The sequence below is a fragment of the Benincasa hispida genome, chromosome 2 (assembly GCF_027475165.1).
Source record: "Benincasa hispida cultivar pf3 chromosome 2, pf3_genome.v1.1, whole genome shotgun sequence".
NCBI classification, from domain to species: Eukaryota; Viridiplantae; Streptophyta; class Magnoliopsida; order Cucurbitales; family Cucurbitaceae; genus Benincasa; species Benincasa hispida.
In genome coordinates this window covers 59,077,006-59,149,094 of record NC_143479.1, presented here as the reverse complement: position 1 = coordinate 59,149,094, position 72,089 = coordinate 59,077,006, and the positions used below count along the sequence as shown (strand labels likewise).

At 34.7% G+C, this 72,089-nt stretch overlaps 3 protein-coding genes and 1 non-coding gene across 6 annotated transcripts; 1 reads left to right on the top strand and 3 right to left on the bottom strand.

Moving 5' to 3' along the window:
• Positions 1-13,330: 13,330 nt before the first annotated feature.
• Positions 13,331-13,403, bottom strand: TRNAF-GAA (transfer RNA phenylalanine (anticodon GAA)). Its single transcript has one exon. It is a non-coding gene; the product is annotated as a tRNA-Phe (tRNA).
• A 46,259-nt stretch (positions 13,404-59,662) lies between these two features.
• On the top strand, positions 59,663-60,863 carry LOC120070665 (cytidine deaminase 1-like). The gene has a single exon (XM_039022502.2). The coding sequence runs from the start codon at positions 59,816-59,818 to the stop codon at positions 60,710-60,712; it is 897 nt and encodes a 298-aa protein (XP_038878430.1). The 5' UTR covers positions 59,663-59,815; the 3' UTR covers positions 60,713-60,863.
• Positions 60,864-63,738: 2,875 nt separating this feature from the next.
• On the bottom strand, positions 63,739-64,651 carry PRA1.C (prenylated RAB acceptor 1.C). The gene has a single exon (XM_039022346.2). It carries the CDS (start codon positions 64,649-64,651, stop codon positions 63,953-63,955), a length of 699 nt encoding a protein of 232 aa, XP_038878274.1. The 3' UTR covers positions 63,739-63,952.
• Positions 63,739-67,517, bottom strand: EMB2752 (embryo defective 2752). 3 transcript variants are annotated; one of them, XR_005479982.2, is made up of 3 exons: positions 67,068-67,480; positions 65,923-66,129; positions 63,739-64,721 (listed from the first exon to the last, which is right to left on the bottom strand). XR_005479982.2 is itself a non-coding variant. In XM_039022347.2 (2 exons), the coding sequence occupies exons 1-2, from the start codon at positions 67,248-67,250 to the stop codon at positions 66,019-66,021; spliced, it is 294 nt and encodes a 97-aa protein (XP_038878275.1). In that variant the 5' UTR covers positions 67,251-67,517; the 3' UTR covers positions 65,877-66,018. The 3 variants fall into 3 exon arrangements, 1 of the variants encoding a protein (XP_038878275.1); XR_016527730.1 differs by having other exon boundaries at positions 63,739-64,140; XM_039022347.2 differs by lacking the exon at positions 63,739-64,721 and having other exon boundaries at positions 65,877-66,129; positions 67,068-67,517.
• Between the last annotated feature and the right edge of the window lie 4,572 nt (positions 67,518-72,089).

Sequence of the window (72,089 nt, the reverse complement as noted above, 5' to 3'; positions counted from 1 at the left end):
ATTAGGGTTTAGTAAAGTGTTGAGAGTGTGGTTGTAAGCTTATCTAGTGTAGACACTAGTAGTTGTAGTCAATGTTGGGGTTGATACTCTAAAGTCTCGTGTCCTGTAGTTTGTAAACAGTTTGTACGAATGCTTGTGTTGTATAATATATGATATTTACTTCACATCTTGTTTTTTGCTCAGTTGCATGTTTTATTTGCTTTACCACAAACCAAAAAATTTAAGCATGTTTTTTGCTCAGTTGCATGTTTTATTTGCTTTACCACAAACCAAAAAACTTAAGCATGTTTTCTACTCAGTTGCATGTTTTATTTATTCAGTTATCTGTATGTAACTTAAGCATGTATGTGTTGACATACAAATGGATCATATCTTGAGTGATAACCAAAATAGTCTGTAGTATATGGTTATAAGAGGGAAACCTTATCCTGGTAACGCTACGGATGCGACCCGCTTTGTGGGTCACAAGTGTTGTGACTTGTCACAGATGGTCTGATCCTGATTATTCGCGTTGGGGACATGATAGTAGGGGTGTCCTATACAAAGAGTTTGTATAAGACATGACCACGAAGTGTTAACATCTCGTCATATAACACCGTTCATGATAGAGACTTCACTTCACTAAGATGTTCATAGGTAACATGACCTAAATCTTGAGTGAGTTGGGAACTTCTGCCATTGAAGGCGGTCCTTTGATTTGTATGGATTCGAGTGGCTAGGTCGCCGATTCAAACCTACCATTTTTGGGATTCATTTGATTTGGGAGCTGGGAACTCAGCTACACAAGATGGAATTCACTCCTTCCATAAGGTAGGAGTAAGTAGATAGATAGCTCCCTTAAGGGCTGATTCTGGGACTTGAACGATGTGGCGCCACACATCTTCTCTTGGCCCGAGAGGTGTTCACACATAGTTGGACTATGTTGTATTGTTAATTAGAGGAATCAATGATACTTAAGGAGTGACATGTAACTACAGGGGCAAAATGGTAATTTGGCCCAGCTATACTTACGAGTATCTATGAAGGGTCATCATACTCATGATTGGTTATATCTGATGGACACAGAAATATATCTGTGGTAAGAATAGTACAGTTTTTGGTCTTTAGTGGAATGCCTGACTGTTAACAGATGGTGGATCTCGTGGCTAAAGAGTTTAGTCAGCTATTCGCGTACCGTTGGAGCTTCGAGCCACAGGTCCACTTGGTCCCCTAGGTAGCTTGGATAAAGTCGAGAATCAGTATTTGGGTTAATTTGAAATGTTTAAATTGACAAGAGGAAGTTCGATTATATATGATATAATTGGACTGGTTAGTTATACATGATATAATTGGCTAAATATATGAGATACATTATTTTGGAGGAAATTAGATATAAATATGATTTATATCAAGTAGAGGAGAAATTACTATAGTAGATATGTGATATCAAACTATAGGATAAAAATATAATATGATTTTATTTATTAATAATTTAATTGGTTAATTATATGACAATTAACCTAAAAACTCTCTCGGACATGCGTTAGTGGGAAAATCGCGTCGGTTATTGTAACTGAAGAATAAAAATGAAAATTTGTTTCATTTGACAAGTTCAGAAAAAGCTCGGAAGGTTTTGCGTTGGTGTGGAAACGTAAACGATTGCTTAAGTCGAGAGCCTATACGATAGTCGCTCAATGCCTAAACGATCACATTCCTCGCGCCTAAACGATCGCCTACCTTGCGTCTAAACGATCGCACACTAGTTCCTAAACGATCGATTAGCTTTCCTAAACGATCGTATAGTATGCCATGTTTTCTAAACGATCACCTACCTTTTTCTAAACGATCGTTCAGTAAAACCTACACGATCGTGTAGTTTCTTTTAAGCGATAAGCATCTAGCTATGCGATAGCTTCATATTCTCTCTCACTTGCTTATCGTCTACACGATCAGTTCTTCCTCCTACCTCAACCAAACTCACCAAAGACCACGCTTTGGGTTCTCACTCTGAGAATACCTAGGGCTCATTTCTGGTGGTGTTGTCTCTACTGCATTCGTTTGTTTGCAATTGTTCATGCTGCTGTAGCCGACGCATCTGCTGGGTGTTTGTTGATCAGGTAGAGGTCTTCCGCTGCGTTCAGTTACATAGCTTGAAGAACGTCTTCAACTGGTATGAGAACTGTGAACCCCGAATCCCAATTTTACACTTAAGTGTGTTTTCTTATTTAAATTGTCTTAATTTTCCACTTAATTGTGTGTCTCTATTTAAATTTGTATAAATAAGTTGAGTAGGTTGATGAGAAAGTTAGTATGAAATGGTGAAGAAGGGATGAGGATTTGAAAAGAATAATATGGAAATTGAGTTTGTGAAATTTCGGCTAAGTATAGAGAAGTTATGTGAAATGCGTTATGGCTGAAGGACTGAGAAAAATGTGGAATTTATGTGAAATGCGGAAAATATGGGAAATTTGGAAAAATTTGGAAAATCTGTGTAAAGGTATCATCAAAGTGGTGAGCAAACGTGTAAGGAGAACAATGTTCGCAGTACCTAAGAGCGAAATCGTTGAGAGTGAGATCAGCAAGATCGTTGAGAGCGAGATCATTGAGATCGAGACCAGCGAGATTGAAGTGGAAATGGGAGAGAGCGAGATTGGATAGAAGATGGGAGAGAGCGAGACCAGCGAAAAAGCTAGAGAGAGCGAGACCAGCGAGAAAGCTAGAGAGAGCGAGACCAGCGAGAAAGCTGGAGAGAGCAAGAGTGGAGAGAAAAGTTAAAGCTGGAGAGAGCGAGAGTGGAGAGAAAAGTTAAAGCTGGAGAGAGCGAGAGGGAGAGCGAGATTGGAGAAAGCAAGACCAGCGAGATTGCTGGAGAGAGCGAGACTAGTGAGAAAGTGGGAGAGAGCGACACTGCCGAGAGCAGAAAGAGCGAGAGCGCCTATACTAGCCCTACTTTGTCCGATTCGAACGTCACGCCCACGTCTCGCCTATGCATTGAACGGTCGAGCAAGTTTCTGGGCAATGTATTTGGACGCGTTGGGGTGGATTATGCATGTAAAAACCCTAATTTAAATACAAACAAAGCTTGAAGACGTAAGGGAAAACGTCAATTAAAATCTAGGTATCCGATTAAGAGAAATTCTTAAACCCTAAGAAATTGTGTTGGATGCGTTTGGGAAGAACACATTGAACTAAGGTGAAGTCAGCTTACGCTGATAAAAGGAGGATTAAACATTTGGCCATGCAGCCAAGTAGGGAGTAGGCATTATTTCTGGAGAAGAGGTCATAAATTGGGGGTTATCAGGACCAATGCTGCGAGCTTCCGGAATACCATGGGATCTTCGTAAAGTTGATCATTATGAGTGTTATGACGAATTTGATTTGGAAGTTCAGTGGCAAAAAGAAGGAGATTCATTAGCTCGTTATTTAGTCAGACTTGCTGAGATGACAGAATCCGTAAAAATTATTCAACAAGCTTTGGAAAGAATTCTAGGGGGACCTTATGAAAATTTAGAAATACGATCTTTTGATCGAGGAAGGTCTCCGGAATGGAATGACTTTGACTATCAATTCATTAGTTAAAAACCTTCGCCAACTTTTGAATTGGCGAAACAAGAACTTTATGTGAGAGTCGAAGCCCCCAAAGGAGAATTGGGCATTTTTTTGATAGGGGATCAGGATGGTTTTCCTTGGAGATGGAAAATTCGCCCGTCGGGTTTTATCAATTTGCAAATTCTTCCTCAATTAGTTAAAAGAATGAAATTGGCTGATATTATGACAATACTAGGTAGCATAGATATCATTATGGGAGAAGTTGATCGTTAAAATGGATTTCCCGGACGAAGCTATTCTATTAGCGGTAGGCGAAGAAGAAGACGAAACTCCTCATGATTGGCAAATATTCTTCGACGGTTCTAAAAAAGAAGATAAGTAAGAAGGGACTTGAAGCTTACAGTCCTTACTCTTCAAATAGGCTTGCTACCTTGATTTCTGACTTGAATATAGACCTTTGTCCTATTATCGTAAACTTGGCTATTGCCATATACCTCCTCCTTCGGGTAGTCATGAAGAACGAGGAATTCCTCCTTATGGTATCTGCATACTGCCACTAAGAAGATAAGAGAGTGCTTTACCGAGGGGGAGGAGCTCTCTTCCAGATTCAATTATCGGAAGAAGGTGATGTCAATCCCACGAGCAATTTGAATGCCTATAAATATGGAGTTGGCATTTCATTTTCAAATCACACAAAAATCATAAATTTCGTAGAGAAAGTAGAGGGCAGTGAGAGTTCAGAGGAATGTGTCAACTTTGGACGAGGAGATCTTCCAATATACTCGTGCGTTTAGAGTGATTACAAATCCATCTGAAATCTCTGGAAGTCTAGTTTTCAGAGTAGGGCTGCCGGAGGAAAAGGCTCAAAAGAACTAGGCTGGAGGTTGAGAAGAAGGCAGAAGGGTCAGACTGTCGAATCAGTCTGGGCCAGTCTTGAATATTTTGAGATTCCGGTCAAACCACGAAGCATTCTAAGCTGAAAGTTTAGGGTACGATTTCTAAGACATTTTAGAATAAGTTTGTAGAAGGAAGTATTTTCAAATAAGGTTCGGAACTATGAGTAATATAAGTTGTAATTTGAATCTGGATTCTAAGGGTGAAAAAGGGATCCGATGAGCTACTAGAGTGAAAAGTTCCTAAGAATTCGAGGTGAGTGGCTAAAATATTTTTGAACTAAAACGTTTTTAAACTGTTTTGATCACAAACGTTTTACAGAAAGCATGTTTGCGAAAATAATTCTCATGTCTGCTAGTTTTATAAAGTGGTTTCCAAGCAAGTTTGAATTGTGATTTGAACGCATGCATATTGTTGAAAAACTATTTACATATGTATATATATTGATTTTATCCAGCATGCGTTACCATCTTTAAAGCTTTGTTATATATGTGTATACTGTACATGCTTTAAAGAGAAAAGTTGTTTATAAATAGTTTTGGTAAAATGCGATGTCGAAGTACAAGGAGAAGGCATCCACCCAACTAGATACTGAAGTACAAAGAGAAGGTATCTATTAGTACTGAAGTACATTTGAGAAGGTACCAAGCCAACGGGATACTGAAGTACGTTGGAGAAGGTATCCTAGTAGCTCGATACTGAAGTACAAGAAGAAGGTATCTGAGCAGTAGTACCTAATGTGTTAAAGTACTTAATGTGGCCACAGGTGAATAAAGTCAGAGATTGAGCAAAAGGGTTCTCTCTGGACTAGTAGTTAATGTTGGGATTATTTTACCAGCTATACAATACTTTGATTTGAGAAATGATTTTACTATTTTATGTTTAAAACAGTTTTATATTTAAAACAATTTTATATACATTACGCTTGGAAAATATTTATGCTGCAAAAGTTTATATTTCAGATAAAACTATTTTCTGAAATTATGTATGAGAATTTACTATGTTTTCTCGGTCACTCACTGGGCGTAAGCTCACCCCGTTTTCAAATGTTTTTGTCCCCTCCCCCCCTCCCCCCCAGGTAGCGGTCAAATCCTCTGAAGACAGCTCAGTATCTGCTCTGCCACTAAAGGACCAAAAGACTTGTAACCGTTTGTTAGGTGGTTACTGTTAATATTGTACACATGTTACTATTGTTCGTATAGGGACTAGGGTTTGTGGGTTTTGGGACTTGTAAATCTAATGTTGTAAATACTCTAAACATATTAAGTTTCTAAGTTAATAAATTGTGGGCCTACAGCCGTCCTGTTGCATATAATTTGTATTTGGTATCAGAGTTATTCTGTAAGAGTTTTTAGGCAGTAAGTGTCAGCCTAAGGGTTGATAACTGCTGCAGTCACACCCTTCTCTAGGCTAGAAGGGTGATCTAGGGTGGGGTGTGACAAGAACTCTCTCCCTTGTTATTTTATGTTCAAAGCATGTCGTTAATTACTGTATGTTTGTATAACTGTGTGTTTGAATGTATATGTTGTATTTCGGTCACGGTGAAATTGGAACGATTCGAACACGCTCATGAAACTCTTCGTTAAGAGATCTTTCATTCAAAATATCTTGGAACTAGACTCGTTTTGGTCTTAAGGTTTATCAGGTGAAACGAGTTGAGTGGATAGTAGGTATCATAAAAGGGTGGTATCTGCCTTTCTCACGCCTCCTTTCGGGCTTGAGGGGTAAGCTCGGGAGGGGCTGCGACAAGTTGATATCAGAGCAAAAGTTCCTAGAGGTATCCGAGGAACTATAATTTGGGCGAAGCTTATAAAAGGCTTTGGAGAAAGGGTTACAGGAAACAAGGGATGTGATAGGAGAGGTTAGATCTTGATGCTTTGTTGGCTTCGATCTCAGTGTTCCGTTGTCTTTGATTTTAATGCATGACCTAAACATTTCGTGGTTTTGGCCTTAGTCTTTGACTTGAGCATTCCGTGTACTTTGATCTCAGCAATCTACTAACTTTGATCTCAATGTTACGTTGGCCTCAATCTTGGTGCTCTGTTGGCTTCAATATCAATATTCTATTGACTTTGATCTTAGTGTGTGACCTATCGACCACAATCTATGACTTGACCATTTTGTTGGCTTTGATCTCAATATTCTATCCACTTTGATCTCAATGTTTTATTGGCCTCGATCTTGGTACTTTGTTGGCTTTAACCTCAGTGTTATATTGACTTTGATCTTAGTGTGCGACATGAGCATTCAATCGATTTCGATCTCAGTCTTTGACTTGAGCGTTTCATCGACTTTGATCTCAATGTCCTAACGACTTTGATCTCGCATATGAGGTAGAGTCAGGCAGAACAAACTTTATTTCATAGATGAGGTAGAGCCAGGAATATCGAACTTGATTCCGTAGATGAGGTGAAACCATGAAAACCAAATTTGATCTCATTGTTGTGTTGTATGTCCTAAAACTTGTGGTTTGTAAACAACAAACATATTCTATTTTACAATAAATATGTTATTAGGGTTTACTTAGTAAAAGATGTTATTGAATAAGTAAATTGCACCTTTTAACCATAAATCCAATAAACTAAGAACCTCTAACTATAACATCAATACTTAAACTTTATATGGAGACATAAAAGTGGATCAAGTTCGAGTATATAGCCAAACCAATCTATAGTATATGGATAAGACTGAGTACCTTAACATGCGGCCCACTTTGTATTTGATACAAACAATGTGATCTTGAATCGTTCATGTGGAGACATGCGAGTGGTGGCATACCAGCAATGTGTACATAAGACCGGACCACGAAATAGTTATTTTTACTCTATAACGTTGTTTACTGATAAGATTGACTATTTCAATTCGATGACCTAGGTAACTCAATCTTAATCATGAGCTAACTATGAACTCCTGTTTATTCGAGATTATTCTTTAATCTGCATGGTGAGAATAGCACAACATCGCCGACTCAATAAGCCTCCCATTTTAGGAGTAAGATTGGGTAGATAGTTGAGGATATAGTCATGTAAGATGAATTTCGCTCCTACTCGGTCCTAGGGATGGTAGATAGGTTATTCTCTTAAGTATTGACTCTGGGTCTTGAACAAAGGATCCCACCCTCTCATTGGCCCGAGAGAGACTCGGTTTGGTGGTTGGACCACAAACCAATTGTTCATTAAAGGATCAGTGGGACGTAAGGAATCAGATGTATTTACAGGGGTAAAACGATAATTTTGACTCAACTGTAATTACAAACAACATGTGAAGGATCAACTTACTAATCATGGTTAAATCAAGTGGACATAAATATATTTACAGTGAGGAGAGTGCAACCACTGAGCTTTAGTGGAGTGTCCCAATAGTTAACGAATGTTGGTTAATTAGGTTAAGAAGTATAGTCGATTAATATTCGATTGTTGGAGCTCATGACCTGTAGATCCATTAAGTCTTTCTGCTCGCTCATAACGGATTAAACCTTAGAATAGTGTGATTAGAGAATTTGAAACGTTCAAAATCAGTTTAGGGATTTATTGTTAATTATATGTGATATAATTGACATTTAATTGTCAAATTAAACAAATTGGAAAATTCAAATTAAAAATTTTAATAAATAATTTAATATATATATATATATATATATTTGTTTGATAAACACTTTATCATACAATATATATATTAAACTATATGTTATATCAAATATAACATATAACCTATAGTTTATATATTGTATCAAATACAATATAACCTATATTTTCTTTTTTCTCACCAATGGTATTTAATATAAATTACATTTACATTAAATTTAACAATATGAATCCAATTCATATAATTAATATTTGAATCATATTCAACTATTTATTTCCTCTCAATAATATTATAATGTATAAAATACATTATAGTAATTATATCATATAGAACTAAATGATATTAATTATATCACATATAATTAATTCCCTCAATTAATTTGAAGAATTCAAATTAATCCAAAATTGATTCTCATGTAATCCCTGTTGAGTTATAGAGGGAATCTCATGGACTTGTATCTTGAAGCTCCGACAATACTTGAAAAATTAATTAAACTCTTCTAATTATATTATTCAACATCCATTAACTATCAAGCATTTCATTAAAGACCGACAACTACACTCTTCGCACTATAGATATATTTTTGTGCCCATTGGATATAACCAGACAACAATGCAATGACCCTTCACACATTGCTCGTAAGTACAGCTAGACCAAAATTACCAGCTCAAGTAGCAAACTCTCATGTTCGAGTTGACTGAAGCCCTCCCACTACGTTCAAGTTAACAGTGCAATTAAGGGTTATTGACTAGATGCACTTTTGTTGCTAGTACGATCAGGAAACTCTCATGTTTGAGTTGTGGTAAGAATCATTTGGGGTCGTGTTACAGTGCAAGGAATGTCTGTTATCAATGTCAACTCGTACTAACACGTCAAGAGTTGAGACTGCCTCGACATAGTGGTAGGGTTATGAACCCACCGGATCGCTACATGGGTTTGACTGAAGCCCATAACATCATTTTGAATGATGGAATCAAGGATCCATTGTCTTTTAAGAAAGCAATGGAGGACGTTGACAAGGATGAATGGATTAAAACCATGAACCAGGAAATAGAGTCTATGTACTTCAATAACGTCTGGGAGCTTGTGGATCCGCCTGATGAGGTAAGACCTATTGGGTGCAAGTGGATCTATAAGCGAAAGAGAGGTGTAGATGGAAAGGTGCAAACCTTTAAGGCTAGATTTGTGGCAAATGGTTATACCCAGGTCGAGGGAGTTGACTATGAGGAAACTTTCTCACTTGTTATTTGATGACGGGCAGAAATGCACGTCATTATAGGCCTTTTATTTAGAATTATGAGGGCTTTTAGCATATTCATTTTCTGTGGTTTCCTTGATCAAGCTAGACGAAAATGAAAATAACGGGCAAAATTGGATTCAATTGTTCGAAATGAATTTCTAAATCTGTGGAAAAAGAAACTATGCTATGGACCTCCCCCTTTGAGGTGAGGGGATTATCTTGGCGAAAAGAATAATATTTGGTCTATTCTTTTAGTAATAATGGAATAATTCTATTCTATTCGTAGGAACAAAAAGAAGCAGATCTATTCTATACTCGATAAGTACCAATACGCAATGGTAGATAGGAATTGATCTTATTTTATATGAGTGAATGAATACATACTTGTTCATCATTCAAAAACCTATTCGGAAGAAGTTTCTTCCTTTATTCATTCTATTTTCCTTTTTTATGAACTTATTAAATCGATGTATAAAATATGCTAAATGATAGAATCTGATAAAGGCCGATCTTATTTATTAAGACAATAAACCCGTTGTTTTGCGGACCATGGAGGGAGGGAAGGGGAGGAGAGAGAGGAGAAAATGTTTTTTATTTTTAATTTACATATGTATTTAAAATAATTTTAAAAAATACTTAATTAGGAAGAAAATATGAAGAGAGACCTTTTAAACCTTTTTGCTCAAAGTAAGGGACTAAAATGGCCAAATTAAAATTATAGAGACCAAATGCATCTATTTCTAAAAATCCAGGGACTAAAAAGGTAGTTTTCCCTTTTAGCTTATATAAGAGGTGTAAAATATTTATTTATTCATTTAAATGATTTTTGTGAGTTTCTTTAAGTCACCATGGATTTTATAGAAATATAAATTGAGAAGATTCTGTTTTGAAGGGTTACAATTATCCATTGCAAGGAATTTAGTTCTTACAGATAAATGCTCAATACCCAAGTAGGCTTACAAAGTTGATAATGTTCAAGTGCTTTTTGGGTCGTCTCAGACCTTGCGATGGGGCTTTAGCCCCCAAAAATATTGATACTTTTTACATCCAAAGGATTTACTTGTTACTAATATAGTCTAGCCTATGTTCTTCTTTAGATCCCTTGTTTCACTCCGATAGTATCATAAATCGAGTCAATGCAGAGGAAATGAATGCATTTTCATACTATTAAGTAAGTGAAATAGATAAAACATAATTTGTATTATGCCATATATATCACCTATTCTACTAGATCTTACGGAGCCTAGTCATACACGACATGGTCAAGTCTGATCATAGAAAAGATTCTCATGCCCCCGACTGATTCTACCGTAGAGGCCAACGATAGACAATAACTCCCCCCGGAACACAGCTTATAACTTTCATCGTACTGTGCTCTCCAAAGAGCAACTCTTCTCAAAATCTCAAAAGATACTGAGTTAGAATCCCATTCCGTCCGCCTCTTTGGTGTTAAGAATGTTGGTTTTAAGAATGAGTGATTGCCCTTCTCCGACCCTTACTGCCCAACCGAAGAGTGGATAGCTAATGCGTTCCACTTATTGAACAGGGTTCTATGGTCAGTCTGCGACCCCTGGATACTGAAGGTGTCCTTGGGGTGATCTCGTAGTTCCTACGGGGTGGAGACGATAGGGTAGGTCCATGGATTTTCCTTCCTTTTGGCCCATTTCACTCAAAGGATTGAAGAGAGATAGTGCATCAAGCTGTTCGCAAGGGACAACTTGATACTCTTCCCCAGGGATCCCAGATGAGGGAACCTTAAGAGAGCCGCCGACTCCAACTACCGTCCACGTACGACTACTTTAGTTTTGTACTTTACTAGATAAGGTATACCAAGAAAAAAGCCTATTTGAGAATGTTTACAATGAAAGTTACCAAAGATCTCCGTTTCTCAAACTCTAGCTTGTTCACAAATCAAATACAGTAAGTCGTTCCTAGATCGATATGATTTACTAGTTCATTCGATTTGCATTGGGTTATGGTGGAGTTTTTAACCGGTTTCATGTCATGATTTTGACTCCAAAAATGTACTAGAATTGGGTAGGTATCCCAAAAAGAAGAAGTATTCCTAATTTCTTGATTTTGTATGGGAAAATAGGAAAATTTTCATATGTAATTCATCTACAAAGATAAGACATTAATGATGAACCAAATCAAGTGTCCAGTTACAAACAATACAAACAATAATAAGGAAAGGAAAACGATTCTATTTTTGAATTATTAATAATATAGGGCTATACGGACTCGAACCGTAGACCTTCTCGGTAAAATAGATCAAACTTATTATTATCAAAATGATTTAAACTGTTTCAAAGACCCAACATGCATTTTTTTGCATTTGGCTTTTTTCATTAACTGCTATAAATATAAGTAAGTTAGTCTACCATATTTTTTCTTGACAGAAAGAAGCTAGTAAATGGAGTCCTGAACTAGCTGCTGCTTGTGAAATATGGAAGGAGATCAAATTTGAATTTTAGGCAATGGATACTTTGTAATCCAGTAATTACTCTTCGTTCTTTTAATTGTAAATGATTTTCACAATTAAACTAAACTCGGCCCAATCTTTTACTAAAAGGATTGAGCCGAATACAATACAAAGATATTATTGTGTATCTTTTTGTAAGATATATAAAATTGAAATAAAAATCTAAGACGAAACAACTTAAACATTTTTATTGTTATGTTGGATCCGCAATTAGGCCTATGGATCCTTAGGATTGGTGTAGTCGTTTAATATATTATATCCCATAGCGTCGTTTCAAATCTGGGATCGAGCCAAGTATCACAACTTCTTCTACCCATCCTGTATATTGTCCTTTTTGTTCTGGCTTGGAATACAAATTTTTTAGTAGACAAGATTTTACGAAAAAGTTCTTCATATTCATAGGGAGAATAACGATTTTTTTTCATGTGAATTGACATAACAGGTGAGAAACCGCTATTTAAAAATGAAAAATTGAATTGAAAAAACAAAATTCTCTTTTGCGAGAACGCTAAGTATCACTTCACTATATATAACATATAATGGAACCCTTTTTTTTAAGACCGACTCGTTAGTAGTTAATAATCCTAGTGATTGGATTTAGATCCTATTCTGATAGGAAATAAGATATTCAAATGATTTTTTTTTTATTCCTTCATATCAAAACAAGCATTTCTGTAGAAGGACAAATAGGTTATATCATTTTATGGTGGATATGCGAATTATTGGGCCGAGCTGGATTTGAACCAGCGTAGACATATTGCCAACGAATTTACAGTCCGTCCCCATTAACCGCTCGGGCATCGACCTGGGAAGAATCAAATCCAAGCTTATTGATAATCCATGATCAACTTCCTTTCGTAGTACCCTACCCCCAGGGGATGGGAATCTTATGATATGTTGGGAATTTCTTATGATAATCATCCACGTCTAAAGCGTATTTTAATTCCTGAAAGTTTGGTAGGATGGCCCTTACGTAAGGATTATATTGCCCCCAATTTTTATGAAATACAAGATGATCAATAATAATACGAAACTAATCTTCACTTCGACAACTCAAGATATTCAAATACATTTGTACGTTCTATTCTAGATATATCATAGTAATTGAAGTCTCATTCATCTTATTATTATTGATTTGAAATATATATATATATATATATAAAAGACAATTAGAGATTTGGTGAGATTATCAAATTTTTAACATACTTATTTTGGATGAGCCGGCTAATAGGATGAACTAAATGCGTTCTGCATTATGAACTATGTATCACGCATATGACTTAGATGTGTTTTAAAAAGTCACATAGGGGGAAATGAAGAAATATAATATGAAAAGATAATCGGATTCTATTTGTATTGTATCTGAGATGAACCTTTCAAATATGTATAAATTATTAATTGAACCCGAGGAGATAGAGTATGAACAAATAAAAAAGAAGAGGAAACAAAATAAAATTCTTTTCTTTTACATATCTATATATATCCTTTACATATTTATATAAATATCCTCTTTATCTTTACTTGTCTATTTTACTCATCTATAAATAGAGTAAAAAATATATATAGTTTAGTTAAAGGATAGATTTTCAGACATCATGATGTGCCAAGAACCAGATTTGAACTGGTGGCACGAGGATTTTCAGTCCTCTGCTCTACCAACTGAGCTATCCCGGCCATTTTTGACACATTATCCTTATTTTAATAGATGACTTTGGTCTATGTAATATGTGTTTATGTAGCTATTGGTCAAAAAGCATCTTCTGTGGCTCAAGTAGTGACTACTTTATAGGAAAGAGGGGCAATGGAATAACCTATTATAGTAGCCGAAACGACGGATTCTCCGTCTACATTACATTACCTTGCCCCTTATATAGGAGCAACTTTGGCTGAATATTTTATGTACAGAAAACAACACACTTCAATCATTTATGATGATCCCTCCAAACAAGCACAAGCTTATCGACAAATGTCTCTTCTTTTACGAAGACCGTCGGGCCGCGAAGCTTGTTTTTTGCATCTGTTATTTTGGCACAAATATTTTTAGTTCTTAAAAAGAAACAGTTTGAAAAGGTTCAATTATCCGAAATGAATTTCTAAATTTGCGGGAAAAAAAAAAAAACAAAAGGCCTTGGACACATAATGGATCTTGAAGGACTATTTCCGCATCTCCCTGACCAAATCCTCCCACATTAGGATTACTCGTTAATGGTTGATCAAGTTTTATAGATTCGCCCTCTGAAACAAGAAGTTCTGGTCCTGGAGGGATAATATCAACCACTTGACGCCCATTCACTACATCAACTATGGTTATTTCCATCTTGACTGGGTTCTGATTTCTCTATTTTTTTAATAAGTAGAAGATGTGGCGATTATACTAAGAATTCATGAGAAAACGAGCTTGCGTTGATCGGCATTAAGAATCTCGGCTAACCAACTTTTATGCGTTATTATGCATTCAATTGTCTATTTTTGTAGCTAACGCAGGAAGTGGTCGCATATGTGGAAGCCAAGCTATCACAAAGACGATCGCATGCGAGGAATCTCTCCATCATAGAGGCGAACGCATATGTTCGACGCATGGATGTTGCGGCCATTAACCGCATGCGTCCATCGCATAGAAGTTGCGGCTGTCGAGTGAATGCGGTCATCGTAGAGAGATTGCAGCTACAAAATAATAACCATAATAGAGGGATGATCGCAAGGGTGGTGGAATGTGTTGATACTCTAGAATCCAAGCATGAACGCATACCTCGGGAGTATCAAAAGGTGATGTTGACATTTCACCTACCACGCCGTTAGCAGCAGAGATTCAGAGCAGGTCCATCATGCCCATCATGTCGTTAGCTGCAGAATTTAAGAGAATGATCATTAATGCTGTATTAATGCAGAATGATCATTAAATCAGACCAAGCTCTATAAATAGAAGCCGTTGAGCAAAACTTCAAATTATCCAAGTTTCTACCTTCGGGTGGATCCTTGTGATCCAGATCAAAGCGTGAGAAGATAGTCTTGAAAGTTCTTCATCCCCTCAACCATTCCGAGTGATGACCAGAGCCTTCACTGGAGTTAGAGCTCGAGAGAGTCTACTCCACGGCCCATCCATGGCACCATCGACAGCCTTGACATACATCTGATGGAAGCAAGACATTACTTCCATCTGGCCCTCCATTTCCTTCTATCTCTGTATTGTATTACATTATGCTTTAAGAGATTAATACATTTTGTGATCAATGCATTTCTATATTTTCCTTTGATTCCATCTCCATCTTCATTTACTGAGCATCTTTTGCTTTCATTGCATTACTGAGTAAGACTGCTAGAGTATCGCATACTTAATCATGCAACATAGAAATATCAAGCATGTAGCAAACCATCGGGAGGTGTGCGTTGCACGAGTGTTGTGAGAAAACCTTATTTTCTTAGTGTGAAGCTGTAGCAACGCTTGTCTATAAGTGGACGCAATGCTTGTTTATGAGTAGAATCAGCAGCAACCAACTACCCAGGAGGGTAAGTAGTTGATCGCATTAAGCAATGTAAGCAAGTATTCATTAGAGATAGGAATAATTTTACATCAGCCATGTTGTATACGATTACTTTGTCTTATGTATGCATCCATCACCCCTTTAGAGCTACTCGAGAGAGAGTCTAAAGAAAGAACCTAAGACTTGAGAGAGCTAGGTTAGAATCTAGGCTTGAGAAAGTCAGATTAGAATCGCATAAGCAAGAATGGGAACTTAGGAATAAGCTCAGTTTACTACTACACAGTGTATGCACCCTTTAAGTAGGATATGTTAGTATGCGGTCACCTTGCTTAGTGTGAGATCACGTGAGTGGGAATAGAGACTTACAAATAAGATCTCTCGACACTATCGCATATACACCGCATGCGTCTACGTCAAGTGTATATAACATGATCGCATAAGCTTGCACTGGCTGGGGTTACTGTTGCTTGTATTTATGAAATGGAAATATGGATGATATGCGTTGATGGAATTGCATTGTGCACTCAAGTTTCCCCAACGGAATCCAAGTGTAAATTCCTCTGAGTTTCCTGGTAAGTCCAGGGTCGAACACAGGAACTTGTGAAAACAGATCGCGTTGGTAATTTTTATGAAAGCCTTTGCAGTAACCGTATCAATAAATAAGTCGTTGGGTTTGTTGTTTGCGTTGATGAAAAATAAATAAATAAATAAATGCGATCATGTTACTATCATGCATAACAAGTCATTTTCCACATGTGATGCTCCTAAATTTAGGATGCATGTGTTGAATGCAAAATGTCCATAGAGCTCATCCCTAAGTCTCTACTCCTGTCTTATGTGATGATGCAAAATGCATAAAAGCAAGGTGACCGCATACAATCATATCCTATCTCTAGGATGCTTGTGATGCGTTGATAACAAATAGTGCTCATTCCTAAGTGCCTATCTCTTGTTTATGCATTCTAATCTGGCTCTTTCGAGTCTAGATTCTAACCTGACCTTCCCAAGTCTAGATCCTGTCCTTAGACTACCCTCCCGAGTATCTATAATGGACGAATGAAGCATACATAAACAAGATAATCGCAAAGAATGAAGATTCCCTAGTTGTGCTAGCTAGATACTTCTCAACCCATTCAACTAATTTAGCTACTCATGCATGAATAACAGAGAGTGAACAAATATAGAGAAGAAAATTCCATTTTTATAGATGAGTTGAGTACAAAATGACAATGGAAAGTAAACGTAGAGAACCTGGTAGCAATTCCTTGCTGACCGAGGCTTTTTACACTGGAATTTCTATTCTGATCTAAAGATGTTCCCGCTTCCGCAGGCGTCGGCCCTCTCTCTGTCCTTGAAGATTCTGGCGCTCTCCCAAGCTTACCGGAATAATCTGCCGGCACAACTTCTTCCCTCGCGTCCGCCTTAAAATGAAAGAAAACTAAAGACGTGCGAACTGAAGTATGAAATTACTAACTGCTAAACTCGTGACCTGGTCAACTGGTTAACCCCTTCTCTAAAGATTTCCCTTGGTATTTATAGAACATCCATGGTGAAAGATGGCCTCTCTCTCCTGGTTGTGCAGATAGGACAACTTTAATTCCTGATTGATGCGCCGAATAATTATTACAGATAAAGTTGAATGTACTTTGTGACCGTTATCGGCTGTCAACTTAATTTGGATTCGACTGTCATCAGCTTTCTGTCCCATCGCTCTTAATTGGCCTTTCACCCAGATGCGCCCACCATGTTGCGTTGACTAAGTTGCGGCGATCCTTTTTGGGTGAATGTTTGTGAGCACGATCAAGCAAAGCCTTGCGGTGAAGTTGCGTTCGACCAATGAATTCCAAAGATCGCAATCTTTACATTGCGTTAACGCATATTCTGCACAAAAATACAAAAATCAACTGTTCTAATGCGTTGAATGCGTGCGACCGCAATATCATGAAAATGATGCTTAATGGACGCAAGTTAACATATTTCATCAACGCAATCCAATATTGTTTAAGAACTTAGCACTATGATAATGTGCATTTTTGCCCGCTATCATACCCCCAAATTCAAACAATGCTTGTCCTCAAGCATAAGCTAAAGATTCCTTTAGCAAGTCAACCGCACAGTTCTTTTCCTAGACTTCTCAAGGATACTTCATTCAAATCCTATATACTAGAATTTTCTGAAGTCTTATTCAAGTCTATTCTTAAAATATTTCTAAGACTTAGGGACTGCAAGCTTATCTTTCAAAAGGACTTTACTAAATTCTGGAACATCGCATAATTTATTTCAAAAAAGAAAATTTTCTACTGAGGTGTCAAATGATTTTATCCTTGCACAAAAATTTTCTTCATTGCTATTTTTCTTTTTCTGACCCTGCACTGATCCGAGTGTCTTGCCTTCATTTTGGCTTGCCCCCACGGGTGTCATGTAGACATCCAACTACAAGCAATGCACTCTTTCTCAGACTAAACTCATACATATTTGGCAGTGGAGTTGAGCTCATTGATTTATGCGTTGATCCTGGTGACTTACTTTCGTTTTGGCTTGCCCCCACGTGTGTCATGCGGGCATCCAACTACGGGTAAGTGCCTTTCACAACTTAACTCTTATCAACATAGGTTTCCCATTGCGTTGACAGTGGAGTTGTTATTCTCAATATTTTTTTTAAATAGCAAGATCGAAAATAAATACCTTACCCCAAAATTAAAAATGCGGCAATGTCCTTATTGCCAAAAGATTAAAATAACTCATGTGATATTCTTAGAATGCGTTGTAAAGAGAGTTTAAAAGAAAGCTAGCAACCCCGAACTTCTAGAAATATTTCATGAGGGGACTATCTTAAGATTAAGTTGACTTTAGTATATACGAAAGAAATAGAATCATATTTTTCATCATTGAAATCATACTTGGCAAAGAAACAAAATGCACTAAACTACTAAATCTATCTACGTCAAATGATTACGGTAATCAAAGAGGATGCATGATAAAACTGTGAAAGCTAAAATGCAATGTGATAGCGCAAAATTTGAAATAAAGATAAGGAAGAATACACCCCCAAATTTTGTATTGTCGCCCGCATTGTGTATTGACGCATCCATCTTTGCGGCGATCTATCTTCTGTGGGTTGTAGTGATGGAGTAAGATAAGTGCTTCTTCGTGTAATATCTTCGCAATCCAACTCCTCAATCGTTGCAAGAAAGACAAAGAGATGGTCAAATTATTTTAAACAAAATAAAATTCATCATCGCAATCTCCCATTTTTTTTATAGTAAAATAAGGATAGATAAAGATTGAAAGGATAAAGTGAAAATTTCGAAGAGTGGAAAAGAGTTGAAGAATTGATGTTTCCCAAAACTTGCATCCCTGATAGATTGTGATCATTTGATAACGTAAGGACTACTTATTCCAGGCTGGTTTGTTCACGTCCATGGTGGTTTTTCTCTCTTTTCCTTATCCTCTGGATCTTTACTGCCTTAATTAGTAGTTTCTCCCCATGAATGCTCATTACAATTTCCCCCTTGCGCACATCAATTTGAGCGTGACCGGTTGAAAGGAATGGTCATCCCAATATGATGGGCACATCTTCGTCAACTTTATAATCCAGATTGAGGAAGTCTATCGGCAGGATGAATTTATCGATTGAAATTGCAGCATTTTTCAACTCCCCTTCAGGTTATATTCGAGATCTATTCATAGGGAGAGTTTCCTTTATGGGCGTAAATGTGCCGATATTCAATTGTTTAAAGATTGATAGTGGCATTATGTTTATACTTACCCCAAGATCGCATAGTGCTTGGCCACTGAAGGTCCTTCCGATAGAGCATGGGATCGTGAAGATTCCTGGGTCGCCCATTTTAGGTGGGATCATAGCATTTTGTGTTGCAGCCACTATTGCGATCTTTCCTTCCTCATTTTGTTCCTCTTTCAATCTTTGCGAAATTACTGGTGGTTGGACTTCTTTTGTCTCAAGATCTAGAGGATTAAGAGTTGACGCAACTTTAGGGTCTGTTTTCTCGGGCTTCTCCAAACTATAGGTCAACGGGTCTTCGATTATCACCATATTCAAGTTGGTCGCGATGTGCTTCTCCCCTACTTCCACAGTCATGTTGTCACTTAGCAAGGAGACCGCTAAGCATTGTTCCTTCCTGTTACCCTCAGCATTGTGAAGGAGCTCAGTTGAGCTTGGCAACACTCCTTGCGGTCTATTTTGCAGCTCGCCCGCAATTTGTCCCCTTGGGATTTCGAGATTTCTAATGGATGTAGCTTGATTCTGAAGCACAGATTTGTTTTTCTCAATGTATTGCTTCAGCAAGCTTTCTAAGGACGAAGATTGCGGTGGCTGTGAATTGCTAGCTTGGCTTTGCACTGGACCATTGTTTTGCGGAAAAAATTCGGGTGGCCCTCCTTTTTGTGCCACAGGTTGAAAGCTTTGTTTTTTATTTTTCCACGCAAAATTTGGGTGGTTTCGCCACCCGGGTTTATATGTATTGGAATAGGGATTATCTCTCATGAAGCATATCAACTGCGGGTTTGTTGGGTATTCCTCCATCGGGTGAGCATCACCGCAAATGACACAACTTGCGGTTGTTTGAGTGATTGCGCTGACCTGCCCTTTCTTTGCTCCCGTATTATTAATTGCGATGCCTTGTATCAAACTCATCATCGCAGTCATTGTTTTTGCCAGGATGCGATGGCCCCATTGTTTGCATCATTTTCTTTGATTCTTAATCTCTGATCACTTTCCCTCTAATCCTCGTGATTTTTGGATATGCGATCAAGTATACTCTTTGCCTTCTCATATGTTTTATCGAGCAGACCACTAGCGGCTGCCGCATTGGTAGCAGTCTGCGAAGAGGGATTCAAACCATGATAGAAAATCTCCATTTGAAGGCAATTTGGTAACCCATTATACGGACAATCCCAGACCAATCTTTTGAACCTCATCCAAGCATCACTGAGCGATTCTTAATGTCTTGTTCAAAATTTGTAATCAGTTTCCTTCGTCTTGCGTTCTCGGTAGGTGGAAAATACTTCTTCATAAATTTCTCCACTACCTGCTCCCAAGAAGTGATCTGTCCCAGCTCGAGAGAATACGCTCATTTCCTAGCCTGATCACAGAGAGAAAATGGGAATAACGTTAGTCGAACTTCTTCAGCAGAGATGTTCAGGAACACAAAAGTATTGCAAATTTTATTAAAACTTCAGAGGTGAGCGTACGAGTCCTCGCCATGCCTACCTCCGAATTGACCTACAGTCTGGATCATCTGCAGTATCACCAGTTTCATTTCGAATCTGCTTCCGTCGAGGGCAGGCCTCATGATTCCCGGAGAGAAATCATAGAGGTTTGGCGATACATAGTCCCTAATGGGCCTATTGCGATCGTTTGCCAACAGAATTAGATTCGCCATGACATTATTATCATTTGGTGCTCCATCTCCAGGATGCTTTGCCATCTCTTCTTTGTCTAATTGTGGTTTCCGTTGGTGGTCTCTCAATCTTCTTCTAAATGTACTCTCAATCTCTGGGTCATAATTTTCCAGAGATTAAGAGTTCTGCAAATAAATCAAAAAAATTACCATTAGCAAACTATCTAGCCGAAGTCCCCGGCAACAACGCCAAAAACTTGATGCTTGTATTTATGAAATGGAAATATGGATGATATATGTTGATGGAATTGCGTTGTGCACTCAAGTTTCTCCAACAGAATCCAAGTGTAAATTCCTCTGAGTTTTCTGGTAAGTCCAAGGTCGAACACAGGGACTTGTGAAAACAGATTGCGTTGGTAATTTTTATGAAAGCCTTTTCGGTAACTGTATCAATAAATAAGTCGTTGGGTTTGTTGTCTGCATTGATGAAAAAGAAATAAATAAATGCGGCGGAGTTGAGAAAAGACAGTTGCGTTGATAGATGCAATGAGTATGTGATGAACGGGTTGAGAAGATCTTTAGCTAGCGTTACTTGGGAATGCATCAGACTATGCGATCATGTAACAACCATGCACAACAAGTCATTTTCCAATGTAAATGCGATGCTCCTAAATGTAGGACGCATGTGTTGAATGTAAAATGTCCATAGAGCTCATCCCTAAGTCGTACTCTTGTCCTATGCGATGATGCAAAATGCATAAAAGCAAGGTGACCGCATACAATCATATTCTATTTCTAGGACGCATGCGATGCGTTGATAACAAATAGTGCTCATTCCTAAGTGCCTATCTCTTGTTTATGCATTCTAATCTGGCTCTTTTGAGTCTAGATTCTAACCTGACCTTCCCAAGTCTAGATCTTGTCCTTAGACTACCCTCCCGAGTATCTCTAATAAACGAATGAAGCACACATAAACAAGATAATCGCAAAGAATGAAGATTCCCTGGTTGTGCTAGCTAAATGCTTCTCAACTCATTCAACTAATTTAGCTACTCATGCATGAATAACAGAGAGTGAACAAATATAGCGAAGAGAATTCCATTTTTATAGATGAGTTGAGTACAAAATGACAATGGAAAGTAAAGGTAGAGAGCCTGATAGCAATTCCTTACTAACCGAGACTTTTTACACTGGAATCTCTATTCTGATCTAAAGATGTTCCCGCTTCCGCAGGCGTCGACCCTCTCTCTGTCCTTGAAGCTTCTGGCGCTCTCCCAAGCTTACCAGAATGATCTGCCGGCACAATTTCTTCCCTCGCGTTCGTCTTAAAATGAAAAAAAAAACTAAAGACGTGCGAACTGAAGTATGAAATTTCTAATTGCTAACCTCGTGAACTGGTCAACTGATTAACCCCTTCTTTAAAGAATGCCCTTGGTATTTATAGAGCATCCATGGTGAAAGGCGGCTTCTCTCTCCTGGTTATGCAGATGGGACAACTTTAATTCCTGATTGATGCGTAGAATAATTATCATTGATAAAGTTGAATGTACTTTGTGACCGTTATCGATGGTCAACTTAATTTGGATTCGACTGTCATCAGCTTTCTGTCCCATCGCTCTTAATTGGCCTTTGAACCAGATGTGCCCATCATGTTGCGTTGACCAAGTTGCGGCGATCCTTCTTGGACGAATGTTTGCGAGCATGATCAATGCAAAGCCTTGCGGTGAAAGTGCGCTCGACCATGAATTCCTATGATCGTAATCTTTGCATTGCATTAACGCATATTCTGCAAAAAAATACAAAAATCAACTGTTCTAATACGCTGAATGCGTGCGACCACAATATCATGAAAACAATGCTTAATGGACGCAAGTTAACATATTTCATCAACGCAATCCAAAATTGTTTAAGAACTTAGCACTATGATAATGTGCATTTCTGCCCGTTATCAGTTACCCTTGCGGTCAAGCTCAGTATTGCGGTGGAGACATCATCGCGATTTTATCCATTTTCCCATGCATTTTTCCACGCGTTAACAGTTGCCGTGTCTCTACCTCTCATCGTCATACTTCTACTGCTTAATCTGTTAGTTAGGAGTAGGAGTAGTTTATAGCCACAACCTTCAATATTCTTTTATTCTTCGCCGCAAATACATTACCACATAACATTTAGCTACAAGTCCTTGAGTTGGACCTCGGATCACCCGAGAAACTTGCGATCTCGTTATACTTGGCGAGAGCGCAAGAAAACTTGTGATAAGAACACATGGTCATTGCATACGAGATTAACGCATACTTTCATTCCAATGCATGACCACCGACACATGAGTATAAATGCATAGCTTAAGACATACATTATAATTGCGTTCACCAATTTTCGTCACCACTATCATGCTCAAGTTTATCAGGATACTTCGTTCCATAGCCACATTTTATGATTATGAAATATGAAAAATGGACGTCAAGACTACCTTTCTTAATGGTAGATGAGACCATGTATGTGACTCAACTAGAGTATTCCAGATTAAGAGCAACGAGTTTGCAAGTTTAATAGGTCCATTTATGGGCTGAAACAAGCATCTAGATCATGGAACATTAAATTTGACATTGCGGTCAAGTCGTTCGGCTTTGATCAGAACATTGATAAGCCTTGTGTTTACAAGAAGATCATCAATAGCTCAATAGCTTTCTTGATACTATATGTGGATGATATCCTACTCATTGGAAATGATGTAGGGTATCTGACTGACATTAAAAAGTGGCTAGCTGCCCAGTTCCAAATGAAAGATTTGAGTGAGTCACAGTATGTTCTAGGGATCCAGGTCATTCGGAATCATAAGAACAAAAGGTTAGCCTTGTCTCAGGCATCGTACATCGATCAAATGTTGATCAGGTACAGGATGCAAGATTCCAATAGAGTTTTGTTACCCTTCAGGCATGGAATCGTTTTGTCTAAGAATCGATATCCTAAGACACCTAAAGAGGTTGAGAAGATGAGATGGATTCCCTTTGCTTTAGCTGTAGGAAGCTTCATGTATGCAATATTATGTACCAGACCCGACATTTGCTATGCAGTAGGGATTGTCTGTCGATATCAGTCCAATCCAGGATTGCACTAGATGGCAGTCAAGACAATCCTTAAGTATCATCGGAGAATGAGGGACTACATGCTCCTGTATGGAGATAAGGATATGATCCTTATCGAATACAAAAACTCTGACTTTCAGACCAATAAAGATTCCCACAAATCGACATTGGGGTCAGTGTTTACTTTGAATGGAGGGGCTGTAGTATGGCGAAGCATCAAGCAAGGATGCATCGTGGACTCCACTACGAAAGCCGAATACATAGCAGCTTGTGAAGCAGCTAAGAAGGTTGTTTGGCTGAGGAAATTCCTTTCAGATTTGGAAGTTGTTCCAAATATTGATTTTCCTATTACTCTTTATTGTGATAACAACAGAGTTGTGGAAAATTCGAAGGAGCCTCGGAGTCATCGTCGGGGCAAGCATATAGAGCGGAAATACCACTTGATCAGGGAGATTGTGCATCACTGTGATGTGATAGTCACGAAGATTGCGTCAAAGAATAACGTTGTTGATCCCTTTATAAAGGCTCTCACGATTAAAGTGTTCGAGGGTCACCTGGAGGGTCTAAGTCTGTGGGATATGCGACATCTTATCTAGGACAAGTAGGAGATGATATTGGGGTATGCCCTAGTTTATTGTATATTGTACATGTATTTTTTCTTGTATTGTACATTAGTCTCCCGAGGCATTAGAACAAGTGGAAGATTGTTGGGATTGGTGTCGTAATTCTCTCGAAGTCTCGTTATTTTTAATTATACACATTGTTTATGAATAAAATAAGTGTTATTTCATTCTGGCATTTACTCATATCCAATAAACAAAGCCCCATGGTTATTGTATGTAAACTTAAGCATGTATATAAGATATACAAGTGGATCATGAATTAAATGATAATCTAAATAGGTCTGTAGTATAAGGATTAAGGTGGGATTCCTGATCCTTGTGACATTATGGATACGACTCGATTTGTAGAGGTTTGCAAGTGTTGTAAACTACTACAGATGGTCTAATCCTGACCATTCATGTGGAGACGTGCGAGTGGAGGTGTCCTATACAAAGAGTTTGTATAAGATCAGACCACGAGATGATTTGTCTCTGTATATAACGTCGTTGATACTAGAGACTTACATCTTACCTAAATGACCATAGGTGACAAGACCTCAATCCTGAGTATTTTAGGAACTTCTACCTTTGAGGGTGGTCATTTGATTAGTATGGATGAAAGTGGCCAGATTGTCAACGCAACATACCTACCTTTTTGGGAACTTGTCTAATTTAGGAACTGAGAACTCAGTTACACAAGATGGAATTCACTCCTTCCCCGAAGCAGGGGTAAGTAGATAGATTACTCCCTTAAAGGCTAATTCTGAAGCTTGAACATAGTGGCCACAACTTCTCTTTGGAAGAGAGGACTCAGTCATAGTAGGACTATGACTTATGTTCATTAGAGGGATCAGTGGTACTTAAGAAGTTAGATGTAACTGTAGGGGCATAATGATTATTGGCCAAGTTGTACTTACGAGCAATCTGTGAAGGGTTATTGCACTGTTGATTGGTTAAGACGGACACATAATATATCTATAGTAAGGAGAGTTCAGCTGTCGGTCTTTAGTGGAGTGCCTGGAAGTTAACGGATGGTGGATCCCTTGACTAAAGAGTTAGTCAGTTATTCATGTACCGTTGGAGTTTCGAGCTACAGGTCCATAAGGTCCTCTTGGTAGCTCAATGAATTCAAGCTGAGGATCAATTCTTGGTATTGATTTGAAATGTTCAAATTGACAAGAGATAATTCGATTATATATGATATGATCGGTATGGTGTATGAGATACATCAAGTGGAGGGTTAATGTAAATGAGATTTAAATTAAGTGCCATGGAATAGAAAAAGAGCTATGGTTTATATGTTTCATGAGATGAAATATTAAAACTATAGGTTATAAGTATACTATGGTAAGTTAGTTATCATTTATATTTATAATAATGTTAATTATTGGGTAATTATCTCTTTTTCTCTAATAACCAATTGAATGGGAGGTTATTGGTGGTTTCATGGTAACTGTGAGATAAAAGGAAAAATGTTTTCCTAATTTTAGCAAGATTTGAGATTTCCAATCTCGGAAAGTTCTCACAAAAAAAGTTGTCAAGTAAATGAGATTTACTAAACGATAGCTTGGAGAGACTAGATGATTGTGGAGAGTTTCTATACAATAGATTCTCAATTGGTCGATGAGCTAAATGATCACATAGCTTTTGTTAAACGATTGGGCATTGTCCTATACGATAGGCTTTGACATCTCCCACTTGCTTAATTGTTTACACAATTGTTCTCCTTTAGTCTTTGCCTCGAGCTAAGTTCACATAGAGTCCATACTCTGGATTTTCACACCGAGAATACCAAGGTAACCTTTTTGGTGGTGTCAGACTCAACTCGACACAATCGAGGTTCTGTGGAGGTCGTTCATGGTGTTTGGGGTGTTCATGACTTGGAGATCGTGGTGTTCGAGTTCGCTATGTTCGTGCAGTGTAGAGTTCGTAGTGTCTGAGCGTTTGTGTATGGTCGTGTTGTTGTGAACGAGCTTTCATGATCAAGGATCTTGAAGATGAGTCTTCAAAGGTATGGTTAATTCTTTCCCTTGATCTATAGAGAAGCATTCTGTAATTTCGTTTTATGCATAACCGTATGTTTCTGTTTGTTACTGTAATTGTGTATGTTCATATATGAATGAAATTTGGAAAGATCCTTTCGTTGCTCATGGAAATCCTCATATCCGATTTTCTTCAGTAATTACATGGGCAAAACGGTAATTTTGGCCCAACTGTACGTACGAGCAATTTATGAAGGGCCATCATACCGTTGATTGATTATATCCAATGGACATAGAAATATATCTGTGGTGCGAAGATTGCAGCTATCGGTCTTTAGTGGAATGCCCGACAGTTAACGGATGTTGAATAATTTAATTAAAGAGTTTGATTAATTACTCATGTATCGTTAGAGCTTCAAACTACAGGTCCATGAGGTCCCCTTGGTAGCTCAATATGATTAAATGAGAATTAATTTTTAGATAAATTGGAATTGTTCAAATTAATAGAGGGATTTAATTATATATGATGTAATTAAATTATTTTAATTATATATGATATAATTATTATAATGTATTTAATATATTATACCATTTGAGAGAGGAAATAAATATTTGAATAAGATTTAAATATTAATTATATGAATTGGATTCATAATTGTTAAATTTAATATAAATGTGATTTATGTTAAATGTCATATGAGGAAGAAAAGAAACTATAGGTTATATTGTATATGATACAATATTAAAACATAGTTTATAAGTTATATTTGATATAACATGTAATTTAATATATATATATATATTATGATAAGTTAGTTATCATATTTATATATTAAATAAATTTTACTATTTTATATATTAAAGTTAATTTATTTGAATTAGGGAGGGAGTTTCCCTTCCTTTTTTTTCTCCGTGGGTAGTTTTATGTTTTTTCGCTTTTGAAAGGAGAGAGTCTCCTTCTTCACTGTGTGAGAGACAAAAATTAAAAAAAAAAAAAAGGTTTTGAGAAAAAGTTGTTGTTAGAGATCAATCACAATTTCTTTTCCTCCTCTCTTCTTTGAATTCATTCCTTTGTTCCAAAATAGCCAGAGTCTACCACTCCTGGGTTCTCTACTTGAGAATACCAAGGTTGACATCGTGGTAGTGCTCATTTCCAGTTTGAGGGATTCTTGAAGATCTGTCTACAAATAAAAGGGTTTCTAAAATCTTATTTCTAAGCATGCTGTAATTTAAGTAAATGCATAATTTTTTCTTTCTTTTCTGTAAAACTATCTTTCTATGAAAATGGGAATTAGGACAATCCTGCTTCCACTCAAGGTTCTCCTCAATGAGATCCTTCACCAACTTCAACAACTCTTGTTGAGATGTTGGGTTCTTCAACAACTCTTGTTGAAGGTTCAGTAGTTTCCTTAGAAAGTTCATTCAACACAATCTTACTACGGGGCTTATGCTCCCTAATGTGGTCTTCCTCTAGAAATATAGCGTTTGTCGATACAAACACTTTATTTTCTTTAGGATCATAAAAATAACCACGTATCGTTCCTTCAGGGTAGCCTACAAATAGGCACAATTTTGAACGAGGTTCTAGTTTCTTAGGATTTGCCTCCATATGTGCTGGGAAATTCTAGATCCTGAAATGGTGTAAACTATCTTTACGACCATTCCATAACTCCAAAGGCATTCTGGTAACACTCTTGGATGGAACAAAGTTCAAAATATATGTTGCAATCTGCACTGCATAACCCCAAAACGATGCATGACTCATTATAGACTGAACCATGTCCAACATGATTTGATTTCTTCTTTCTTATACACCATTCTGTTAAGGTGTACCGGGTGCTGAGAGTTGAGATACAATTCCATGTTCTATCAAATAGTTCTAGAATGTAAGATCCAAAAACTCTCTACCTCGATCAGATCGAAATGCTTTAATTATTTTATTTAATGCATTTTCAACTTCAGCCTTAAACTCTTTGAACTTTTCAAAAGCTTCAAATTTCGATTGCATTAAATAAACATATCTATATCTTGAATAATCATCAATAAAAGTGATGAAATATTCAAACCCTTCTCTTGCTTTAACATTCATCGGACTACAAAAGTCTGAATGTATAAGCTCTAAGGGTTTTTTACTCTATTACCTTTTCCAGTAAAAGATCTTTTAGTCATTTTGCCTTCAGGCATGACTCATACACAGATAAAGAATTTTCTTTTAACGCTTAGAAGTTCATTATTAACCAATCTCTCAATCCTATTGAGATTGATGTGTCATAACCTTAGGTTCCAAAGATGAACATTTTTTTAGGAGAAATTTTAAATCTTTTATTTTGAGTTACCGCGGTTTTAAACATTTCAGTGTTAAGAAGGGCTTTAGTTGCTAACGTTCTTAGCACATACAAATTATATTCAAGATTAGCACACAAATTAATACCTCATTCTTGTAAATAAACACTTTATTTACTTGAAAATTAAGAGAATAATGTTGTTCAAGAAGACATTTTACAGAAATAAGGTTCCTTTTCAAGCTTGGAACCACATATACATTATCTAATAAAATATAAGATTTTTGTGAGTAGAGTCTGAGCCCTCCTACTACCATAGCTGAGACGATGTGCCCAGTTCCTACACGCATCGTCATCTCCCCAGCTTCCATTTTCCACCAAGAATTAATTCCCTGAAATGAAGAACAAACATGGTTAGTGGCGCCTGAATCAATTATCTAAGTTGAATCATCATTCTTTACTAAACAAGTCGCCAATACAAGTAAATCATATTTACCTTGCCTGACCTTCTTCTTTTCTGCCAAGTATTTGGGATAGTTCCTCTTCCAATGTCCCTTGTGGTTGCAATGGAAACGGATTTCCTTTGCAGTCTTGGACTTCTGGCCCTTCTGGGCAACAGCTGGTGGGTTAACTTTTCCTTTCCAACTTTCTTCTTCTTCCATCTTTTGGTGTTGAAAGAAGAAGGCACAGACTTAGTTTCAGAGGACGATCCTCTATAGAACTTCTTTGAGAACAAGGTAATATTTGCCTTTCTATTTTGTTCCTTGCTTTTCATCAAGGACTGAAAAGTCTGAAGCACATTAAGCAAGGTGGTCAGGTTGTAGTCAATTCTTTTCATAACAGTATTGCTACGGAACTGTAGGAAATTTTCAAGTAAAGATTCCAAAATGAAGCTAACCTGACTAGCTTCATCAATGATAGACTCATTCATCTCCATCACGTTGAAGTGAACCATCACGTTAAGAACGTGTTCTCTAACAGATGCCCCTTCTTGCATACAGGCATTGAAGATGTGTTTTAGAGTGTCATGTCTGAGTTGTGCGAGCAGTTCTCCAAACATCCCCTGTACGGACTCCATGACCTCACAGGCAGTGAACATGAGCTCGTGCTTTTTGGCCAAGACTTCTGAAAGGCTTGCTAAGTTATACACTCGGACCTTCTCGTTTGTCCGTGACCATCGCTCGTGAGATGTCCACGAGGCGGAGCGGAGCGGGGCTGGGGATTCCATTCCCCATCCCCATCCCCGCTCTCCATTTCATTCCCCATCCCCATGAAATTCCCCACGAGAATCGTGGCAGGAATTTCCCGCAGGAAATTTTTTCCTGTTGCTTTCTTTTTTTTTTGGGTAAAAATTCAATTAATTAAATCACTAATATGAGAAAATTGTAATTAAATAATTAAGTTTATTACTAAATTATTTATTATTGTTAGTTTTACGTGAAATTTTGAATTTAAAGATAAATTACTCAAGTTTTGGCCTAAAAAAGTTAATTAAATTTTTTTTAGTAGAAAGAAATAAATATAAATCCAATTATTCACATATATAATCTAAATTTAAATATTTAATTTAAACATATTCATTATCTTTCCCAATAAATAATCAAATTTAAAATTTAAATGTAATATTTATATAATAATAATAACATAACATTAGGTAACTATACTAAATAAATATGTAGAAGCTAATCGGGGCAGGCATTCCTTATCCCCGTCCTCGTTTAGCTCACGGAGAATTTTTTGCCCCCACTCCATCCCCCATTTTCTGCCTAATCGGAGAATTTCCGTAGGGAAATTGAACATCTCTAATCGCTCATATGCTTATTGAACATTTCGAGCAATATTTGGAGTAGAAATATGAGGATAATCCTCCATAAGGACAAAACGGAGGTCATTGATGATTAAAATCATATTGATTGTGTTTTTCTATGTTGTATAATTTTTGTCTAAAAGTTTGTCGGCGATGAGCAAATTAAGTGTCGTGGAAGTCATAATTGATAAATTGCTGAAACCATACAAATTATTTATATTGGTAATCTATACATTAACCCATTTGGAAAAATCAATAAAATTTAGCAAAATAATCTAATGCACCCTAAGTGACATCTATTTTGCAATGATGATTCAGTGAGACAGGACAAAAGCCACCATAAGGTGATCAGGTGCCCCTTCACTGAAATGAGACTATCTCAACCAATAGACGAAACAACTCATTGTTACTGTAACTATTAATCACCATTGTTCGGTCCAAAAATTGTTAAACTCACTTAACATTTCTTGTAAGTGTAACCCCTCATTTTAGATTCTAGAGTTCTGCCCAATGAGCCAACTGTAGGAAAAAATTGATTGGGGCAAAAACCAAAGTAATCCGATCAATTTCTGGAGTTTGAGGTAAGGAATCATGCAAATGTCATATGTAGGGGGACACAAGCAAGGGTGTCTCGAGGCCGAGTATGAAACTTTACTACCAACTAATGAGAGAGACCGTGGGATATGTTGACACATGTCCCGCTCCCACTCACTATAAACACTCTCTTCATTTACCTTAATATTGACCTATACAAACACCATCTGTAGGGAGACATAAGAAAAGATGTCTCAAGGCCGAGTATAGATCTCACAATATGAACTTTTAGGGAGATACATGAAAAGATAAAATGAAGTATTATATACCTCATTTTCCTCCCACTGAGTGTTATACCTAGGGTTATTTAACTTAGGAAAATCCAGTTACTAATTTTTAACTAAGTGTTTTGTTTAATTTGTCCAAAAGTAACACTTACTTTGGATGGTTAAACAACTTTGATTAATATTTATTAAACACTTTAATAAACTTTAATCAACTTAATAAACATTAATCAACCATTGCATGGTTGTAACAAATATATCTAATTCACCCTTCCAGGTAAGTTCCCAGGTAAGGGTGTTATGTTTTCGTCAACTTAAATACCCCAACCTAGATAGAACTAACCTTAGACAAAAGATCCCTTATAGATACATTTGTTACAAATTTAATCTTTTAATTAAGAATCAATTTAATTCTATTAAACTGATTAAAAGATTAAATTTAAATTTCTAATCTTATTCGAAAAGTGACCTTAGGTCTATGTGAATCATACTTTAAAACTATTTTAAAAAATAATTTTAACCTAAGGTTTGCACAATTTTGAATTACTAATTTTAATTTCTAATTTCATTTAGTTATAACTATAATAAAATAAATTAAATAAATTAAAATCATACAATTGCATTTATTGACATACTTAGTAAATTATAACAATTATAAATTACCTAAGTTATTGTCATGTTTCATGCAATTCCATTTCATTACTAATTATATATAACACTTATATAATAAGGTAATGAAATAATTAATAACATTCATCCATACATACATAAAACTATATTATATAATACTTATAATATAAATGATGCATGACAATGTTATTAATACATGCAAACATATACTATAACACTTATATTAGATGATGCATGAGCAGCTATAAAAATTAAATCATGCAATTATATATATTATAACATTTATAATATAAATGATGCATGAAATTAAATGCATAACCTATGGTGGGATTTTATACTATATGACATACAATAGGATGTATATAATATAAATTAAAATCATACATCAAATGCATAATTAATAAAAGAAAATTATTGGACTAGGATTGGTCACCTAAACAATTAATTAAATTAATATAACATTTATATTAATTTAATTAATAAAAAAACTATCTATTACAAAAATATTGGATAACCAGTTCAAAACAAGCGAACAAGGCCTTGAAATGTACAAACCGCGGGAACCAGTCGAGCCATGAACGAACTGGGCGTGAACCGGATAGTTTTTTTCATTTCGTCTCGTAGAAAAATCTGTTCGCCTTATCGCAGTGTTGCAATGCTAGGACATAATGTTACAACACTACTATACATAATGCACTATACAGTTGCGATCTTCTTTGAAACTCCTTCGGTTTTGGCCCCGTCTTCTTTAGAATTCGACCGGAACAGTCACAACGTTTCAAAACATTAAATTACAGACTTGATCGCAAACAATTATGCCTAAAACAGGTACCCTTACAAACCAATTTGTAAATTGAAAGCGATAAATGTAAACTGTCCAATCCCGAAAACATCCAATAATCACAATCATTCATCAATAATAGATTCATCACATGAATAAATTGACAAAATGAATACCCACCACAAACTGTAAAATTAACTCTGAAAAATTGAAAATTTTTGGGCAAAAAAATCCTGCTTTGATATCAATTGAAGGAACCGATGAAGGTCCTTGAGTGGAAACGGTGATTTGTACCAAATCCCAATTTCTACAGAACGTGAATTTTACATAAATAAAATAGAAACATTATGCATTGAAATGAAATTTTTACAACATGCTAAAGAGAGAGAGAGAAGAGAGTTAGGGTTTCAAGAAATCCTTACTTTTGCATAACTTTTTTCACGTTTTTCCTCTCCAAGAATGGTCACGAACAAAACTATCTCCAAATGGCCACCACCACTTAGAACCTTTGTATTCTCTGTAGGGGAAGAAAATCTCTAAAAAGTTTTGTGGGCTCTTAGATATTTGGAAGTAAGGAAAAAATTGAAAGGAGAAAAGAGATTGGGAAAAATATTTTCTCTTAGAACTATTCTGTATCCTTCCTCTTTGTCATAACGAATGAAGAAGATGAAGTCAATCCCAACCACCCCTCACTCACACATCGTGAGTTGAGAGAGAATAGGGGAGGGAAGTTATTTCTCTCCCATTAATTTAAATTAAAATAAAATAAATTTAATTTTAATTAATTAATATTTTACATATATATATATATATATATATACATATATATATATATAATTTATTATACATATATTCATAACTATATGTTATATCACATATAAACATATAACCTATAGTTTCTATATTGTATCAAATACAATATAACTTATAGTTTTAATTTTCTCACCAATGACATATAAATCTCATTTATATTAAATTTAATTATATGAATCCAATTCATATAATTAATATTTGAATCATATTCAAATATATATTTCCTCTTAAATAAACTTTATATTATAATGTATCAAATACATTATAATAATTATATCATATATAATTAAATTAAATTAATTACATAACATATAATTAATTCCCTCAATTAATTTGAACAATTCAAATTAATCCAAAATTGATTCTCGTTTAATCTTTATTGAGCTACAGAGAGGGCCTTATGGATCTGTAGCTTGAAGTTCCAATGATATTTGAATAATTAATTAAACTTCTTTAATTATATTATTCAACATTCATTAACTGTCGGACACTCTACTAAAGACCGACAGCTGGACTCTTTGCACTACAAAATATTTCTATATCCATTGGATATAACCAGTCAACAGTGCAATGATCCTTCACAAATTACTCGTAAGTATAGCTAAGCCAAAATTACCGTTATTTACATTTAACTTCTTAAGTACCACTAATCCCTTTAATGAACAATAAATCATAGTCCAACTATGACTAAGCCTCTCTCGGGTCAAGAGAAGGTGTGGTGCCACATTGTTCAAGCCCCAGAATCAGCCTTTAAGGGAGCAATTTATCTACTTTCCTCGACGTTAGGGAATGAGTGAATTTCATCTTGCATAGTTGTGTTCACAACTCCCCAATTAGACAAATCCCCAAAATGGTAGGCTTGTTGAGTCGATGATCTGGCCATTCTCACCCATACAAATCAAAGGACCGCCTTCATAGGCAGGAGTTCACAACTCACTCAGGATTCAGGTCATGTCACCTATGGTCATCATGGTGAAATGTAAGTCTCTATTATGAACGGTGTTATATAATGAGACTAGTCATTTCGTGGTCCGGTCTTATACAAACTCCTTCGTATAGAATATCCCCAGCTCACATGTCTCCACATGAATGATCAGGATCAGATCATTTGTAGCACTTTACAACAATTGTAAAATCTACAAAGCGGGTCGTACTCATAGTGTCACCAGGATAAAGTATCCAACCTTATCCATCTACTACAGACCATTTAGGTTATCACTTAAACATGATCCACCTATATGTCTCTACATACATGTTTAAGCTACAGATGATAACCTTGGATGTTAGTTTATTGGTTTATGTATTTAATGGTACTAAATGTCAAATAAAACATCTCATATTTGATTAAATAAATAAAATGTTTGTACAATACAATTGTAAACTATAGGACTCTATGAGATTTAGAGCATCAACCCCAAAAGTTAGGATCTTCAAAAAAGGCTAAAAAGATTTTTTGTTAGCTATTGTGTCCGTAATGTCTTATAGTGGACGTTCTTAAAGTTGAAGTCTTGGAGGAATGTTTGTATCTTAAGGACTTGAGCTTCAAGGAGTTGTTCAGTCTTCAGGAGTTAAGAAGTTTTCTGATTATAGAGAATTCTCTCTAGGCTCTCTAAAGTCTAAAATTTTTGTCCCTTACAAACAAGGAGAACTCGGGTTCTCAGGTGAACTTTGTGGGTTTGAGCTTGGTTGATCCATGGACCTAGCCTCTAGGCCCAACTAATTGGATTTAGGTCAAATTAAACCTATTTTTTTGGGTTCAATTGGACTTTAACCCAAATAATAATATCAAATTGAACCAAATTATTTTATTATCCAACGATCATGATGAAAACACATGACGTCATCGGGATTTATCAATTTATATTTTCAATTTCAATTTGGGATACATGTCAAACATTAATTGGACCAAAAATTGATGATTTGGCAATTTCGTCATTAATTTAAAAAATGGTTTAGCAATTTATGATTGATTCAAAATTTCTCATTCAACAATATTATTTAAAAGAAAATTATGAAAACAAAAAATATAAAAAAAATAAATTAGTAAATAAACATTTTACGTTTTTCTAACAAGTTAACATTATTTATATTGGAAACATTTTGTTGGTTATTTTTGTGTTTCATAAATTTTTTTACAATGTGATAAATTTAGCAATCGACATGAAAAAATTGATATAACATAGTCATGCATAAAACTGGCCAATAGAAAGATATCAATAATAGGTGCATTATGAGCAATAGATAGGTCCCATCCAATGTATTACGGAACATTCTTCCACTAATTTTCTTTTTTTTTTAAAAAAAAAAAAAAAAAAAAAAAAAAAAAAAAAAATTCTAAGGAATTTCTAAATTTAATTTTAAAACATAGTATTGCAACGTTTAAAACTATATATATATAATTTTAATATCAAACATTAAGGATTGAAGTATTTTTGGATCATTTAATAAGACCGAAAAATTTAGATAAAAATTAAAATAAACAGTTCATTTTTCAAGATTCGATTCAACTCTAAAAAAACTCTTTTAAGATAACAAACAAATGGCAAAGTTTTTTTCTTTTTCAATTTTATTATTTTATTATCTTTTTAATTTAACATATAAATCAAAAGGAATGAAAATAAATCAAAAAATTTTAAATTCATATTAATTGAACTATAATAATATTAGACGTTTATATATTAATTTATATAGATTTACTATCAAGAATTATTATTAATTTGTATAAGAGGCATTAACCCATGAATATTGAATATATTATATTATAAATTACATATATAGGGTGATAATACCTTATTATATATAATACAAAAACCTTATTTCTATATTAGAAAAGCATCATAACACAACTTTGTTTTGGTTTTTAATGATTAATGATTTTTTTTTCCAACTCTATGAAAACTAAACCTTCAATCAACAATGATGGTTGATTTGTACTTCTCACTTACATTAGGAATCTTTTCCCACTTTAATTCTTATTTAGGGGAAAAAAGAACATTATAACTTGCAAGGATAATTTCATTTAGACAATAACAAAAGGGTCATTACATTAGTAGGTAATAATAGCTAAGTTACAAATGTAAATGCTGGCTAGCTAGCACCAACTAATAAATAATTAAAAAAATAGTAAGAAAATCAAGTGCCTAAATATCATTTTCTCAAATGGATCATCAACCTATATAAAAACGGTTGGTTAAAAGTATCATTTTGATCCCTATATTGTGAAGTTTGTTTAATTTAATTCTTGTACATTTAATTGTCCAATTTTAGTTTTTACACTTTTAATGAATAGTGTTAGGTGATCTATGAGTTAGGCTCTTTGTGTATCACTGTAAAAGCTGTTACTTTACAGATAAGTATTACGTTATAATTACTTTACTCTTTAGGATTAGTGTATTATCTTTTCTGAGTTGTCTGCCCCTAGACATAGTTGATTATCACAGAATTGGGTCACTAATCTCTGTGTGTTATCTCTTATTTCTTTGTTTGATATTATCTTTTTATTATAGAACGAGCAAAAGTACTTAGTTTAAAACTTGTTGTCTAAGTGGTGCATTGTCCTATTTTTTTCAAACCTAAATTATATGTGAGCTTTGAAAAGTTTCAAATAAATTCTTAAGCTTATATTGTCGTGGTTTATAGGTTTTATAGCTTCTAATGTCAATGCCAAAAAACGTTTAGTTCTCAATTTTACAGAAATGCTGATGAAAACATCAATAAAATATTGATGTCGATAAAAATTTCAAAAAAAAATATTAAAAATTAGATTAGTAAATAAACATTTCACAATTTTTAAACAAATTAAATATTTATATTATAATCACATTAATGATATTTTGTTGTTTATTTTATATCTTTTGTGAATTTTTATAAGATAAGATGCAAATAACGATTTCAAATGAATATGTGAAAATATCGATAAAAAAATGACAGAAAATTTAATACCACGGAGCTAAGCAACCTCAAGAAGGAAAGGACCAACCAAATGAAAAATGCTTTATAAAAGAGAGAGGTCACAAGAAAAAGACTGTTTCAGCATCATCTTATTTGGATTTTGGACCACTCACAATTTTATTTTATTTTATGCCTTTTTTAAGAAGTTATTTATGTCCTACTTGTACTATTTGATGATAATATTTAATTTATTTATTATGATTTTAAATTTGTCATGATTGACATTAATTAGCATAAATGTTGGCTTAGGAAACTAGTTGAATAATTTATAGTAAATGAAATATATATATATAAAGATGTGGGGAAATAGCTTTTTGTTTTTCCATTTTAATTTTAATGGAGGAGTAATGTTGGTCAATTTTTTGAATTTTAAATCTTTAAAGTCCATTAAAAATATGATGATGATCTTAGATTTCTTAAAAAAAATTTATGTCCAAATCATATGCAATTTAATTACATTACTAAAATGGTTGCACTAGAGTAATAGTCATGTTAGATAAAAAAAAATTCATTAAATAGTCTTAATATTACCTTTTAAAATTAATCGTGTACTCCATATAAAAGAAAGCCATATTATTAACATATTTGCTTCATGAATCGAATTTATAATCTTGAGATGAATAGTATAACCTTTATGTCAGTCGAACTATATTTATATTCAAAATTAATCATTTTTTAGATTACTATAAATTGAAAGAAGTGTATACCGACTATTTCCTATTATTTGGGATACTATATGTAGTTCATCAAAGTTTTTGTCTGTTACAAATTTACCGTGCATATCTGTGCATTTATTGGTAAAATTGAGCATGACTCGGTAAATTGACATAGATATATACTCAGAGTTCAAATTCCCCCAACTCTACCTGAAAAAAAAAAAAGAAAAAGGTTAGTTATTTACTATGTATGTTAATCTTGTAATTACATCCACAGTTAATATCCTCTCTAAAAATAATTAAGGTTGTAGTTGGTTAATAGTTTAAAAAGTTGAAAAACAAGGACTGTAATGAAAGAACAGAATTCATCAACTCAATATTTTTGGATCTGTGTTTAGATCATTTAGAAAATGCATTTGATATTATATTTAATTGTAGTTTGCAATTTTACCCTTTAAATTTTCAGATTTAGAATCTCGTTGCACTAATAAAAACAAATATGTTGGGTCATTTTTTAGAAAATTCCACAATTTGGATTAATACTAATTTTCAAAAACAAGTATGTCAAACGAATATCCGTTTTATTAATTTGATTCGACGAAGTTGAATCCATAAAAAAAAGTTATTAATTGCATACCAAGTCGGTCGAACCTCTCGATAACTATTTGAATTGAATTTAATAATTTCAATATAGTAGTTCTTATGTTATCCATTCATTTTGGAGAAAAAAAAAATGTCCTACTAGATTGGATTTGTCAATTTAGTACGTTGGGGCATACATAAGGTTCGAAGAGTTTTCTGTTGTGTGGTTAAATATCACATCTAAAGAGAACGTAATCTTTATGCCCATAGGGCTATTTTGCATCCTCATTTCTCACCAAGTAGTTCGTTAGACTATACAGTATGATATTTTCATTTGTTTGAAATGACATTGTTGCTTTTTGGTTCTTAACCTCAAATTAATTAATTTAATTAATTAATATTTTGATAATAACAAATCTGCTTTTATTTATTGATAATTTGAATGTTTTGAAGTGTTTATTGCGTGAAGTTCGAAACAACAATTTCAATGTAATTTGAATCGTCCAAATCGAAGCTCAAACGAAAAAAATATAAGCGAAAAAAGCTTAACAAAATATGACGTAACATATTTTTTTCATCAAAGTAACCAATTGAAAGATACCAGTTAAGAGAAATGATACATAGTGGCTTTTGATTTTTAGACTGATTTAAAATGAAAATGAATATAATATTATTTTATATTTGTATCTAACGGTTAGTTGGACACATGATGAGCTTTTACTTTTTGTTGGGTTTTAATAGAAAATTATTATATGTATATATATATATAGATAGGTAGATATATTATGTTTGTATCTAACGGCTAGTTGGGTTAAACCTCCACCATTCAATTTTCTTTTTCAAGATCCAATGACCCAAATTAAATATGGTTTTCAATAATTTTTTCTCTCTATTTAAACTCATCTTCTTCTCCAAATCGTAATAACAATTACATATTTTTACAATCCTTAAAGCCACCAGTGTTATTCTCTCAAAACTCTCATTTTTTTTTCATCTTATTCTTAAAGATATTTTTTTGTATTGTGAGGATTAATTTGTTGAGTGCTGCAATTTGTAAATCCACTTTTTAGAGAGTTTTTCTCATATTTTTCGTCATTTCTAAATCTATTGTAAAATGTTACTTTTGAACCCATAACAAGATTATTGTAACGATTTGATCCTCAATCGTAGAAATGATCAAATTTATTCTTGCATCGGAAGAAAGAACATTGTAGCAATTCAAGAACATTGTAGCAATTCAAGAACATTGTAGCAATTCGACTCTAAGCTATAGAAAGAGTAAGTTCGTAGTGACATACCCATCAGGAGTTTGAAAAGTGGATGTAGGCCGATTGTGTCAAACTACTATAAAATTTTCGGTGTTAATTTCTCTATCCATCTCCTACTTTAGTTTTGCAATTAATTTGTTGTTATATTTTATTGTATGAAATTAATTGCAATATTTGTTCCTTAAATTAATTGTTTAATGTTTATTTAGGTTGGTTGAATTGATCTTTACATATCTCATATCGATATTTTTATTAAAATCAAATTGGGTGCTTAAAAGTGTTAGTTTTAATTATTTTATTATTTTAAATTGAATTTATTTGCGTGAATCAATTGTTTAAATTACTTTCTAAAAAAAAGTTTATTAATTTGTTTGATTGGCCCACTTAATGAAAAAGTTTTAATTAATTTGAAGAAATCTTATTCATCCTCTAGAGTTGTCATATCAATCTACAAACATAGAGCTTCTTGTAGCTTTCCTCAATAAGACTTTTGAATCATATAGTAATCTAATGTTTTTTAAAATAATAATAATAATAAATAAATAAATAAATTACAAGCATACATAATTTAGTCTACAAATAATTGAAGAAGATGGTGGTAGATGATTCAATAGGTAGTTGTTAAAAATTCACATGGGGGAAGTTGCAACTTGCAACTAACCTTTCAATTGATAAATCTTAAGATACAAAAATTTGGTTATGTAATTTCAAATGTATAATTTTATGTTTCGTTTGGTAATTATTTCATTTCTTGTTTTTGAGTTTTTAAAAATTAAGCTTATTTATTTTAAGTTTCTTATAATGATTTGCATCTTTTTAAGTACAATAGTTGAATTCTTATCCAAATTCCAAAAAAAAAAAAAATTAAGGCTCTATTTGGTAACCATTTGATTTTTTTTTTTTTTTTTTTTTTTTTTTTTAAAGTTGAGTCTATTTCATCAACATTTCTTACAATGATTTGCATTTTTTTTAAGTACTATGGTTGAATTCTTAACCAAATTCTAAAAACAAAAACAACTTTTTGAAAGCTATTTTTTTTAGTTCTCAAAACTTGATTTGGTTTTTTAAACCATTAGTGAAAAGTAGATAATCAAGAAAGAAATTTGAATGTGGAAGTAGTGTCCGTAAACTTAATTTTTAAAAACAAAAATTAAAACAAAATGATTACCAAATATGACTTAAAAGTTATTTTTTCAGTTTTCAAATTTTGACTTGATTTTTAAAATCAAGAGTAAAAAAATAGATACCAAATGAATAAATAAGGAGATGAAAATAGTGTATATAAATTTAATATTCAAAAACAAAAAATCAAAAATCAAATGGTTACCAAACGAGCTATTAATTATTGTATTTTTCATAAAACCAAAAAATTAGTTTTTGCAGGAAATTTATAGTTTTTTTTTTTTTTTTTGTTATTTTTTTTTCAAAAGAAAATTAGTCTTATCAACCTTTCGTTTATAATTTGTGAAAATGTATTCCTCACAATATCTTTCTTCATGAAAATTATTAATGTTATTTAATCTACTTTGATCAAAATTAACATTAAATAACGAAATTTAAGATTTAACGAAAAGTAAAAACCTACCATTAACCAATTGAAATTACATAAATTAAAATAAAAATACCAACCAAAACGATAATTTAACCTAAATTTTTAATGCTGAAAGTTGATTTGACTTTCTGACAAAAAGCTGATTTTTTTTCTAATACCTAAATCCTGAATTTTTTTTTTAAAAAATAAATTGACCTAATTGAAGAAAAAAATTGAAGTTGGTCATTTTTTTATGGCCAACTCATGATTTTTTTTTAATGAAACTGACCTAATAAATAAAAAATTGAAGATGGTCTTTTTTTTTAATGGCCAACTCAAGAAGAAAAAATTGATTAAATTGACCTAATAAAATAAAATAAAATAAAAGTCAATCAATTGGGGCTATATATAATATAATTATCATGTAGTAGGTTAAGTTTTGAAAAAGCAAACAGAAAAATTAGTCCATAGTAGACCATATTTTATTTTGTGATAAAAAGAACGTGATCGAATAGAGTAAGATCAACTAAAGTAAATTGAGAATAGTGATAATGAAGAAGAAAAAGAGAAATAATAATACATAATGATTTTATGTGGAAAACTCCCAAATAAGTTTAGATTACGGACAAGAATAAAACAATTCCACCATATAAATAGGAGTTATAAACTTTCTTATAAAAAAAATATCAAGCTCTCTTATAAGAAGAAACTCTCTCTATTTTATCTTACTCACGTGTTGGAGATTTTTTAGATGGTTTGGACCGTTTGGCAACCGTGGGTCCTCATCTATTTATAGCCAAAAGAAACTTAGCTATCAAACAAATCCAATGGATCCAAATTGTTTTTTATAGATGTGAAGGATCCAATGATTTCAATTGTACTAGAGATGTGTGAAAGATCAAGTGGTCATGAATTGATCTTAGACAAAGAGTAAGATCCATCGACCTCAATTTGGCTCAAAAAAATTTATGGAATAATAAATAAGCTTCTTAAATATTTTTTTTTTTATAATTATCCAATAGTTTTTGTGTGGTGTATATATATATATATTTATTTATTATGAGTTGTATATAATCTTCAATATTGAGATTTGAAAATTCTAAGGCTGAGTGGTGAAGCTATTCTAAATGAAGCATACATCTTCATTAAAGATATTTTATATTGTATATCTGGCTTCCATAGCAAAATGTCTTAATGCATGTGCTACACATTTTTTTTAATAAATTAATCTCAATCATAATTTTGGAAAAATGACAAATCACAAAAAAGAAGAAGAAGAAAACAATTGATCAAATTCGAATTATATAGGTCGTTTGGTAACCATTTGGTTTTGATTTTTTGTTTTTGAAAATTAAGTCTATGGCACTATTTCTACCTCCAAATTTTTTCTTTTATTATTTACTTTTTGCCAATAATTTAAAAAATCAAGCCAAAATTTGAAAACTAAAAAAAAGTAGCTTTTAAAAGTTTTCTTTTGGTTTGAAAATTTGGCTAAGAATTCAACCATTGTAATTAAGAAAAATACAAATTAAAGAGAAAATAGATTTAATTTTCAAAAACCAAAAGCCAAACACAAAGTAGTTACCAAATGGAGTTAGTTATAGTTTTTTTTTTTTTTTTTTTTTTTTTGGGAGAAGGTTAAACAAATAAACAAGCTAAAGAAAGATAAAAAAATAATAATAATAATAAAAGTTGATATGTAAAAGTCTTATTTTATTTTATTTGAAGAGGGTAGGTAAAAGTTGATGATATTTGAAAAGAATAAATCTTTAAATTTTTAATTTTGTATGTCTTTGAGCTACAAAAATGTTTAGAAAAATAAACTGATCTATTAAATAAAATATGAAATTGAAGCTTATGTCTAAGACAATGTTAAACTTTTGGTTTTGATTTCAATAGCCTTATAGATTTTAAAACATATTGAATAGGCTAATGATATGTATTAACTATAAAATAAAAAAAAAAAAAAAAAAAATCAAGAACCAATTGAAACAAAAATGAACGTTTTAACTTTAAAAACGTTAGATATTTTTTAAACTTAAGAATCTATTACATAGATAATTAAAATTTTGAGATTTGTTAGACTAAGTTGAAAAGTTTAGGAACACAACGTTTGACACTTAGACAATGAACTTGTAATTTAATCAACATCACAATTAGTTCTTAAATTTTAAAATTGAATCTTATGGATCTCCAAAATTTAAGAAAAATGTTATATAGGTTGTTGAACTAAAAAAAAACTATTGAATTCTTATAAAATTGACTTATTCACGCAACTTAAAAAGTTTGAGGTCGAACTTTATCATTTAAAAGGAACAATAATATTTTAATGTAGAATCGGTATGACAATCCTAAAAGGGAGTGAATAAGATTTAATCAAACTAATTAAAACTTTTTTCCTAATGTGAGCCCAATTAAGCAAATGAATACAATTTTAGGTAATAAGTAATTTAAATAATAAATTCATGGAAATCATTTGCTTTGAATTAAACAAGAAAATAATAATCACATTTTAAAGCATCCTATTTAATTATAATAATAAAAAATTGGTAATGAATATAGAAAATTTAAAACTACTAATCAAAACAAATCAATATGAACAATTAATCTAAAGAACGAACATTGCAATTAATTTAATGTAATAAACAATAATAACATATTAATTGCAAAATTAGAGTAGTATAGTGATAGAGAAATTGATACTGGTAATTTTATAGTGGTTCGGCAGCCCCGGCCTACATCCATTTCCCAAGCTCTTCTTGGGTATGTCACTATAAATTTGACTCTTTTCACGGCTTAGAGTCGAACCACAACAACGTTCTTTTTTCGAGCGCAAGAACAAACCCGATTCTTTTCACGGTTGAGGTTCAAACTGTTATAACGAATCTTTTTTCGGAATCAAGAGCAACCCTTACAATAGTTTGGAAAAATAAAGAGCACACTTGCAAACAATCCACAAGAGTAGATTTACAAATTTTAGCACCCAATGAATCAATCCTCACAGCATAAAATATCTCTCTCAAGAAGAAGATGAAAAGAAGAAAATTGAAGTTTGGAGAGGGAGCAACAATGGCGGCTTAATGAGTTATGGATGATTGAAAATAATAAAAATTGTTGTTCTTATTTGGAGAAGAAGATGGGTTTAAATAGGGAAGAAAAATTGTTGAAAACCATATTTAATTTGGACTACTGGATCTTGGAAAAGAAAAATCAATGGTTGAGATTTTGAACTAAACTAGTTGTTAGACACAAACAAAATATAATATAAATTATTTTTCTTTTTAAATTAATTTTCTTTTTAAAAAAATCCAACAAAAAGCAAAACCCACAATGTGTCTAAAACTAGTCGTTAGACACAAACATAAAATAATATTAAAATCATTTTCCTTTTAAATTCATTTTCTTTTTAAAATCAATCCAAAAATAAAAGCCCATCATGTGTCACTCCTCCATTGCTCCAAGTGGGCACCTTTCAATTGGTCCACTTTGATGAGAAAAATTATGCCACGCCTATTGGGATTGGTGTCCTAAATCTTTTGTATTCTCGTAGTTTGTAAACATTATATAAACAATTTATCTTTAATAAAATAATGATTATTTTATGAGCATATACTCAATCCAATAAACTAAAGATCATAGGTTATTTTATGTAATTTAAACATGTAAAGACATACGGATGAATCTTGTTTAAACAATAACCTAAATGGTCTATAGTTGATGGATAAGACTGGGTACTTTATCTTGGTGACACTATAGATACGGCCCACTTTGTAGATGTTATAAAGTATTGTAAAGTGCTACAAATGATCTGATCTGAATCATTCATGTGGAGACATGTGAGCGGGGTACCCTATACAAAGAGTTTGTATAAAATCGGACCACGGAATGGTTAGTTTTATTATATAACACCATTAATAATAGAGACTTACATTTCACTAGGATGTCCATAAGTGACATGATCTGAATCCAAAGTGAGTTGTGAACTCTTGCTTATGAAGGCGGTCTTTGATTTGTATGGGTGAGAGTGGCCAGATTGCCAACTCAATTAGCCTACTTTGGGGATTCGTCTAACTGGGGAGCTGGGAACACAGCTATACAAGACGGAACTCACCACTTCCTTAATGTCGGGGTAAGTAGATAAATTACTCCCTTAAGGGCTGATTCTGGGACTTAAACAATGTGGCCACATTCTCTCTTGACCTAAGAGAGACTTGATCATAGTTGGACTATGACTTATTGTTCATTAGAAGAATCAGTTGTACTTAAGGAGTTAGATGTAACTACAGGGGCAAAGCAGTAATTTTGGCCCAATTGTACTTACAAGCAATTTGCGAAAGGTCATCGCCCTGTTGTTTGGTTATATCCAATGGACACGGAAATATATCTGTAGTGTGAAGAGTGCAGTTGTCGGTCTTTAGTGGAATGACCGATAGTTAATAGAAGTTGGGTAATTTAAATAAAAATTTTAATTAATTATCCAAGCATCATTGGAGCTTCAATCGACAGGTCCATAACGTCTCCTCTATATCTTAATTAAGATTTAATTGATAATTAATTTTTTGTTAATTTGAATTATTCAAATTAATTGAGGAAAATTAATTATATAAGATATAATTATTTAAATTAATTATATGTGATATAATTAATATAATGTATTAGATACATTATAATGTAAAGTATTTTGAGAGGATTTTGAATATGATTCAAATACTAATTTATGAATGAGATTCATATAATTAAATTTAATATAAATATGATTTATGTTAAATACCATAAATAGTTGAGAGGAAGCAAATATTTGAATATGATTCAAATATTAATTATATGGATGAGATTCATATAATTGAATTTAGTATAAATATGATTTATATTAAATGTCATGCATTGTTGAGAGAAAATAAAAACTATAGGTTATATTGTATCTGATACAATATAAAACTATATATTATATGTTAAATTTGATATAACATATGTATATATGTATATATGTTAAATCAAATTTAATTATTATTATTATTTTGATTAAATTAAATTAATTTGAATTTAATTAACTCCTCCTAATTCTTTAAGCATTTTTTACGTGCAGTGTGTAGTTAGGAGTGTTGGGGTTGATGTCCTAAATCTCGTAGGGTCATATAGTTTGTCAACCTTGTATGAACAAATTTGTATGTGATTAAGAATATTTGATATTTTATTCACATTGTCTATGAAATATGTGATATTTTAGTTGAATTAACCACAAACCAATAAATTAACATCCAAGGTTATCGTTGTAACTTAAACATTTATGTGGAGACATACAGGTGGATCATGTTTAAGTGATAACCTAAATGGCCTGTAGTATATGGATAAGGCTTGGTACCTTATCTTTGTGACACTACGAGTATGGCCCGCTTTGTAGATGTTACAAATGTTGTAAAGTGCTACAAATGATTTGATCATAATCATTCATATATTAGACATGCGAGCGGAGATATTCTATACAAAGAAGTTTGTATAAGACCGGACCACGAAATGTTTAGTCACATTATATAACACCATTCATAATAGAGACTTTCATTTCACTAGAATGACCATAGGTAACATGACCTTAATCCTGGGTGAGTTGTAAAGTTCTGCCTATGAGGGTGACCCTTTGATTTGCATGAGTGAGAGTGATCAGATCGTCGACTCAACAAGCCTACCATTTTGGGGATTCGTCTTATTGGGGAGCTGGAAACTCAGCTATACAAGATGAAATTTACTTCTTCCCCAATGCAGGGGTAAGTAGATAAATTGCTTCCTTAAAGGCTGATTCTGGGTCTTGAACAATGTGACACCATACTCTCTCCTGGCCCGAGAGGGGTTTAGTAATAGTGGGACTATGATCTATTGTTCATCAAAGGAATCAGTGGTACTTAAGGAGTTAAAGATAACTACAGGGGCAAAATGGTAATTTAGCTCAACTGTACTTACGAGCAATTTGTGAAAGGTCATCGTACTATTGATTGGTTATATCCAATGGACACAAAAATATATATGTAGTGCAAAGAATGTAGCTGTCGTTCTTTAGTGGAGTGTCCGACAGTTAACAAATGGAGGATAATGTAATTAAAGGGTTTAACTAATTATTCACGTATCGTTGGAGCTTCAAGCTACAAGTCCATAAGGTTACCTTGATAGCTCAAAAGGATTTAGTTGAGAATCAGTTTTTTTGGGTTAATTTGAATTGTTCAAATTAATAAGAGAGAATTGAATTATATATGATATAATTAAATTGATTGAATTATATATGATATAATTGACATAATGTATTTGATACATTATAGTTTAATTTGAGGAATAAATGTTTGAATGTGATTCAAATATATTTTCTAATGAGATTCATAGTTGTTAAATTTAATATAAACATGATTTATATTAAATGTCATAAAATAGAGGAAAAGAATTATAGTTTATATTGTATATGATGCAATATTAAAATTATAGTTTACAAATAGAATATGATAAGTTAGTTAACATATTTATTTATATTATTTATTATTTTGATAATAAATCCCTTTTTCTCTTTAACCAACTTAGTGGGTGGTTAGTTGGTTTTTATGGTAAAATGAAATAAATAAAATATGATTTTATTTTTCCATATACAATATGCACGATTTTACAGAGCATATACGATAAACTCTTTGTCTACACGATTGAGGAGAGTTTGCTATGTGATAGTGTGTTCTTCTTCAATCGTCTTCCTTCTTCAAATTCACAAACTCCCTCCTAACCAAAATAGTCAGAGCCCACCACTCTTGCGTTCTCATCCTAAGAATACTGAGGATACCAAGTAGTAGTGTCTTCACACTTTTGGTTCAAGTTTTGTTGTTGTTCGAAGAGTTCGTGATAGTTCAAGGGATTTATGCGAAGAAGTGTTCTTCAAATGTATAATCTTTTAACTCTTTTTATTGTTTAAAAGCATGTTGTAATTTTTGTTAAAATGCATAATTTGTTTGTGTTTACTGTAAATATTTGTTTTCAATCAAAATGGGATTTGGACGATACGCTTTCGCTCATGGATCTCCTTGTAAACGAGTTCCTTCAAAGAGAATGATTCAGTCGTCTTCTTCCACCAATTGTGGATCTGAAAATTCTCTCTGTAATTCTCTTTGAAGAAAATTTTACAGAGAAGAAAAGGTTCTTCTCTTCCTCTTCTTCCTTCTTCCAAATATTGGGCAGAGCTTACAACTCCTGCCAATTCTCAAACCTAAAGAATACAGAAGGTTCCATTTTGTGGTGGTGTCTACCATTTGGAGATCAAAGAGGTTTGTGATTCATTTAAGGGATTCATGAAGAAATTAGCTTCAAGGGTATGTAAATTCTCCTTCCCAATTTCTTATGATTTTTCAAATGTTGCTGTAAATGTAAGATATAATGCATAATCTCTCTGTATGTTAATTCTGTGATTTCTGAAATTCTATAAAAACTAAAATTGGTATCGATCTCCGCTTCCGTTGTAAAACCGTAAATTGTTTCCCTTCAATTGATATCAGAGCGGACGGTTTCAATCCCAATTTTTTTATTCTAAAATTTAATTGCAGAATTTGGTGGGTGCATTCTGTGATTTTTGTGAGATCTTCTTGCACGGTCTTGAGGCGCCCTGGAAGCGTCCCCCTTTGGATGGTTTATGCAGTAGGTCAATATCAAGGTGAACTCCAGAAATGGATAGGATCGCTTTAGTTTTTGCCCCAATCGATTTTTCCCTTCAGTTAGTTTATTAGGGCGAAACTCTAGGGTCTAAAATGAAGGGTCACACTTATGAGAAATTGTTAAGCTAGTTAATGATTTTTTGACCAAATTAATGGTGATTGATTGTTATAGGAATAAAAGTTATTCTAGTGTAATGATTGGTTGAGAATGTCTCAGTTTAATGAAGGGACAACTGGCTACCCTTTGGTGACTTTTGTCCTAAATCATGAAGTATCATTGCAAAATAAGATGTTAAATGGGATTCTTTTCTAAACTTGATTGGATGTTTTAGAGTTATGCTCAAATCTAATGTAGATCAATTTGTTTATTTTTCAGCAAAAATATCAAACAGTATTCTAACTGATGTAAAGAAATGATTGGCCATGCAGTGTGTGGTAAGGAGAATGATTCAGTCGTTTTCTTCCACCAATTGTGGATTTGAAATTCTCTCTGTAATTCTCTCTGAAGAAAATTTTACAAAGAAGAAAAGGTTCTTATCTTCATTTTCTTCCTCTTCTTCCCTCTTCCAAATATTGAGCAGAGCCCACAACTCCTAACAATTCTCAATCTTAGAAAATACAGAAGGTTCCATTTTGTGGTGGTGTCTACCATTTGGAGATTGAAGAGGTTCGTGATCCGTTTGAGGAATTCATGAAGAAATTGGCTTCAAGGGTATGTAAATTCTCCTTCCCAATTTCTTATGATTTTTCAAATGCGTGCTCTAAATGTTAGATATAATGCATAATCTCTCTGTCTGTTCTGTAACTTCTGAAATTTTATGAAAATTAAAATTAGGATCGATCCCCACTTCTGATGCGAAACTGTCAATGGTTTCCCTTCAATGTCATTAGCTCGAGATTTTTTCTTTAACAAAAGTAGATGATTAATTTTCATTCACATGGCTTAATACCTTTTTATCATTCAAAGGTTTATCCAAGTCAATAATTCTATCTAATTTTTGTGCACATATAGTCAATTTCTTTATGGACATTTTTGCAATTGCAAGCTCTTTATTAGCAAGCATTTTTTTTCTCTTTAAGCATATGCGAAAGGTCATTTTTCTCATGAATATCACATTTAAGAAATTTAATTTTGTCAATAAGAGACAATTTATCTTTTTCTAATGTTATATTGCTAGTTTCCAAATCAATAATTCTATTTTTCAAAATAACAATTTGATCATTTAATTCCAAATAACAAGATTCAAATTTCTCATTCTTATTTCTCATTCTTATTTCTCAAGTCATTCACTTCAAGTTTCAATTAAGATAAAGATTTAATTTCGTCATTCTTTTTTTCAAAAAACTTGATTCTATCATTCAAGGCACATTTTTCATCATCATAAGATTTATAATCATGCAAAACATCATTAGTTGCTCTATTTTTTAAACATACATTTTCATTTATGAAAATTTTATTTTCAATAGATAATGCCTTGTACTTCTTTGATAATTTCACTTATTTAGAGCTAACTTTTTTAAGATCATATTGCATACTTTCAAATGCATCAAATAATTCGTCATAAGAAAGGGTTCTATGATTCACCTCATTTTTGTCACCTTCATCTCCAAAGTCAGTTATTCGAATGAGCCATTAAGCACAATGAGGATCCATCACATTTTTCTTTTTCTTTTTCATCGACTTTTCCTTGACTTTGAGAATTATAATTCTCCTTCACATCAAATAAATCATTAGTACTACAAGGATAATTTTCTAAGCTATACGTATTATCAAGAAAATTTCAAATATCATATGCATATTCAAAATGTAAGACTTTATCACATATTTGTCTATCCAATGCACAATATATGATATTTATGGCTTTGACATTGAAAGTAAGCAACTCATTATTCAATTGCAATTTAGATATATCATGCTCGCAAACATACTTAATATTAAAATCTATAGCGAGCATAAATGTTTTCGTTCTATTTTTCCAAACATCATAATTCCTATTACCATCAAAGAATGTAGGCCTATCAATAGAATGTTCTTCTAAAATTGTCATAACTCTAGCAATTAAGCTTTTCAAATAAATTTTCAAGATATTAATAAGATACTTTATATATCAAAATAATATTTGAAAAATAATTTATGTAAAGTGCTCCTCGCTCTGATGCCAATTGTAAAAGTGAGAAACTCAAACAATGGGTGTCAATCTAAAATGATTTATGAAAATTTTTATCACAAGCAAGAAAGCAACTGACTCTAATACCATTGTGGGATCGGTATGGAAAACCTAGGAGGGTGAATAGAGTTTAATCAAACTAATTAAAAAAATTTCTTAATGTGGACCCAATTAAGCAAATGAATATAATTTTAGGTAATAAGTAATTTTAACAATAAATTCATGGAAATAATTTCACTTTGAATTAAACAAGAAAATAAGAATCACATTTTAAAGCACCCTATTTAATTATAATAAAAAGATTGGTATGAACAATTGGTATTTAATTATAATCAGTGATTTTTAGTCTACAAAAAATAATAGAAGGCCGTCGAAAAGTCTCAAGGGTTCGCCTTGGTTCGCCACCGCCGTCGCCTAAAGAGATTGGATACAGCCCTAAGGTTCTCTATGGGTCGTGGGCCATCTCTTCATCTGCGCCGAGTGGGCTTCCACCGATCGTCATTTCGCGTCCTGGATTCCTGGTTTCAACGTTCAGGTGGGCTACGTTCAGTGTCTACGTGCTTCCATCGTCGACTAAGTTTGTACGGGTGGATGCGCGTCTGGTTGGATGGATTCCTGGTTTCGTGTCTGTGAGGTTCCTTGTTTCGCGTCTGTTCAGGTGGATTCGAAGCTGCGTTCGACGGCCGCCGTCTACTGTGTTGGTACGGGTTTCGTTTACGGCTTGTTGACTGGTGGAGGTGTTCGCAGTCGATTGGTGAGGTTGGGTTCTGTTGGTTTGCAGACGGTGACGATCTTATTGAGGTGTGGTTTAACACGATGAGAATTGGTAATGATGGTGCGTAAGCGGTCGCCTCTAAGACTGAAGGAGAAGAATGAAGGTGGAGTTGCTCGTCAACCCTTTCGTCTACTTAGACCGGAGAAAGATTTGGGATTGGGTGCTCGTTCTTTGGAGGTAAGGAATTTTGGGTTGTCTGACGGTCGCTCTGAGGAAGGTGAAGGGTCTGGTATGGGGAGTGTTGGGTTGAAGAAGAAAATTCGGGTTGTGAGGGTTGAACTAGGTGGGCTGGGTAGTTCGGTTGGAGGAGGGGTGTGGTTTTGGATCCAGCGTGAAAAGGGGAAGTCATGGGCAACCCTTTTTGGGTCTAAGTTGAAGGGTAATTTGGAGTTCATTCCCCCATTGGTTGAAAAAGATAAAGTTATTGTTGAACCTTGTAAAGAGATTATTGATGAGGGTATCTGTGTGTGGGAGAAATCTCTGGTTGGTCAGTTTGTGGATGCCAAACTCTCGTATTATGTTATTTGTTGTCTTATTCAGAGAATTTGGGGACATGTAGAGATGCCAACTATTACCTTATTGGATAACGGTCTGATTATCTTTAATTTTCAAAAGGTAGAGTCACGGGATTGGGTGCTGGAGAATGGTCCATGGCACTTTGGTGGCAAGCCCATCTTATTACGATAGTGCTCTCTAGGTATTGTTCCTGAAACCTTTGTTTTTTATTCTGTCCCTATCTGGATTAAACTGGAGCATGTTCTCCTGAAGTTGTGGACGAATAGGGGTTTAGCAGTGTTAGCTAGTGTCGTGGTAAACTTGTCTCTTTTAATGTTGCAACAAGAGAGTAGAAACGGTTATCGTATGCGAGGGTTTGTATTCAGATGGATGGTGATTCGTTAATGCCCCCTTCAGTCACTGTTAGAATGCGGGGTTAGGAGTTTATTATTCCAGTAGTGTATGAGTGGAAACCTCATAGGTGTTCTTGTTGTGGTTCCTTTGGGCATACTGAGGCAGTGTGTGAGCAACAAGGTGTGGAGAAGGGTCAAGAGTTGTGTATTGTGGCAGTCAATGAGGGGTGTTTGAAGGAGAACGGGGGAATTGAGAGTGTGAGAAAGGGGTAGGACTTGGGTATGGGTGCGAGAGGAGCTAGCCTAGTAGATGAGATTAAGGGCACGGAAAGGGTTAAGGAATTTACTATGGTTAGTCGACGTAGGCGTGATAGAGGAGGTGTAGGGCATAGGGGTGGTAGTGAGTCACCGGGTACGGCGCCCTTGAAGAGCAGAATAGTTTATGGGTCCCCTGGAATTACGGGGTTTTTAAAGTATGTTGATGATCGTAATCAGTTTGATATTTTGTGTGATAAGGGGAGACTCGTTGGCATTGGCTCTAGTGCAGGCAGATCCTGATCCATTGTTTGTTATGGATGGGATGTTCGGGAGTTTGGGCAAAGGCTCAGTGGAAAGTGGTAGGTGTGATCTCTTGCAAGATTCATGATTTGGTGTTCCTGGAATGTTCGGGGGTTGAATGACCCTATCAAATGTAAGATGGTGGCAGACTTTCTGGCTTCCTCCTCTGTTACTTTCTGTTGTTTGCTTGAGACGAGGGTTCGTCGTGAAAACTTTGGTATGGTGATGGGTAGGTTTGATGATGCTTGGAGTTGTGTGTATAGCTATAGTGTGCAGGGAGTTGGGAAGATTTGGGTGATGTGGCAGAAGAGTGTCTATGATTTTTCCATTGATGTCAGTGGAGATCAATTCATTTCTGGAATCTTAGTGGATATTGTATCCAGTGCTAGGGTACACATTGGTGCAGTGTATGCCTCTAATCACGTCAGCGATAGGAGGAACTTGTGGTCTTAGTTGATTGATGTGTGTGCCTCGTGGCAGCTTCCTGGAGTTGTTTTGAGGGATTTTAATGCTATTCGTAGTAGTTCAGAAGATTTTGGTGGTTGCCCTAACTTGAGGGAGATGGAGGAGTTTGATGAGGTGTTATTGAAGGCGGATCTGGTTGAGTTGAGTGTGATAGGTAACTGGTTTATCTGGACTAGTAAACTTCAGGGAAATGGTATCTTGCGCCGCTTGGATCGATGTTTGTCCAATGAGGCGTGAAAGGTAGCTTTTCCGTATTCGGAGATTAGGGTTGGTCAGTGGGGGATTTTTGATCATAGCCCTCTTCTGGTTTCTACAGGGGAGACGAAGAGTAGACCGCCTCCTATGTTTCGTTATTTTTCTCATTGGACAAAGGAAGAGGGTTTTCTTGATACTATCAAGTCAGTGTGGAGAAGGTCTGAGGATGTGTTTCCTATGGTTAGTTTTTGTGCGAAATTTAAAGGTAGTGAAGCAGGATTTTCGTGCATCATTTGGTAGGCGTATCTCTGTGTTAGCTTATGAGATACGAGCGGCTAGGCAGGTTATGGAGGCTGCTCAGGCTGTGGTAGAAATGAATCCTGATTCAGAGTTGGTGTGTGTGGAGGCGGCTCGGGCCACTGAGGTGTTTTGGTTAGTGGCGGAGATTGGAGGAGGCGTCGCTCCGGCAGAAGGCCAGGGTCAGGTGGTTGGAGTTAGGTGATATGAACACAACTTTTTTTCATCGTTGTGTTCATTCTCGTCGCAAATGTAGTGGTTATTTATGGTCGTGGATGCTAGGGGGACTTGCCAAACGGTGCATGACAGGGTGGCAGGGGTGGCGGTAGAATTCTTTCGGGGTTGCTTAGGGGCTCAGAATGTGGGATATAGGGATCTTACTACCCGAATTGGGGATATTGTGCAGTTCAGCTGGCCCGAGGAAATGGTGGAGGCACTTGGTCGGCCTGTGAGTTGGGAGGAGATTCAGAAGGCTTTATTCTTGATGAAGTCTGGGAAGGCTCCTGGGCCTGATGGGTTTTCGGTGGATTTTTACAGAGCTGCTTAGAGTGTGGTTAGGGATGATTTCTGTGACATTATGCTGAATTTTTTTGAAACATGTTACCTGCCTGGTGGAGTTAATTCTACTACTATTACTCTCATCCCTAAGATGCGGGGAGCTGAATGTATGGAGGAGCTTCGTCCTATTTCATGTTTCAATCTTGTGTATAAGTGTATCTCGAAGACCTTAGTTGAGAGATTGCGGTTGGGGTTGCCTGATTTCATCAGTGGTAATCAGTCTGCGTTTGTTCCGGGTAGGTCGATTTTCGATAATATTTTATTGTGTTAGGAGATCGTGGGGAGCTATAAGAAGGGCAGAGGGAAGTCGCGTTGTGTGTTAAAGGTAGACCTTCAGAAGGCTTACGATTCGGTGAATTGAGATTTTCTGTTTGGTGTGTTGTTGGCTATAGGTACGCCCCTTCAGTTTGTTAGTTGGGTGAGGGGCTTGTGTTACTTCGCCTAAGTTCTCTGTGATGATTAATGGTTCCCTTGAAGGGTTTTTTTCCTGGTAGGAAGGGGTTGAGGCAGGAGAATCCGTTGTCTCCTTTTTCGTTTGTGATGGTGATGGAGATCTTGTCTAGGTTGTTGAATAAACCTCCTGTGTGGTTTAGGTTCCATGATCAGTGTGAGCGCTTGAGCCTAACTCATTTGGTTTTTGTATACGATTTGATGATTTTCTGTGCAGTTGAGAGAGATTCTTTGGAGTTTGTGAGGCAAGTATTGACAGAGTTTGCAGAGCTGTCTGAGTTAGTCGCAAATATTGGGAAGAGTTCCATGTTTGTTGCGGGTGTGAAGTCTGGGGAGGCGGAGGAACTAGCTGCGTATATGGGTGTCTCTCTTGGTTCGTTGCCTGTTAGGTATTTGGGTTTACTTTTATTGGCGGGTCGGTTGAGGGCTGTGGATTGTGCACCTTTGATACAGAGGATTACAACTCATATTAGAAACTGGGCAGCAAGGTCCCTCTCCTTTGCTGGGAGGTTGCAGCTTGTTAGCTCTGTTTTACAGTCCTTTCAGGTTTTTTGGTGTAGCATATTCGTGTTGCCTGCGTGTGTAACTCATGAGGTTGATCGTCTGTTACGTAGTTATTTATGGAAATGTGGTGTGGTGAGTCGGGGTAGTACACGGGTGGCGTGGGATGAGGTGTGCTTGCCATTAGGAGAGGGGGGGTTGAGTGTAAAGCATATGGCCTCTTAGAACCAGGCTGCTATTATGAAGCTGCTCTGGCTTCTCTTAATTAAATCGGGGTCACCTTGGGTGGCATGGGTGGAGGCTTATGTTTTGCGTGGGCGGTCGTTGTGGGATGTTCGGAGTGAGGTTTTGAGGTCTTGGTGCTTGAGGGCTATCTTATGAAGTAGAGATAGATTCAAGCATTTGGTTCATTTGATGATTGACGATGGACGGTCTTGTTTTGTTTGGTGGGATCTTTGGCTGCCGGGGGGCACGATTTTGGATTCATACAGGTCTACGATTGTTCATGATGCAAGGAGTAGTTTGGAAGCGCGGTTGTCGGAGTTCTTGGATGGTGAGGGAGGTTAGAAGTGGCCTACAGTGTCTTGGGAGCTGCTTGAGATCTGAGGTTTTATCTAGGCAGTGGGGCCTAGGGTGAGGAGAGAGGTTGGGTTTGGGTGTCGGATGCTAGTGGTCGATTTTCTATCGCTAGTGCTTGGGAGAGTATACGTCCTCGTCGTCCTAGGGAGTCTTAGGCTAGTATTTTTTGGGTGGGGGTGGTATTCCGCGTCACTTTTTTTGTGTGTGGTTAGCAGTGAGGGACAAGTTGGGTACGCAGGATTGGTTGAGGAGTTGTGGTGTGTTGTCAAAGAGGGAGTGTCTTCTTTATGGGGGAGGTGTGGAGTCGCGAGATCATTTATTTTTTCAATGTGGGTTTGGGAGATAGGTGTGGTCTAGTGTGTTGCGTTAGTTGTGTTCGACGCATCGAATGGCTGGTTGGGATGTAGAGTTAAGTTGGTTGTGCCGAGTGGGGTTGGGTAAGGGGGTGCGTAGTAAGTTGTTCCGTGTTTTCATGTGTGCGTCCATATACTACATCTGGCAAGAGCGTAATCGGCGGCTGCATGAAGGTCGACCGAGGTCGGTGTCTGCTTTGGTTCACCTTATGGTCTCTACGGTTCGTTCTCATGCTACTTCCTGGCGGGTTGACCTTCTAGGTCTTATCTAGTGTGTGTACGGATGTTTTTTCCTTTTGAATTTCACGTTGTTCTCTGTTTTGCTATAGCCCCTAGTTTGTGGGGTTTTGGGTTCTTTTCTCTGCCTTTCTTCCTAGTGATTTGTGAGTTTTTGATTTTGATGTCCTGTCTTTGGTTGTGCTTTGTTGCTTTGATGCCTTGATCCCGGGCTGTGGGATCCTTCTTCTTGTTGTATAATAATATCACCTATTCTAAAAAAAAAAAATTGGTATTTAAAACAAACAATTTTAATGAATATAGAAAATTTAAAACTACCAATCAAAACAAATCAATATGAACAATTAATCTAAAGAATAAATATTGTAATTAATTTAATTTAATAAACAATAATAACACGTTAATTGCAAAAATTAAAATAGTATAGGAATAGAGAAATTGATACTAGTAATTTAATAGTGGTGCGACACAATCAACCTATATCCACTTCCCAATCTTTTCTTGGGTATGTCATTATAAACTTGACTCTTTTCACGACTTAGAATCAAACTGCTACAATATTCTTTTTCCGGGTGCAAGAACAAACCTGATCCTTTCTACCATTGAGAATCAAACCGTTACGACTCTTTTTCGGGATCAAGAACAACCCTTACAATAGTTTGAAATTTTTTTTTTTAAAAAAAAACACACTTGACAAACTCTCTACAAGAGTGAATTTGAATTTACAAATTTTAGCACCCAATGAATCAATCCTCACAACATAAAATATCTCTCTCAAGAAAAAAATTGAAGCTTAGAGAGAGAACAACAATGGTGGTTTAATGAGTTATGGAGGATTGAAAATAATAAAAAATGTTGTTATAATTTAGAGAAGAAAATGAGTTTAAATAGAGAGGAATAATTGTTGAAAATCACATTTAATTTAAACCATTGGATCTTAAAAAAGAAAAAAACAATAGCGGAGATTTTAAACTAAACTAGTCGTTAGACACAAAATATAATATAATTTTTTTTTATAAAAAAAAAATCCAACAAAAAGCAAAAACTCACCATGTGTCAAAAACTAGCCGCTAGACACAGACATAAAATAATATTAAATTTATTTTCCTTTTAAATTAATTTTCTTTTTAAAATCAATCAAAAAATCAAAAGTCTACCATGCATCAGTTCTCCATTGTTCCAAGTGGCACATTTCAATTGGTCCACTTTGATGAGAAAAATTGCTACATCATGGGTTTTTTCTTTAAAAATGTTTTGGCTATATCCTCTTTGTTTGAGATTTGATTTAGGTGATTCAAATTGTGTTGAAACCATTTTTTTAAACTCTACGCGATGGACACTTTAAAACACTCACATTATTAATAAATAAAAGTAGGTTTATTATCATCAAAATATAATTAATTAATTAAAATTGATTATTTGAGGGCCAAAAAGCCAACCTTTTAAATAAAAGAAACAAAAGCAGCATCTACCAATGTCAACATAAGCATCTCTCTCAAAGGGTTGAGACATATCTTTTCAGCCAATAGGTTAGTAGCCAAATCCAACACCCCCATTTGTTAAACTGAAAATAAATAAATAAATAATAAATAAAAAGAGTAAACACGGTAACTTAAAGTTTAAGTTAAATTATAAGTGTAGTCTTCGAATTGGACTACAGATTCTTTAATAAGTCTAACGTTTTCAATTTCATGTCGGATGAAATCATAAAATTTTAATATTTTTTGTTTAATAAGTCTAACCTCTTTAATTTTATGTTGGATGAAATCATAAAATTTTAATTTTATATCTAATAAATTAAAATTTTTAAAAAAATTCGACCATTTAAAAAAATTAAAAAACTAAATAGACACGAACAACAAGATTCAAACACAAAATTTGTAATTAAACATAAATTTTAAACCTTTCGCTAAATAAACCTCATTTTTGCTTAAGTGATCAAATTACTCATTAAAATAAAAATTAAAAAAAAATTAAAGCCAAATTCAACGCAGTTCGTCTGCTTCGTTTGCCACACACACAACAAACACAAATACTCTTCCTTCACTCTTTTTTTACTTTTCATCCGTAATAATTCTAATTATTATTATTATTATTATTGTAATTAAAAGTTAAATACTACCTTATTTTCTATACTTTCGATTTTAGTTCATTTTAGTTCTTATACTTTCAAATTGTTTATCTTGATTCCTATACTCTTAACTTTGATTCATTTTGGTCCCCATATTTTAAAAATGTTAATTTTAGTTATTTTAGTTTTAACTTCGATTAATTTTGATACTTTTACTTGTAAAAAGTTGTCATTTTTGTCCCTTCATTTGATAAAAATTGTCTTCTTTTTTAAAGTTCAAGAGTCAAAATGAATCAAAGTTGAAAATAAATGCTCAAAATAAACATTTTTTTAAATATAGGGACCAAAATAAACCAAAGTTAAAAATATAGAAACCAAAATCGACCATAATTTTACATATAAAAAAATATTAAACTAAATACAAAATTAGCAAAAAAAGTATTGACTTTTATCCCATACCATCAATCATACACTTTTATTCCTCTATTAAAAAATATTAAATTTTATTTCCAGTAAATAATTTTTCAAATTTTTCTCTTTTTTTTTTAAGAATCTCCCATTAATAATTAATAATTAATTAATCAATTTCTTCTTCCCAACATTCTCTATTTATATTCCCTCTGGTTTTCGCTCTCATGCCCTTCCTCCTCCGCCAAAGCTCTTGTTCCTCCTCTCTTCGCCACCGCCATTTTCGTCGGAATATCACTCGAATTTCCCTTCGCCCGTAATGGACGGATGTAGATTCGTAATCGAAGCGCCAGAAGTCGAATCCATGGCCAAACAATCGGGCCGCACAATTCCTCTGCTTCTTCCATCTCTGGTCAAATCGGCGCAGAGTCTAGCCCGGCCGCCGATATCGAAATACCACGTCGGCGCCGTCGGTCTTGGATCCTCCGGGAGAGTGTTCTTCGGTGTCAATCTTGAATTCCCCGGTCTTCCTCTTCATCAATCTGTTCACGCCGAACAATTCCTCGTCACAAATCTCGCCCTAAACGGCGAATCTCACCTCAATTACCTTGCTGTCTCCGCCTTCCCTTGCGGCCATTGCCGCCAATTCCTCCAAGAAGTTCGCTCCGCCGCCGAGATCAAAATCCTCGTCTCTGAATCCGATTCCAGTTCCAACGATTACGTTCCTCTCCCCCAATTTCTCCCTAACCGATTCGGTCCCGATGACCTTCTCGATAAAGACGTTCCATTACTCCTCGAGCCCCGATTTAACGGCCTAACTTTATCGAACGAATCCGCCGGAAATGAAAAGCTCTGTAATGGCACTCACGGTGGCGATTTGGAGAAACTCAAACGCGCCGCCTTAGATGCCGCGAATATGTCCCACGCGCCGTACAGTAAATGTCCGTCGGGAGTTGCGTTGATGGACAACAATGGACGAATCTACAATGGATCTTACATGGAATCGGCTGCGTATAATCCAAGTATGGGGCCGGTACAGGCGGCGATAGTGTCGTACATCGCCGGCGGCGGTGGCGAATATGAGAGAATCGTCGCCGCCGTGTTGGTGGAGAAGGATGGCGTGGAAGTGAAGCAAGAACAAGCGGCGAGGCTGTTACTGGAGACGATCTCGCCGGAATGTGAATTTAGGGTGGTTCATTGTATCGCCGCCGTGTGATTGGGCGGAGGAAATTAATTGTTGGAGGTTAACTCAAAACTGTTTACTGCATGTTAATAAAAATGATGTCGAATTTTCACAAATAATTATTTTGGTAAATAAAAAATAGGGTCTGTTGAGAAATAAATGGATCGTTTTTTTCTTGGGTTAATTTGAATGGCAATTTCCGAGATGTTTCTGGGCTGTTTGATGTTTGATGAAATATGTAATGTAGGAAATTATGTAACAATCTCCTTTTTTTTTCTTTTTTTTAATTAGAAAAAATTTTCTTCGCTCCATTTTCATTCATGGTAAAAAGTAAAAAAAAAAAAAAAAAAAATTTCTTGAGTGTTAGGGTTGACCTGAGAAAATTTCTAATACAATATTAGTATGAAAATTTTTTCATACTATCTTCTTTCATTGTTTGTCACAATAATAACATTTAAGAATGATGTGGAGTCTACGAAATAAACAAATAATAAATTAATAAATCATTTAATGATGTGTCACTTAATGAATGAAAGAAGTTGTGTCAAATAATGAATGGAATGAGTTGTGTCAAATAATGAACGGAAGAAGTTGATATTATAATAGTACTGATTTTGTTTTGAGTCGACCCTTACATGTAGTTTGACCGATCTTAAGTGACAAGACTCTACAATATTAGACATTTTTCTTTTTAAAGATAAACTTGTAATTTAAGTTTCACATTGACTTCTTAACGTTTCTTTTATTTTGGTTCACTAATTTTTAAAACACCGATTTTAGTCTTATATTCTTAAAGAAATAACTATATTGATTAGAGTAATTTTCATAATTCAATAAAATTTGCTATTATTATTTTTAAATGGTAAGATCTAAAATAAACATTTGAAAGTTCAAGAACCAACATATTATTCTTTCCAAAATTTAGGGACTAAAAAGAGATTTTAACTTAAATTCATTAAGAAACCCAACATTTGACTAACATCCACCCATCATTTAAAAGAAGAAAATTCACATAATTAAATAATTAATGACAATAACCAAAAAGTTTTTTCACAGAAATTAAAGTTGAAGAATTTTTCAAAATATATGGTCAATAAAAGTGTTGTAAAACCAAGAGAATGAAAAAGAAAGAAAGAGAAGAAGAAGAATAGAATATTTAAATGATAAATCAATTTAGATGGATAGAGACAATAATTGATGTAATGATGTCTTAAAAAAAAGATATTGTATAAAAGAAAGTGTTATCATCCTAGAATGGTTCATTTAATATGGACTTCTAAATCAAATCGAGAATAGATCTTTGAGAATCCCAAAAAAGGAAAATGAAATTTTAATGGCTTAAAAATTGTGTAAAAATTCAAAGTTTACCCCAAAAGGGCAAGAAGAAAATTGTGATCAAAGTTAACATTAAGAGTAAAAATTAACAGAGATAGAAGAATGTATACTAAAGGGAAACTTGATTATAATGAATTAATCATAAGCTAATTGGATAATGAATATATTAAGTACAAATTAGATTTTGATAGGGAGATAAGAATGAGATGTGACGGCGGCGGCGGGGAAGATGGTCGGAAGGTGGTGATTGACGGCGGCGAGGACTGATGATTGGTGGGAAGGAGGTCCAATCCAATATTCTTTCCAACTTCTATGGGGAATTTTTTATTTTATTTATCATTTTTAGAATTAAGCGTCCCCACACAGATTCAGAACCCAAAAACAAAAACACAAAAAAGATGCCTTTAGAAAGAATCATTGCTTACAAGAGTCGGGTTGATGATGGCTGTACATATTATATATGTCAATTATTGAGTGAGATGTAGGCTATATAGCATGGTTTAATAGGACTAAAAAGGTGACGATCTCGAAATACTAATAATACTAATAAAATTAAGCCTATAATTTTATAGAGTAGTATAAGCTTATATTACAACTTAAATTATTGTAATTCTCGACACTTTTAATGCTTTATTGACTAACTAAAATTATTGATATCAAAATTCGAGTCAACGATAAATTTAGATGAGCGTAAATTGAACAAATGTTTGTAGGATAAAAGAATTGTGTGTCGTTGTGGTGATGAGTCCCACACACTTTGACGTTCAAGTTAGTATCATATTCGTAAATAGCTTTTAGGTAGAAGATTGTGTGTGTTGTTTTTAATGTACCACATGTATTTCTCCCCCTCCCATAGAGAGGTTTAATGGAATTGCAAAGGGTGGATTTTGCTGCCATCTTGGTCGATAATCGACCGACCCATCCTCCCCTTAAGTGTTATGCCTCATGGACCATATCATCTTATTCAGGTCTTTATCTATCACTCATTCGCATTCTACATCTTACCTTTGAGTCTTAAGCCTCCGATGGTCTCGATCAAGGTTCATGGGACTTATAGTAAAAATAATTTCACCATTAACTCTTGATCCAACTTCCGAGTTGAGATTTGTGGTTCTGGTGACATATTTCTCGTATAATCGCAAGCTTGGGTTATGGTTGGGAGTTTCGAGCCTCGTAAGTGGCCCAAGGTCCAAATACAGGGCAGGCATACAACACAAACAAGGAATGTATAAGGACCCAACTCAGATGATATGGTCCAAATGTAACACACATCCCTAATGGGAGGTTGTAACCAACCCACATGGGTCAACCATAATTAGAATAAACCCATGGAGACTTTTCTCCAAATCCCTTTTACCCCACTCCTATACTTGAACCATCATGAAAAATCTTGACGACATTTTCGACCAATAGCAAGTCTCATCCTTTGCAATTCCATAAAAACCCTCTATAAATAAAGAGATTAGAGAAATACATGTGAGATAGGTGAAAAGACTCTAATCTTCTACTTAAGATATGCACAAATTCAATATTAACTTAAGAATCCGGGTGTGTGTCTTAACACCATGCCATTGCACAACTCTTTTATTCTTGTAGGCATTCATTCGATGTCCAATCATCTAAATTGACCTTGACCCAAATTTTGACATCACTAATATAACTGAGGTTAGAGACTAAATTAATGTGTATAAAATTAAAAGAAATTAAAGGAATGGTCCAAAATGTTAAAGAAAGCAGAGTGCAGAAATTATAATTCAAGCAAGCAACATTATTGGACATGGAAACCCACGTAGCCAATTATCAACCGTCCACTTCCTTAACCTCAAAGTAACATAAACAACAAAATTTACAAAGGCAAAAACATCAAACTCATATTCTTTGCCTTTTTAGAACATCAAAAGCCATAAAAGAAGCACCATGTTTAAAGAGCTTTTGTTTCTATGAAAGAGAGAAAGAAGAGGAGGCAGCATGCTTGAGAGGCATTTTGATAACCCCTCTTCCACCTCCACATTCTGATAAACCTTCTTCATCCAAAGAAAAAACATCCTCACTCCCTTTTAAAGCTCCATGCACAAACACAACCAACACACCGATGAACATCGAAATCATAATGTTCTTAGTTGCATCTGTGATCAAAAGCAATGCAACAGTGATTAACATCAAAGCCACCCTCACCAATCGATCGTTGACTACGCTACCACAAACCACCCATGGTTCGTCGTGTAAGAAATATAGGTAAAGCCACGCAACAGATGAGATGATGAAGACAACCAATGAGATGGGTTGCCAGAGCAAACATAGAAAGAGAATGAATAATATGATGAGAATGTAATTCGTCCGGAAGTACTCGCCATTGTTCTTAATTCTATTGATTAGTTGCAAAAAGGAGGAGGGAAAGCTCAGATCTTGAGGCTGGATCATCTCCATCCATGGCCTTCGTGTGCCAAGGCCTGATGCAATGCGTTCTCTTGCCCGGGAAGTGTAATGTAGGTTCGATAAAGGGGCTGGCTCGGTCGGAATTGTTCCATAGGTCCCCATTATTCCCTCTTCTTTGCCCGTTACAGAGCTGGGGTGGGGGAAGAGGAAGAGAGGGCAGAGGAGGGTTGGGGAGAGAGAGGGAGGGGAATGAAAAGGCATTGAGCGGTTGCCATTTAAGGAAGAGGGAGGTTGAAGAGAACCATTTTTGGCAGAGCCTAAATACTTTGTTCTAAAAACAGAGAATATTACGTGTCAATAATGTTTGAGCTGTAAAAACTCATTAACCAAAAACATATATGGAAGCTACAAACTAGAATTTCCCCCCAAGGGAACTACTTTTTATGTAAGCCAAACATTCATCTCAATTATCAAATGATACATCGAAGGTCCCGTTTGATAACTATTTGGTTTTTTTGTTTTTTGTTTTTAAAAATTAAGTCTAAAAATACTCCTTCCACCTCCAAATTTCTTGCTTTTGATCTACATTTTAATAATGTTTTTAAAAATCAAGCCAAATTTTGAAAACTAGAAAAAAAAAATATAGTTCTCACAAACTTATTTTTGTCTTTAACATTTGGCTAAGGATTCAACTCTTGTACTTAAGAAAGATGTAAATCATTGTAAGAAATTAAGAAAAAAAATAGGCTTAATTTTCAAAAACAAAAAATGAAATAGTTATCAAATGGAACTAAAGTAATCAACATTGTAGAATAAAAGGAGGGTTAAGGAAGACTTCAACAGAAAATTTGTGATCATCTCAACAAGAATTTAGCGATGGTTTTGTTCACTGAAACAATAGGAATTTACCCCAAGTCTTTTTATAAATGGTTTTGTTCACTGAAACAATAGGAATTTACCCCAAGTCTTTTTATTTTTTTATTTTTTTCTCTTAATGTATGTATGTATGTATGTATGTATGTATGTATCTATATATATCCGTGAGTGTACGAGGTCAGCTTACATGCACCTCGACTAATCTCACGAGACAATCTGCCTAACCCTAAAACATTTTGGTGTCAAAGGAAACTCATAGGAAATTAATTCCTAGGTAGGTGGCCACCATTGAATGAACCTTTGACCTCTTAGCCATTTGTTGAAATTGTCTCCTTTTTACTATACATCAAGTCCAAATCCAGAAATTAATAATCTAAAAGGCAGTGCCTCTCAGCCTATTTCTTCTTTATAACGAAAAAACTAAGAGTCTATGTCTTTAAACAAGCCTTACAATCTCCAAAATGACCATAGCTCAGCAATACTTGACATGTACTTCTCTTGACATTAAATGTTCAAATCCCCATATCTTACTTGATGTGATTAAAAGAAAAAACAACCCTCATATATCTTGCTGCTCATGCTTTAAAAGAGGATGAAGTAGATAATAAAATTCAACAATGAAAACCAGAAAGATGAATTATTATTGACAATCGTACCAGTTTCTTGAGCAAACAGAAAATTTACTCGATCATGAACTTTCTACAACATGTTTCCAATATCAGCATGGACGAGAATGGCGAGTGCTAAAGCTTTCACTTGGTATGTGCAGGGACTTCTCCTCTCATTACCCTCCAGGGTCCATAATAAAACTTTGGTTTCATTAAAGGAACAGCTTCCCCAGGGTGATCTTCCCAATACTTTTCCTGCACATTTTCACAAGGATTGCAGAGATTGATATAGCATAAATGATGCTTTTAGGACATGTTTGGTCACTTTTATCATGTTCAAAATCGATAAGAAACGTATTTCTAATCATTCAAAATCAATTTTAATGATGTACAATCACGTGTAAAAGTATAAAAAACAAACATTAAATTGATTTTAAATGATCATAAGACATGGTTTAAACAATATTTCTTTTTTTTTTTTTTTTTTTGGGCCTTTGGATAAGAAACCAAGCCTCAAATATCAAACATATGTTCTTAATATATGAAAGAACATACAAGGACATATAAAAAGAACAGTCCCACAACAAAGGGAGTCCGATGAACTACAAGGAAGGATTAAAAATTTAAAGAATTAAACCTAGATGATAATAACAAATAAATCTTAACCACATAAGCCATAACAAACCATTAAACCTAAGCACCTCCCACAACCCCTCCTCATATCTCTAAAAAAACTTTTACTAATGTTTTACGCATTTTTTTAAGGATAAGTTGCAAATTTGGTCCCATCAAAATCAGAGTTTAGTTCCTATGATTTTAATAATTAGATTTAATCGACTTGATAAAACCTTCCTATGCTATGATAAAAACCTCATATGAAGACTAAATTTGTAATTTAACCTATTTTTTAATGCACAGAGATGGACCTCCAACTTCAATAGAGCTAAGTACATCACAATTACTGTTGACCTAAGCTCGCTATGCCATGGCTTTACTAAAAGATTCCTTAATTGGGAGCACCAATCTGTCACAAACTAAGGAGTAAACAAAATGGAAAAAACTACCCATCTTTCTTCTATTTCAATCGGCTCAGTTCATCAATTAAACAGAAACAAAAGCAAATTCAATTAGATAAATATGCTTAAATTAAACAACAAAGTGACAAAAAATGGAATCAACAGTAGAAAATTTACCTTGTAGAGTTGCTCGGTAATGGCAGCGCCGACGACCCCAGTGTAAAAAGCAGCAATATAAATGGAAACCAAAGGCGTAAAGGATTTGGGTCGCCTATAGGGATCAACCATATCCCAGAGAATCGTTCTTTCCCATTTGGTGTAGACATAATCGGCGTACTTCCTCCATAAATAACTCGCCATTTTCGCGCAATTGACGATTGATTCGTTCGTATACAAGAGATATTAGAAGGAGAAGAAGTATCAATTTGAGTGATATTTAAAGGAAAACGAAAACAGTTGCAGACTCGGCTGTTACTGGCCTCGCTGGTGGCGGTGGCCGTGGCGGAATCAGCGATGAAGAGTTTTGTAAAGAGGAAGGAGGATAATAGAGAAAGCCCAATACGGATGAGAATTGGACCAGCTTCTTCTTCACCTTCATCTCTTCAAGCTTTGGGCTTTTCAATTTATAATTATTAAATAGTTTTTTAAAATAGATATAGAAAATAACATTTAATTTTAAATGATAATTTTAAATTTTGAATTTTATTTAATTTTGTATCTGTTTTTGGTAAATAATAGATTTTAAGAATGGTGGGAAATATTTGTGATTTAATTTTAAATGATAATTTTAAATTTTGAATTTATTTTATCAAACAAAAAAAAGTTAAGATTTTGTTATAATCACTTCTCTTCCTTTCAACATCAATCCAAATCATAGTCTTATTTTCTTCCTACTATTTCTTTCCTTGTAGTCATTCAAAATCAATTTTAATAGCATTAAAATTATTAAAATTGTATTTAGAGTATAATTATATATTAAATTGTTTCGAGTATTATAGGTGTGATTCAAACTGATTTTATACGTGATAAAAGTGATTTAACAATTTTGAAACCACTCCTAAAATATGCACTTCTTTATCTATTTGATGGAAAATAAAATCACAAAGCACTTTTTAATCACGGGGCTTTTAAAATTTAAAAATATATATATTTAAAAATATTTACACTTTATAGCAAAAAGTTTCAAGCACTTTTGGAACTTTTTTGCTATAAAGTGTAAATATTTTTGAGATTTTTCTATTTATAAGAATTTTTCAATCACCAAAATGCCCATTTTAATTTTTAGAAGATTTGCTTGTCTCTGTTTGTGTTTGACATATCTAGCTTGAATTCATAGTAGTAGCTAACCTGAGTATCGTTAAGACATTATATTTTTTAACAACATTTGAGTCAACCGGTTCAAAACAGGAGAATCGGGTATTGAACCACTCGAACTGAATCGCCCTTCAAAAAACCACCTTACAACTGATCGTGTAGCAAACGAACTATGTGTTGAGCATCTATGTGATGAGCATGAAAGACTATGAGATCGCGTAGCTAGCAACTATGCGATGAGCATGAAAGACTACGTGATCGCGTAGCTAGCAACCATGCATTGAGCATCTAAAGACCGTGTGATCATTTAGCAAGCAACTATGCGATCTTGTAGCAAATGATACACGATCGTGCAGCAAAAGCTACCTGATCACTAGCAAGAGCTACACAATAGCTTAGCCGTAGCTACACGATCTAGAACCTCTGTTTCGTTTTCTCCATCGAAACTGTACTCTGCAACCCTTCTTTGAAGCAACCCGAAACTTCACGAGCAACTCAAACTTACAAATTACAGACTCAATTGCAACAATTAATGCTAAAAAATGCAGGGGCCTTTACAAACCAAAATTATAAATTAAAAAAAGCCTTAAACAGAGAGTTCTATCTTGAAACATCCATCAACAAATTCATCCACAAGCATTTATCGCATAAGTAGAATGCAGATTATAAAACCCACAATTACTGTAAAACAATTCAATACAAAAATGGAATTTGGAATCAGAAACCTATAACCTTGCTCTGATACTAATTGAAGGAACTCTAATGAGAGAACCTTGAGCAGAAGCGGATCGACCAAATTCCATTATTTATTGAATATAAAGTTTTACAGTAAATAAGCAACAAGATATGCATTTAATTCTAAATTACAACATGCTTTAGAAAGAAAAGGTTTCAAGAAACCTCACCTTTGAAGACCTTTCTTCGTGTTTTTCCCTCGAACAGATCACGAACTTCTTGAAGACCTTCTTCAAGATTAATCTCAAACAAAACCAAACACTACCACAATACTTACCTTGGTATTCTCAGGGTGAGAACTCAGGAGTAGTGGGTCTTGACTATTTTGGTTAAGAGGGAAAACTTAATATATAGAGGATGAAGATTGAGAACTCTAAAAAACCAAGACAAAAACAGAACACTTTTGTATTTTTCTCCACTATCTCAATCGTTTAACAACCTTTGTTAATGAGGAAGAGAGATGTAACTCTCTTCCTTATTATTAAAATAATAATAATAATAATATAAATATAAATATGATAACTAACTTATCATATTACATATATATATATATATATATATATATATATAATTATATATAATTATATGTTATATCAAATATAACATATAACCTATAGTTTTAATAATGTATCACATACAATATAAACTATGGTTTCTTGTCTCTATCTATATGACATTTAATATAAATCTTATTTATATTAAATTTAACAACTATGAATCCAATTCATAGAAACTATATTTGAATCTCATTCAAATATTTATTTCCTCCCATTAAGCTATAATGTATCAAATACATTATGACAATTATATCACATATAATTGAAACAACTTAATTATATCATATATAATTAAATCCCTCTATTAATTTGAACAATTCAAATTAATCCAAAAACTGATTCTCAACTAAATCCTATTGAGCTACCAAGAGGACCTCATGGACTTGTAGTTTGAAGCTCCAATGGTATATGAATAATTAATTAAACTCTTTAATTACATTATTCACCATTCGTTAACTGTCGGATATTCCATTAAAGCCCGACAACTGCACTCTTTGCACTATAAATATATTTCTATGTCCATTGAATATAACTAATCAATGGTACGATGACCTTTCACAAATTGCTCGTAAGTACAGCTAGGCCAAATTACCGTTTTGCCCCTGTAGTACATCTAACTCCTTAAGTACCACTGATCCCTTTAATGAATAATAGATCTGTGAAACCCGGATTTCCATTTTCCCTACTTAAGTAGGTGATTAAGGAAATTAACTAAGTGTAAGTTAAATCCTAGGTCAAAGAGGAGGAAAATTCTAAGTATTTGATGGATTGTTAAGTAGCTTTGAGATAAGCCATAACTAGTAAAAATTTGATTAAGTATAATGCCAAAAAGGAACTACGCATTGGAAGCCAAGGCAGAAATGGCTTAAGTACTAGACAATGTGTTGGCCTTGAGCTAAGTGTTGGTGTGGTGCCATGTGTTGGCCATGAACTTTTGAGAGGTTATTTGGGTATTGAAAGAGGCTAAAGTATGGCCGAGAGGAAAGACTATACGGGGACAAGCATGCGGCAGCCTATGTCTTGAGAGGTTAGAAAAATGCATGCGGTAGCCTCAAGTTGCGCGGACAAGGAAGCATGTGGCGTTAGAGGCATGCAGTGATGGAGGCATGCGGCGATAGAGGCATGTAGCGATGCTACGCGATAGTATGCGGCGATGGGATGCGTCGATGCTACGTGATAGATGCGGCGATGCTATGCATGCGGCCAATGCTACACGGCCGATGGTATTCGACCGAAGGTATGCGGTCAATGGTTTGCGGCCAAAGGTATGCGGTTGATGGTATGTGACGATACTATGCATTGGTGTTATGCGGAGATACTATGCGGTGATGCTATGCAGCGACTTTGCTAAACGATAAGCTAGGTAATGAAATAAGCTACGGTGGACGCATGGGGAATTATCCTTGCGTTGCTAAGGCTTGCGGTAATAAGGTTTATGAGAATTGGTTGCATTGGTCTTGAGCAAGAGACTATGGACGTTGACAAACAACAAGGATATACATCCGTTGGTCATAAGGAATGCGTTAGCAAGAGCCTAAGTGATAGTGAGCTATATCATGAGGTGTTGAGTTGAGAACCAAGTTGACCCAAAGGTTTCCATGTGTTGGAAATGTGCTATATGCATTGGACATCCGAGGGCATGTGGGCGCTAGGACAAGGTTTGAGCAAATAGTATGCGGTGGAAAAGGGTTAGTCATAATCCTAGTTGAACGCATAAGGCAAAAGGTAAGCCATACGATAGAGGGCATGCGGCCAAGGAAGAGCCTTGCGAGCATCTAGTATATGCGACCAAGTTCCGTTAATGGGATGCACAAGGTAATTTATGTTAATTGGAAATGGCATAATCGAGGTTAGTGAGTCGCATATGGGGAAAGGTGCTAGGCAGCAATGGCTTGAAGGGTGACACCACAAGAGTGTAAACATGGGATGGGCGCATGTGCCAATGGATGATGTCCGAACATAGGAATGTTGTGGCATTTGGATGGACGCATTTGTGGTTAGATGAGCGCATACGAACTATGGACGCATTCAAGGACATCATCCGAACATGTGGCTTGTTAGGAAGAAACCTTAGGCCTTAAGCAAATGAGGTGGATGCACAATAAGACATGCAAAATTGAGGGCTATGTGTTGGTAAAAAGGGAGCAAGAAACCTTGGATTGCAATGATGCAAGTGCGTTAATAATGTAAGGAAAGGACACTTGGACATGCGGCCAAGTAGGAGGCATCAGCCTTAGAGAGATCTTGGACGCCTATAAATAGGGCCAAGGACTTCAGATGAGAACTCAAATTCTCTTCAAAGGACATTTAGAAAAGTGTACGAAGACTGATTGAGAGAAGATTATGCGTTGATGGAAGAACTCATGCGTTGGTAGCAAGACCATGCGTTGGTCAAGGGGTTCCAAGAGAGGAAGATGTTGTCAGACAGAAAGGACAAGAAGTAGCATCGACTTGGGACGAAGAATTCTCCCAGAATACTCATGTGTTTGGAGTGATTTCAAAGCCACTTGAAAGCTCCACGAGTCTTTTTTCAGGGTAGGGCTGCTGGAGAGTTCCAAAGGATCGTGCTGAAAACTGAGAAAAAGATAAAAGG

Bases quoted from the DNA above. Each gene is read 5' to 3' on its own strand.
- LOC120070665 (XM_039022502.2), top strand. From the start codon at position 59,816: ATGGACGGATGTAGATTCGTAATCGAAGCGCCAGAAGTCGAATCCATG.
- EMB2752 (XM_039022347.2), bottom strand. From the start codon at position 67,250: ATGGCGAGTTATTTATGGAGGAAGTACGCCGATTATGTCTACACCAAA. The intron at 66,130-67,067 runs GTAAATTTTCTA...GAAAATGTGCAG, and splicing joins TTACCGAGCAACTCTACAAG to GAAAAGTATTGGGAAGATCA.
- PRA1.C (XM_039022346.2), bottom strand. From the start codon at position 64,651: ATGCCTTTTCATTCCCCTCCCTCTCTCTCCCCAACCCTCCTCTGCCCT.